General features: G+C 33.5%; 3 protein-coding genes across 3 annotated transcripts; 2 read left to right on the top strand and 1 right to left on the bottom strand.

The window, feature by feature from the left end:
- The first annotated feature begins 7380 nt into the window (after window positions 1-7380).
- On the top strand, window positions 7381-9382 carry LOC120336861 (uncharacterized). Its single transcript, XM_078109858.1, has 4 exons — window positions 7381-7693; window positions 8247-8324; window positions 8571-8815; window positions 9025-9382. The coding sequence occupies exons 1-4, from the start codon at window positions 7420-7422 to the stop codon at window positions 9220-9222; spliced, it is 795 nt and encodes a 264-aa protein (XP_077965984.1). The 5' UTR covers window positions 7381-7419; the 3' UTR covers window positions 9223-9382.
- Window positions 9383-18560: 9178 nt separating this feature from the next.
- LOC120336018 (uncharacterized) lies at window positions 18561-45217 on the top strand. The gene is made up of 36 exons (XM_078120489.1): window positions 18561-18761; window positions 19232-19397; window positions 20701-20814; window positions 22138-22265; window positions 23212-23377; window positions 24019-24132; window positions 24818-24954; window positions 25551-25958; window positions 26226-26339; window positions 26877-27152; window positions 27535-27837; window positions 28017-28116; window positions 28326-28440; window positions 28835-29011; window positions 29415-29628; window positions 29979-30081; window positions 30455-30601; window positions 31192-31356; window positions 31516-31598; window positions 32164-32254; window positions 32355-32419; window positions 32727-32866; window positions 33032-33128; window positions 33448-33515; window positions 34900-35034; window positions 35376-35507; window positions 35902-36038; window positions 36586-36721; window positions 37272-37366; window positions 37918-38042; window positions 38582-38658; window positions 39213-39347; window positions 39968-40108; window positions 40853-40974; window positions 42210-42345; window positions 42884-45217. The coding sequence occupies exons 1-36, from the start codon at window positions 18680-18682 to the stop codon at window positions 43034-43036; spliced, it is 5097 nt and encodes a 1698-aa protein (XP_077976615.1). The 5' UTR covers window positions 18561-18679; the 3' UTR covers window positions 43037-45217.
- LOC120336142 (carbohydrate sulfotransferase 1-like) lies at window positions 44985-47601 on the bottom strand. The gene has a single exon (XM_039403750.2). It carries the CDS (start codon window positions 47562-47564, stop codon window positions 46257-46259), a length of 1308 nt encoding a protein of 435 aa, XP_039259684.2. The 5' UTR covers window positions 47565-47601; the 3' UTR covers window positions 44985-46256.
- Window positions 47602-51370: the final 3769 nt, after the last annotated feature.

Below are 51370 nucleotides of genomic sequence, written 5' to 3'. Positions count from 1 at the left end.
TGACACACGCTTGGTGTATATTTTTTATCATAATTACTTGTTTAGTTACTATTTCTGATCACACGTTAAATTTGATCGGATGTACCCGTGGGCTTGATGCTATGCATATACATACAGTAAAACATCATGCATATACGGTCAATTGATATAGAAAAATAGTCGAGGATATATGAGTATCCACACAAAAAAATCAAGCTCTGATCAGAGCACTATCCGTATCAATCGCATCAAACTGAACGTTTTAAGTGTGTAAACTTATAGAATTCTAGCTTTTAAATATTTTTTACACAAAATTATGCTGGCGAGTGTGCGAGTTAATATACTGTGAGCCAAACTTTATCGTATTTGTGATCCAAAATTAAAATGAATACTCGACCATATAGGACTAATATATCCGATGCTCCCGTAGTATGTGCACCTGGAGTCCTAGATGGCGCACAACCTGAACAAGTACCAGGTTAGGGGTATAAGGTTGTGCGCCAACTTGGTGCACATACTACGGGTGCGCCCTAAATCAATGAACACCTATGCAAATCTATTGAATACCTTTATTTTGGATGTTGAATCAATTAAGCGTTTTTCAATTTATTTTGCTTTTCTCTCTGAACATTTATGTGTAAAAAATTATCTTTAATTGCATTCGTTCTTGGATATGAATATTCTTATTTCAACTAAGAAATATTAGGTATTAAAATATTTTAATAATCTTAGTAATTTCAACTTAACATCAGCAATGATCTTGTTTACCAAGCACACGTATTGGCAAACTTCTGTATTTTTAAAATTAAATACGGAAAGCAAATTATTTCTCGATTATTCCAAGGTCATGAACGGGAAGAACTCGTTCATGACAAACAATTACCAAATTGCTCAAAACCTTGTATTCAATCTGTATAACCTCGCCATGTTTTCGAAATGTTCACCTCCCTTGGGACAATGGGGTGTAGAGTTTATAGGTTTAATTAAAATGGATGAACAAAACCGAGGTGTGTTTGATAGAAAACTATGTCGCACTGAAAACCTAATCAAAATTCTATGTTCTATATTTGATATTAAATATATCAGATTTCGAGATGCAATTTGAAATTACATGTTTACTTACGCCGTTATGTAATATAATGAGTTATTGAAAGGCCAATGGAAATACCGCAAATTTCTCCATTGCACTTATACATGACAGACGCTTGGTGTTGCACATCCGGTGTCGTTTTAAATAATCGAATCCTGATTACTTGTTTAGATAATATATCGGATCACACATGAAATTTGATACGATGTACCCATCAGCTTAGTTCTGTGCATATACGGTTAATCGATATACAAAAATAACCGAGAAAATATATGAGCATGCAACCAATTCTATCAAGCTTTGATTAGAGCACTTGGGAAATAGATACTGCTGATGTAATTGTATCAAACATTTTGAAATGTGGGTCAACTTATTGAATCATCTCTATTAAATATTTATATAGCAAAATTATTCTGGCGAATGTGCGATTTCTTTTGCTCTTCTCTTCGAACAGTTTTGTGTAAGAATTTTATCCTAAATTGCATTCGTTTTTGAATATGCGTATTGGTATTTCAACTAAGAGATAAGTATTTAGAATATTTCAATATTCTTAGTAATTTTAACACACCATCATCAATGTGCTTGTTTATAAAGCTCACGCATCATCAAACTCCTGCATTTGCAAAATTCAATTCAATAAGCAAATCATTTTTCAGTTATCACAAGATCATGAACGGCAAGAACTCGTTCATGACGCCCAATCCGCAAATAGCTCAGAACCTTGTATTCAATATGTATAACCTCTCCATGTTTTTGAGATTTTATTTTCTTCCCGGAAAACGGGGTGTAGAGGTCAGGTCATTGGTTCAATTAAGAAGGATGAACGAAACTAAAATTAATTTAATAGAAGGCTGTGATGCATTTGAATCCTATTCAAAACTCCATGTTCTGCATTTGGTATTAAATATACCAGATGTCGAAATGCAATTTGCAATCACGTGTTATTTATTCACGCCGTGATGTAATTTAGGCTTCCAAGAAGTTCTAGAAAGCCCAGTGGAAATACCGCAACTTGCGCATATAGACTTCCGCATGACATATAATTGATATTGCACATCTGGTGGCGGTTAAAATCTTTCTTATCCAGATTGCTTGTTTAGATACTAGTTCGGATCACACATGAAATTTGATCAGATGTACCCATGGGCTTAGTCCTTGCATATACAGTCACTCGATATATCAAAAATAATCAAGAAAATTTGGCCATGCAATCAATTCTGTCAAACTTTGATTAAAGTACATAGAATGTAGATTCTGCACTGGTATGGTGCTGCAATGACATCAAACGTTTTTGAAATGTAGGTGAACTTATCGAATCATAGCTATTAAATATTTTTTACAAAATTATGCTGGCAAGTATGCGAGTCAATTTACTATAAACCAAACTTGAGCGTATAATGCTCTGAAATTATAAGAAATACCCGACTCCACTAGACTAATAAATCCATGTACATCTGTGCAAATCTCTTGAATACCTTTAATTTGCATGTTGAAATAATTGGGCCTCTCTCTGAACAGTTTTGTGTAAAAAATTTATCTTTAATTGCATTCGTTCTTGGATATGATGATTATCATTTCATCTGATAGGCATTTTAAGTATTTAAAATATTTAAATAGGCGTAGTAATTTTACCTTGCCATCAGAAATGAGCTTGTCTACAAAGCTTACGTATCACCAAACTGCTGTATTTGTAAGAATGAATACGAAAAGCAAATCATTTTTCGATTATCGCAAGATCATGAACGCCAAGAACTCGTTCATGACACCCAATCCGCAAATAGCTCAAAACATTGTATTCAATATATATAAACTCGCCATGTTTTGATATTTTCACTTCCCTTGGGACCATGGGGTGTAGAAGTCATTGGTTTATTAAGATGGATGAACGAAACTGAGGTTAGGTCAATAGAAGAGTGTGACGCACTTAAATCCTTATACTAGTTCGGATCACACACAAAACTTGATCGGATATATTCATGAGCTTGATGTTATGCATATACACTAAAACAACATACTTATACAGAAAACAGCCTCCTTATACACAGAATGCAAAAAAAAAATCGGGAAAATCACAAAAAAATTAAAGAACAGCGCAATTAAAATTTATTTTTTGTAACCAGTAAGAATCGATCTCTGAAAATTACCAGACAATAAAATAACAAATTTTACTGGGTTTGATTAAGCACTTTAAATATTTATTTATCAACCGCCTTCAACAGAAACTTCATGTCAGAAAGTATGGTTTTGTCTTGTCTCTTCATACTGCCCGCTTCCTCGCCACTAGGTATCGCTAATGGGTCTCGCGTTCCATACATTATTTTAGCTCCCCCATTCCTGTAACTTGTTTTGAATTTGTTGTTGTTCCGGTTATGACTAACTTTCAATATTTAATAATAATAAGTTCTTTTCTGGGTATATTTGCAGATAATATAAATTGATCCTCAAAATGTCGCTGACGGGTTGACTTACTGTCTTTTGCTACTGTTCTTATCTTTTGTTTAGCAAAACGGAAGAAACTATATTATTTCAATGCAAGAAGATCTTGAATAGATATGCTTTATAATGTTCCATCATTTTCAGTGAGGACTGTTATAGGTTATACTCAAATGTTTAGGACTAACGCCAATAATTCGGGCAATATTTGTCCTTGATATTGAAAAAAGTTGTGAACTAATATTTTACACGCCATGGTTCTAAAATATCTGAAAAATTGATCAATTTTAGTTGTAAAATGTTGCTGGCTAATGTGCAACAGTGAGCAATTAAACTTATGTTGTTGATATAAAATTGTTATTCTGTTATCAAAATTAACATAAAATTCCATATTTCAAATTCATTCCGCAATTATAAAAATTCGCTGATGACGGATAATTAGTGAAAAACGATTTATTCCCAGAAAGATCACACATGTAATTTGTAGATAAAGATAATCCAATTTATTGTATAGCAGCCAAGCTCTTCTGTTCATGGATAAAAGATATTTCTAATCACTGCCGTAAAGAATGTAGTGATTGATGATCATCGTTATTCACTCTCGTTTTAAGCCCTCGCCCACATGCGCCCACCTAACTCCGTGGTCGTTTTTGTTTTTCAGAGAGACCTCGCTTCATATTTCTAATAGAAAAGAAATCTATTTTCAGGGTTGAAGAAAGATTGGACAGGATGCGAAAAAGATTTCAAAGAGATTGAATATATACAATATATAGTACATTATTTTTAGTGAAGACCAGTATAAGTTTTTATTGAATTTTAATATTCAGTTATCTTCATTCACGGCCAACGCCAACCGACAATATTTTTAATATTTGTTGGTTTTTATAATATAGATTCAAGCCAATTTGTTGTACAGCTTTGCGTAAATATAAATATTGCTCTATTCAATGTCGTGGAGGTTTAGTGATTGATAACATGTTGCAGACACACTACATACACATAATTCCTCTGCTTAAAGATAAAATATTCTTCCAACCACAGCCATGGGAGTTTTAGTGATGATATGAGATACTTTTTCTCCTTTTGAGGCCTTTTGATGAGATTTTGAACAGATATGAATAATAATTTTAAAATTTTCAGTGAAAACTGGTATAGACGGAACGATGGAATATTTGAAGCTAACGATAAAAGACAACAATTTTAATCAAGATTGAAGATATTGTGAACTATTATTTTCGTGCGTCAGTGGTGCTATGATATCTGAAAAACTAATAAACTTTTAGCTTCAAAGTTTCAAGAATGCAATTCTATCTCGTGTGTTGTAAATCCAACGAATACGAATTTCGCATCCTTACATGCATACGAAATCGAATAACTGTGTAACATGTTTTGATTACTGATCGTCTGTTCATGTATATTGAAATGGCTGTATTAGCGTATGAGTTGGATTATATTCGGCGGTTACGTATATGTCACATTGAAAAACCCACTCGATTGAGCGTTATCGTTGTAAATCAATATCTTTCGGCTATTTTCCTCGAAATGTCTCTCATAAACTATGATTTTTATTTGTGTTTATTTCTTCGTGTGATGTAATCAGGATTTTTATTACCACTTTAGATATTGAGCATATCCATTATTTTAATAAGCGTTTTTTGAACATTTTCAGACGGTATTACCATGTGTAATCAGTAATGAGCTCAACTACAATTCTCGTGTATCCAAGAAAGCTATTTGTAAAACTATAACATGATCCAATTAATTTCAATTTTTACGCAAAAATCTAAAAGGGGTCGCTGATGAGAGTTAAATAGCAAACAAACGATTTATTAGCAAATAAAGAGTAATGTTTGTTGGTTTTTGCGAAGTTAAAAATCATTTAATTTGTTGTGTAGAAGACATGTTGCACAGAGTTCCTTTGTGTACAGGCAGAATAAGCACTGTTATGGAGGATATGGTGATTGATGGCAAGAGTTATTTTCTGTCGTTGTCATTGCCTAATCTACACTCTTAACTGAACCGACAAAAATATATTTTACGTGTGTGAATCGAGAGATGTCTTTAATATATCGAATATATTATGCCGTTTAAAGTTCCCATTAACATTTCGCAATTCTAAAGGTCGCCGATCAGTCGCATACGGATATTTTGTTTAGTTTTTTCTATCATAAAGATAATTTTTGCAAAGCAGGCGAGTCGCTATGTGTAAAAGTAAAAGGTATGCCTAATGTTCCGAGGATAACCAGCGCCACAAAGATTTTAATGATTGATGATGGTTCTTTACTCTCGTTTTCAGCGGGCAAACTGTGCTCTCGTAAAACGTTATGTCGCTGCGTGTTTTTGTAGTTCATAAGCGACCCCACTTCATAATCTATGTTTTGTAGAATAATTCAAATTATATTTTAGTGTTGGATGCGAGAACGATTTCAGACAGATTGAATAGGAATAAAATAAAATGTTACAGTATTTTTAGTAAAGAGCAATATTGATCCTAGTTGAACTTCATTATTCATTTACCTCAATTTAGGGCTAACACCAGCCGACGATAGTTTCAATATTTGTTGGTTTTATCAGTAGATTCAACCGAGTTTATTGCATATTTCTGTATGAAGATGAAAGATTGTTTCAACCAATTCCATGGCGATTTTAGTTACTGATAATAATAGGTATTTACTCTTCGAAAATTAAAACTAACCTTGTGTTAGTGTTTGTTTTTCCACGCTTTACAAGTTAACTTTGAAAAGAGTTTTGCTGGAGTGCGTGAAATACGAATTTAATTTTATCTCAACTTGAAATATTCTGTCGCACATGTTATGATTCTAATACATCGTATAAAATCGATTGGCTATTGGCTATTTCTTCTATTTGTTCGGCCGTAAATACCTATTTAGTCGACCTTATGTGCATGCATACCAGCGGTATATACGTATGTAGTTGTACATGTTATGCTGAACTCGCTGAAGTTTAGAATCAAGCTAGAGTAATGTTGTCCCTAACATCTCCTTAACGAACTATACATATGGATCGTATGCTAAATGGTTGTTTTTGTGATGCTGGAGATGTTGTTCGCCTTTTTGAGATGATTGGTGTGGCATTGAATATATTTCACTTTTTAATTCGCTGAGTTTGTCCGTTGATTAGATAAATATTTTGACATTTGACCTTTGTGTGCATATATTTGAGCATTGTTTTTATTGTAGGTAAAATTGTTATTCAATTCAGAGATATTGAGCCTTTCAAGTAATTTGATAACCCTGATTTGAAAATATTTCAAGACCGTAGTTTGTTTACCACCAGTAAATGGTTTCTACTACATTACCCATATAGCAATGATGACTATTCATGAAATTGTTCAATATTTAATTTTATTATTATTCACTCTAAAACCTGAAGACAGATAATTAGTGAAAAAACTATTTATTCGCAGAAGGATCGTATTTACTGTTTCCTTACAAAAATAAAGATAATTATTTGAATAGCAAACATGTTCCACAAACTTCCTCGAATTAAAATAAAATGTTTTTCCAACCAATGTCAGGGCGGTTTTAGTGATTGATGATGAAAACTACTTTCTCTCGTTTTCGGGGTTTAGGTGATATTTATACAAAAACTTGTTTTTCTGCGTGCGAATATTTACCACTAACAGAGGTTAATGTCATGGAATAATAATGTTTGTAATTCCCAAAGGCAATCGAAGCTCTTCCATACAATAAGTTAAATTCCTTTCTTAACTTAAAAGCCGAACAAAGTAAGCTAGATTTGAAATGAAAGGTATTTAGGGTTTATTTAACAATTGCCTCTATTCTCAAAATAACCCTGATTATGAACCCTAACGTCTTTGGATTTATTCGAAACTCACTTTTTATATCTTATCATTTCTATTAGTAATTAGATCCTAAAACACATTTCACTGCAACATGTTCTTGTTTACTTTTCTGTTGTTATTTGCTTCCCTCCTTTTTATCAATGGCCAAGCCACAAACAAGCATATGATATGTAAAGAAGTCAACGATGTATTTAACAACAACAACGGCAATTTTCAACCATCAGCTAGGAGACTTCAAGGCCCCATGGGCAAGAGAGGTCAACCTGGATTAAAAGGCGAAACTGGACCCCAGGGTGCGTCTGGTCAGCCAGGAACAGTAGATTATGAAAGAGTGGCGGAGCTTGTACGTATTGAAGTTGCCAAAGGTATGATTAAAAATAATTGTAACAATAAACATCATCATGGCGTTGTATATTACCAATATACTCAAATACTTTTATATTCTTCAGGGAATGGCAATTTGTTGGCTATAGGTACTTTCGTTCAATCTTTGAGGGTGATTTAGAAAGTAAACTTGCCAAAATCTTAATCAATGATTATAACAGTAATACACAACCAAAATACAGATCTTTCAACTTTCTATTCTATATTGAAACCTTGGATGTCTCTTCTCGACAACCACCATCGATTCTCGCAGCAGTGAAACTATATAATTTCATTGTCTGATAATTTTCAATGATTAATTTTTAATGGTTTTAAAAAAAAATAATTATTTGAGCTGTTCTATAATTTTCTAGTGATTTATCAGTTTATTTTCTCATTCTGTATATAGGGAAGCTTTTTTTCGTAAATACAACATCACATGTACATGAAACCGATATTAGAACGCGAATATAAAACGAGCTGCAATAATATTATTTTTATCAATATATTTCTTATTTTATTGCCTAATAACAAACACATATTTTATTACATCAGGAATTGAAACAAAGATGAAGGATTTGGAGGGAAAAATAATGACTGTTTCCAAAATTACCGAAGGGATAATTGCAAGAGTTAAGATCGTTTTCTTGATCTACCCAAATTTTATTTATTTTGAAGATACTTTTACATTAACAAAATTGATTACATATTTTATAGATCTTGTGTTCAGGTGCATATCAATTAAATTAAATTAAATAAATATCTTATTGTAATCCTAAATATTGGAATGAACAGTCTTGAATGTCCATATTTCTAAAAGGAAAGCAGTTGGATAATTCTTTTTATCAAACGCAACAAGTACATCTTACTTATTTTCAGAACTAGAACAATGTGAAAGCATACGGGGTGGAGTGAGAGTCGATTCGAAATGTTTTACAACGGAAATTCATTCTACGTATGATACCACTTTGGCGGAAGCTGAGCAAATTTGCAGGAACAAAGGGTTAAGATTAGCTGATATTTCTACCGAGCGTGAACACAATGCGATCATGGAATTAGTAAGAAACACAATTCCTGCTGGAAGATCGCATGCTCATGTTTGGACAAAAATGAAACGAGATAAAGTACGTGAAGTTTATATGAATGTAAAAATCACTCGCTGTCACAAACGTATACCTTTGGCATTATTCACATATTGTTAGAAAAGTTTTATCTTGCAAATTGTAAATTGAGGTATAAATGATTTTTATTCCCAATTTTACCTTTCTATTCACAGATATTATTTATATCAACTTTTCATTAAGCGCCTTTTTATTTATTTTTATTTTTTCAGAACGGAAACGCAATTTTATCGAACGGCCAAATATCTGGGTATAAAAGAATTCGAGAAGCCTCCGACCAATGGACAACTGCTGAAGCAAGTCGAACTCACGTTTATTTACTTGTCAGGAAAAATTCTAACGAAGCTGATCAGGGACTTGGATCACTTTGGCCATCCTGGGAGGCGACAGGAGTCCTGTGCTCTGTATAATAAACGTAAATTGATCCAATATTTGAGCATTACTCAAGTATATTTGCTTCACTGAAAACTTTTCAATTTCAGATGGCCACTGACTCATAGTGTTTTTTTTTTATATAAATGAAGACTGAGTAAATCTATTTGGTTATGTATCGTTCAAATAAATGCGAGAAATTTATCAAGTTGTCATTTGTCTATTTTTAATCATGAATTTTGGAGCCAAGGAAAATTTTCTGAAAGAACTTATCTCAGACTGTTAAAGAAAACATACCGTTTACGTTTACAAGGGTGACCATTGACCATTGACCATTGAGAAGCAGGTTCAAACAAATGGTGCTAGGTGAAGTAGGTACAAGCTTAGGTTTTAGAATATCGCAGAGTCAATGTTTGAAGACAAAATTCACGCTTGACACTTCGGCACTATTCAGTTTTCAACTCTTATATTTATTCTGTTTTTTATTCTCATAGCAAACCTGTGGTATTATTTGTATGACGAATCGGTATGGACGTTGCTGATACCATAAAGTGACCAAAATTGAAATTTTAGTAAAATGAACAAGGTTATGTCTATGATACATATGATATGAAATATTCTGATGATGTTTTGTTTTTAATTCAAAATTCAAATTAGTTTATTTGTTTTTACGATTTTTCTTAATATTTATATTTTACTGCGATAATATTTATGCAATGCTGGTAAGTTCCCATTAGCGTGCGATGATACAGTGTATTACAAGACCTACATGTGAAATTTAGACTTTGGCTAGTATTAACAAAACATCTTTAGATGCGGAAGAATGAAATAATAAAATTACACGGCCAACGGAATGACATTCTTGAGGCGAATTTACCAGCAGGATATCGTAAATGTAATGTAATTCTATCTAACGGGTGATCTAACGGAATATCTGAAACAACAAAGCTAAGCGTACCTCTGATTACTATGCGTGGGTTCGCAGGTCCGAACCCCATGCGACGTGAAATTTGCAACACGATTGCTGGACTCCTTGTCACCGTAAGCTGATTCACGTAACCGCTGGTCGGTTATGGCTTCATCCACCATCGAGTCCATGCATCTGAAAACAAATAACTGGTTCGTTCGTCGTATGAATAAATGGTATTATCGGCTTTCTTCGCCCCCGGGATAAACATGTAAATCCTATCTTATTCTTTTGATAACCAAAAAGCAAATTTGATTTCTTTTTCTTTCAGTTATGAAAATAGCGCATAAAATATTCATAAATCGTGTGAGGAATATGAATTCGGATAATTTGTCTTTTTGTCGGTGGTGGACGCATATATATTATGAACGGGTTTATTAAACAGATACATACCCAAGCCCAATTCGAATATAAAAACCCAATGCCTGCTGGAAACAAAATGGATAAATCTAGCATCCGTGAGTGATTTATTTTCATCTCCACCGCAGGGGCTTGTCAATATTATGAATTATTACTTGTCAAGTGAGGAAATATCGGAATTACCAAAATCCAACGACATACGACTAGCCTGAAGTGAGTATACTTGATTTATTAGTACATTACATTTTCCAAAATCACAGAAGTTAGCAGGACAGTATCAATTCATGATATTCCAACTTAGGAACAAGTATTGAAACATTAAACATGACAAGGCAACACGCCTTGGGGATCAGTCAGGCAAAAGTAATTCCCTAAAATCACAGTTGAATAAAGCATATGTTAGAATGCTCGAGAGCAAATATAATCGGAGATTTTTGTTATCTACCGATTTGAGATTCGTTTAGATTAAACATTTTAATAATATTCTTCTATTGTCTCAGTCGGAGGATATCAACATTTAGACAAATGTATTTCAAGCCTTGTACGTAGTTTGAAACAGTGGTCGGTAACCATCGGGAAGCAGTACAATATCACACCGTTAGAGGCAATATGACCATGATATTTGCTTATTTGAACACGTATGATGAAATGATATAGTTTCACGCAAAATAATAGTCAACAAAGAAAATTTATCGTTAATCAATATCGAACATTAGAATCCGCTTGCGTATCCAGTTGAGTTGACTCGTCAAGATAGATAAAAGAAGTGTTTTGAAGGGGCTATGCGCGTGCGCAAATAAATTTAAATTCAAACTGGCCCGCTGATTGCCGACGCCTGGTTTGAAATAATCTATCGGTACTATACTTTCTGGAACCAGCTTCTAACCCGTATACTTATCAACGACGTGTGTATTACTCGATAAAAAGTCGGCCTGAGATAGCAATGCTGTCTTATCATTTCTATCTAGGAAATAACAACAAGTTTTAATTCACTACGGAATGTAATTCCACATGTATAATGAATTTTTCAGACGATTTTTTTCCCAATTTTTCGCGATTTTTATAATGTGTTTCTACTTTTTCGAAGTTGGAATCATCCAGATTGAACCTTTTATATTCAATATCGAATAGTTCAACCAATTGGTCATTGAACGACTGAATGCTTGTTATTTTTTGGAATATCCTTATTAGGTCCTGCAAGACGTCACCTGTCCCATTGGGGCACGTGGAACAAGTGGGACACGTATGAAAAGTGGGACAACTGGGACACGTGGAAAAAGTGAGAATCGTGGGACGATTGGGACAAGTGAGATAAGTAGGACACGTGGGACAAGTAGGACACGTGGAACGTGATGTCCTTCTATAGAGATAACAGCAATTTATTACTACTAAAAATTTCAAAGCATATGTTTCAGTAGTTAAGATAAATGCGATTTTATTCCAACAACAACAAATGGAAAAAATATCGAGAATACTAACAACATTAACAAAAATGTAAAAAATGATCCATAGGTTCATATCGTGTCCAATAATATATAACAGATAAGAAAATAAATGGTAGAGAACAAGATTGCACTGACATAATTACAAAGAATGTATGGTTTGAATATCAAAATTGTTCTTTGAGGTTGAGTTAACGGATAACCTAAGATCGACACCTACTTGTTATAAAATTTGAACCATTGCCTCCAATTTGCAACAATCACAACGATTTGAATTAATAGTATCATAGCAATATTCTGATTATGAAAACGTATTGTACGTATATATGAGTTTTGATAACCCCCTTTTCATGTGTCACAACAACACTGTTCTGCAATGACGTGCCCTATTTCAAATGTTACAATAATAATATTTTACGAATGACATATCAGGTAATTAAGGTCTGATTCCCTGTACGTCATTTTGAGATTTACGGCTACGCATTGTATTTCCAAAGCTAAATAAAATTATACATGTAAAAACGCGGGAGAGAGTAAGTGATAGATGGCAGCAGATAGCGAAGGAGTGAATACTTGAAACAGTACAATTCAAGACTTCCCATGAAATATCTGGGCGTAGGGACAGCCACAAATTAAAGTTTTCCAGAAAAAGCTTATAGCCTATTGATGAAAAATAGGTCTTATATAGTTGTATATAATGGTGACTCCTTTTTCGATTCAATGCCCTATCGAAGTTTGTCTGTATTGATAGACATTCGAAACGTTTGCTAAACTATCGTTCGTTTCCTACCCGTCTTGCATTTATAACTGATATCAAGAACAATCAACCTGATAAGCACAGTATTATATTTCTGCAACATGCTGTACAGTGTACATGTTTTGTATAATACTGAGAGTAATCAACCTCAAATATTTATAAATAAACGGTTCATGCAACGTGTATGGAACGCTTTTCAGGCAAGTTTACTGTTGAGTGAAAGTGTTGCTTCAGAAAATTCGCCGCAGGAAATTCGCCGCATAGAAAAATTCGCGCACGATGAATCGCCGCAAGAGCATTTTGCGTAAAACAAGTATTTTTGATAGCATGAAAAATCACAGTCAGAGCAATTTACTGTAAAACAAGTATTTGTGATATAAAAAAAGAGTTAGGTTTATAGGGTCACGGTATGCTCTTAAAAACAACGAATCTTTTTTAAATAAAAAGGACTTCAAAAACCTAGCTGTTTTTATCACAAATACTTGTTTTACAGCAAATTGCTCGTGCGGCAATTTTTATCATGTAGAGTAAAGCTCGCACTGTTAAGCATTGAGATTTTAAGTTCATCTATTTTTGTGTTTCCCATCTCTCTTCTAGCAGCGCCCACATTAAACTCAGTGACTATACCAAAACGCTCCCCTCAATAAAAAAGTTCAAACAAGTTTATTTTCCTTCTGTATTAGGATAAGGCGAATAAGCTTAGCACAATTAGTGCAACGCCATCAGCTTGTTGAGATTCGACTTTTTTTTAGCCAGAAACAACCACGAATCTCCTCGTCTGACTATGTTACTGCGAATTATCATGCTATCTATAAGTGCATTCATGCATGTTTGTTCTGCCTGATCGTTTTCCATGAAACATCGTCTTGTTTTATATATTGTCTTTTTCTGATTTTAGGAAATTTTGTATGATACAGGTTTTCAACACGTTGCATATATAAAAACTTTGTCAGGCCTAGTATTTCGATGATACGTTTCTAGATTCGTTGTGATAAATTTGGACAAAATATTTTCTTCTCTCACGAATAATTATCGTTTGTAGAGTTCGAACGAGATATTTCGTAAACGAACGTTATTGTGCCTGCTGTAATGTACAGAAACGTAAATCTGATATGAATTTTGTATTTGTAAGTACTTTCGCGCAGTTCTCATTTGATTGCAGCGATTTTACAACTTTTGGTTTTAAGGATTTCTGACTTAATGAATTCGTTTACACAAAGACTTCCCATTTACAGAATTATGACATTACATTTTGTGAACGAGCGGTAGTTTTTTTTTTTTCATAAACTACTAAATATACCTTACCTGTTAATTTGTCGTATAATCATATTTAAGAACTTCAAATATTCGAAAGAAGGTAGAATGTTCTATATGCTAAGAAATATGATTTTCACTACTAGTAACGCACTGTCCCAAGATGATAAATTTCAAAACGTTTTCGTAATAAATGAAAGTAATAGCTTTATAGCGACAACAACGATCTTTCACCGCTGAAAATTTTAAGCTATTGGTCCAGTAGTTAAAAGAAATGCTATTTTATTCCAACTACAAAGAGAAGAATAACAACAATACCAACGATGTAACAAAATGATCCATTACTTGTCCAAGAATATATAACAGATAAGAAAATTAATGGTAGAGCACTAATAGGATTGCACTGACACAATTACTAAAAAGATATGGTTTGAATTTTGAAATTATTATTTGAGATTAAGGTAACGGATAACGTAAGATCTAAACGTACTTGTTTAATAAAATTTGAATCAGTGCCTACAATTTGTGACAATCAGAATGTCAGAATTAGTATTATCACAGGCAAAATGGTTCATGTTTAACCATTTGAATATAAAAATAAAAGAATTAAGTCTCCGCGTTACTTATAGCAAACCCCTGGTGTTATTTGAATGGCGAATAGTTAGGGACGTTGCTTAGCATAGAGTGCACAAAGTGAAAAATTTAAGTAAAGTAAAACCGGTTAAGGAAATGATACATATGATGTGAAATAATTTGACGATGTTTTGTTTTTGTTTCAAAGGCAAATTAAATTTTTTTTTTCAAGATTTTCCTATTTTACTGCGATAATATTTATGTAATGTTAGTAAGTTCCCATTATTGTGCGATTGTACAGTGTACTACAACACCTACATATAGGGTCAGATACTGGCTAGTATTAACAAAACATCCTTAAATTAAAAGAGCAAGTTATTGAATGAAATTAAACAACACGACCAATGGAATTAATTATAATGACATTCTTGAGGCGAATTTACTAGCAGGAAATTGTAATTTTATCTAACGGTTGATAATCTCAGAATACCTAGAAGTTCATAATGTTCAAGATGAAAACCAAGGGGTTAACTTACTTGTTTGTTTGTTTTCAGTAATGAAAATGGCATATACAGTGACATTTTCATAAATAATGTAAAGATTATGAATTCTAATAGTGTTTTCCTTTTTCTGTTAGTCAAGTGACGCGTATATATCACAAACGGGTTTGAAGATATTTCATCTTGGGAAAAAGTATTGAGACATGGCAACACGCCTTGGGGATCGGCCAGACAAAAAGAATTCCCTAAATCACAGTTGATGAGAAAAATATCATAGAAAGCTCGAGAGCAAATTTTTGTTTTAAATATTTTATACATTGAACAACAGCTACATGCACTCCAAAGAAGTTGAATATTGAGCAGTTTCTGCCAAGAAATTGCTGACTAAACGTATTGTTATGATAACCAACTGCAATAAAAACATCACCTTTAACACAATAACATTGTTTTGTGAGTGATATTTAGTGATATTGAAAATCAATATTGGTGTTATAGGATTATGTACGTAAGATCTACAACATACGTATTCACGCAACTAATAACAACTCTGCTACAAACGCCTACATTTTGACTCTTTATTCAGATAAATTTGCTGAAAGCGCAATCCTAGTTCACACCAATAGAATCAATTTTAAGCCGCCATTGGTCTTTAAATATATTGAAATATACCTATACTTAAAACTTGCATCAAAGAGAAAAAGGCCAGTAGCATGATTCGAGAATGAGACTAAAGTCATATTACTCTTGCACGTTGGCAAAAATATTAGAACATGTCAACATTGCACTGGAAATCAGCTAGCTGATAAGAAAATATTTTTTTTAAAGCTCGGGTAGTGCAAAATATCAGTTTTTTTTTATTTCTTTATATATGGAGCATTTCCTATCAAAAAATAGCGGACAAAAGGTATTGTTATGGTAATCAACTGCAATGAAATCATTATCTCAGTGTTTTTTATCATCTGCAGTTCCGGTAAACGTATGAAATCATCATCTTTGTGTTTACTATCATCTGCAGTTTCGATACTTCAATATTTCAAAACACAATAACATTATTTTGTGAGTGATGTTTGAGAGAATCGAAGATCAATATTTATGGATAGGATTATGCGCGTTAGAGTAACAGCTTCTGTTTTTACGCAACTAATAACATTTCCGCTGCAAACGCCTCAATTGTGAAGCGTTTAAAAAAATTCAAAATATTTTTTGATAAGTTTGATGAAAGCACGGTTGAAAACTACTTGTAACAAAGAGAAAAATAAAATGTTTAATGGGAATTAACGTCTAGTCTAACGGTAGCACATATTAAAATACTTTTAGGGCCAGAATCAAAGAATATATATTATCTATATCTGATATAAAACAAGTTAAGTAACATTTGCCCACGGGAAATACTACACAAGCATCAATTGGAAATAAAACTTTCATGCTGCAGCCAATACCTTCGTTATCCATTATACTAATTAGCCTAATTCACTCACTTTACTACTTAATCGTTTACACATCAGGTTCGAATGTAACATTTAAGTTTAGGAATGCATGAAAGTTGGCATTAGTTCACTACATAGTTTACATGTTTAGATGCCAGTTGTAACAGATGATTGCAATTTGTAATATTTTGCATGATCCTGAGCAAATTGAGATTTTCCTATTTTGACACGACAATATTATACCGAACGTCAATTACGTAGGCTTTAATTACGCATTTCATAATAAACACAATAGCTCTTTCACGCAGCTTGCAGGCCAATGTATGAATATTAAATAGTGCACAGAACGAAACCTCTAAGCATTACACATAAAGGGGTCATGTAACGTGCTTGACACTGTCCCACGTTTGACTGCTTGTAATTTTATTACTGAATAAAATGGGAAACCCCAGCAATTGTGCTACTGAATGAAATGGGAACCTAATCGGAAATTGGTCATACTGCGTCAAGTTATACATAAGACGCTGCATACGGTATTTCAAAGAAATAATAGATTTGATTTTGGGCTAGTTGAATTGTTTCCTTGAACTCAGCATGCGAAACCAAATGAATTTCAAGCTTAGTTCGTTTGCCATTAGTTTCATAATGCTGTTGTTAATAGTCGATTTGGTTTGATGTTCAGGATCAAAGTTGTTTTTGTTATAAACTGTTATAATGTTATTCTATAGTGGAGTAGATTAGTACATAGCTCTATAGTACAAGGGTGTGCCACCTTTAATACAGTAGAGCCACATTCAGATAACTGGGAGCAATCACGAGCCGCACTTTTTTACCACAAGCTTTCAAGTGGTTGCAGGCACAAAAATGTTGGGTATTTATCTTTTGACATTCGTTGTTCGCTTCGCACAAGCTAGCTGTTAGCGCATTGTAACGTCATACAATTGGATAGGTATAGGCTTTGCAACGCAAAGAGATTGAGATAACTCGCGTGAATCAGATTAAACGGAATTAGAATTTCGTTAAGCGGGACGCACACAACTCAAAATTGCCACGTCTCTACTGGCTGCACAATTATACCTTGTGGGACGCATTTGGCCCGCGGGCCGCAGGTTGCACAGCCTTGCTATAGGATAGCTTAGCCTTAGAATACTGGATTTTTCTGGGAGCCATATGCCATCATCAAAAGAGCCATCCATGGCTCGCGAGCCATGGGTTCCGGACCCCTATGTTAATATATGTTGCATGAGTCAGTTCTTTTATTATTTCGAATACTTTTTCTTTTTCATACATGAGACACAACTAAGCTTTAATATAAAGTAGAGTAGGACAATGACATTTGGAATACGGTGTCTCTTTCATACGTTAAAAATAATAAATTGTTAAATACGTAGAATGAGCCAGGTTTAATCAAATTCTCAATACTTTATTAATTACTAATCTGTCAAGTCAATTTTTTGCTATTTTGCAAAAAAGTTGCTCAAAGGAAGATAACGTACGCTTACGCAGAAGTTAAAAATATTGACATTTCGGCAAGTACAAAACAGATCACAGCGATGTGTAAAGCTACTGAATGCACACAGAATCATGGTGGTGCATTAAGCGCCAATAAATATCAGCTGGCATCAGTTCAAGCTAATTTGATGAAGATCTAGGTATTCAATTCTGTATAACTGAAATTATGAAAAAGCGAGGCATGATAGATTTATGTGTTTTTGTCGTCTAAATGAGCCACATCTCTTGGCATTTGCAATACCGTTACTTTGTCATATATCAGTTATATCAGACTGTTGAAAATTTCAATAATGTGCCTTCTTTATATATTATGAATCACTTATCTGTTTAATAGGTTGTATAAGAGTATAAAAGAACTTTAGATATTTAAAGGCAGATGAGATGATCTATACGCTAGCAGTGGTTTTAAAACGGGAATCCACGGCACTTTTAGGTTCCGTCAGTACATTACAGCGTTTTCGCAAGTTTACATTTAAATCCGAGAGTGTATTGTTTCAATATAATACCTGTTATATTAGGTTTGAAACTATTATTAAACTTGCAAACGTTAATATTCAAGATAATTTTGTTTTGCCAGTATTAGGTTTATTTTCATTTATACTTATAGTTCATACAATTGAGACAACAAAAGACAATCAACCTATTGTACAGAGGTTTATCGAACGTCCTGATTGTTTCGTTGGGTAACGCTCCACTAAAAAGGATGGAAACCACAAAGCTATGGAGAATTATTTTTAGCAACTGTTTGATTCTACTCTTTTTTCCTGTCCATGCAATGACGCAAAGTAAGTAACAGATTCTCAAGTTTAAATTCCTATTAAGTTTTCAAATGTATAACTAGGCCTGGCCAATATGAATCGAATCGAATTGCCGTCGATTTTTTAAGCGAAATGTTGAGGTGTTCCGCTCAAATATTTTATTGATGCCTTAGTTTTAACACGAAATGCTGACTCTTTGTTGGGTGAGTCAATGATGAAACAGCTTTCTTATTGTGTGCGACAATCAACCGAATTAATTGAGTTATGTTTAATTAATTATGTTGTCAGTAATTTGTGTGCCTGGAATACCCATTACAGTGAAAAAACACATACAATTACATATTGGATTCGATTTGAATAAAATATTCGATTCTGAAGTCATCGGGTAGTTGTAAATGTCCATATCTAATTACAACTAAATATAGCAGCTCGTAACACTGATGATAAGGATGAAAAGTTGCAAAGTGGAGTTTCTAATGTCTTGCCTTAAAATTTAGATGCGAACAACATTATTCTTTACCAAGACATGGAACTGTATTTTAATCATATGACTTTGAAAACTCACGCCGAGAGTAAGAAAATGTGCGAAGAAAGAGGGTCGGAGTTAGTTATAATAAAAGACTCACAAATGAACGACGCCATTGTACGAGAGCTCGATAGAGTGTAAGTATTAAATAAGGCTTCAGCTATGTCCTAACTCTATGAGATAAAAACCATGCACCAAGCAACAAACAGCCTGGTTGTTGACGTTCAGTCTTTAAAAATGTATCAAAAAAAAATTATAAAACCTTTCTCAAAGCAAGTCTAGCTACTCAATGATCAAGATTCACGAGATATCAACTCGATGTGGGAAGTTTGCCTATTGAGTGGGAAATTCGGATATTATATATAAAGGGAGGTCTTGTAATAAAGGCACTGATGTTCAACATTGCTCAAAATGGCAAACTACTGATTTTCGTAGCCTTGTTGGCTTTAGTACCATTCCAACTACGCCACTGTTATCACTGAGCAATGACTGATCAGAATCATCTTATCATAGAGTATAAAGTAAGGTATTTTGATAACAGTGTTCTGTTTTGTTTGTTCTTTTGAAATTAGTCAAATGATAATCAGGAACGAAAATCCACATTCGAATATCAAAATTATTTGTTTATCTTGGACTGATTACTGCAAAAAAACATTGAAGTAATTTCTAAATACAATTTTTATTATTATTTAAAACTTTAAAGCTTCGCTGAAGTTTGATTTCAAAGAAAATTTTATTAAACCCCCGAATTTGGCGGAAATCTTCAGTCTACTACAGTCATGATAAATATTTAGATCTGTTGTTGTTGTATTTGTCATTACATTCAAATTAAGCGGAAAAGCTACTTACATCATTCAAATTTACGACAATATTTTCAATCATTTAAAAAAAAATTACTGCAACCGAGCAAACTTAAAAAGGCAAGAAGGGAAAAATATTTAGTCGCCCGCCTAGGGCACTTAAAATGAAAAAGCTAAAAAAAATAGTGATCAGAAGTGTTTGTAAATACGATTTGACACCAAATATTTTAAGTCAACTCTGCCGTAGCAAAGTTGAACGCAAGAACATTCCAAAATCTAGATTTTTAAATATAGGTATTTAAAATACTGAATCTCGTACCAGAATGAGCCATTTGTCAACATATCACAATAACCGAATACATGTGTAACAATAACGGGACTAGACTCGAATTCATTAATACAATGAATATTTACAACCTGATTTAAGTCTAAATAGACATTAACAGAGTGCCTAAATAATATATATAAATGGTTCCGAAAATTTCGTCAGATTAAGATATTTACTTGCATTCAGAATATCTTCGTCAATTTTTTGTAGAGGTATTTATTTGTCGTATGGATCGACTACTTTACTATACTGGGTATATTAATAACGAAAACGTGTATGATAAAAATTAAAACTAGAAAAATATTTATTTAGGCATACAAGTTCAAGTACATATCAATATAAACGTTACTTCATCGGTCTGAACGACATCGAGAATGAAGGAGAATGGGTTTGGTCAGATGGCACAAGAGCAAGTTACACCAACTGGTAAGTTCAAAATATAGCTAACCATATGTCAGATACGTTAGCTTATGATGAAATTACCAATTCGCTCTCGATTCAGAAACAAGTATCGTATTTGTTTCGTTTATCTAATTATCGGAGTAAATTTGGAATCTGAGAGACATTTATTGAGACAATTATTTGATCCATGAAGCACTAAATTTTGTAGTGAGACATTTAATAGGTACCTTTTATTTTTGTGTTTCTTGAATTGAAATCAGTAAACTACGTCGCATTTTAGTCAGAAATAGCAATTTGAAATTTTTGTCCAAGATTAAGAAGCACCCGAAGGTATTGGATTTGAAGACAATATGACGAAAAATTGCTTATATGTCTTTCCTTTCCGTTTTCATATTCGTTTGCACCAAGTTTGCTTAACAAAACGGCGAACAAACACGAATGAGGCGAGAAAAGGAATTAATATCGGGTCGCATAGAATTCAGAGTAAATTTGAAAAAAAAAGTGATAGACTTCGGACAAAAGTACTGAAAGTTCGAAACCGTTTGGTTCTTTATTTGCGGAAAAATGCATTTTTACCACAACCAAAAAGCCGCTCCAACAATAAAACGAACAATAATAACAAAAACGATTTAATGAAAACGAAATCTTAGCTGGTCGCATTGGGAAAAAATTAATCATACATAATTATGATATTTATATTTTTTTAATGTTTGACCTTATGTAGAAAATGTTTTTGCTGGAACGAATTAGATCAGAATATAATATTTATTTCAGTTCATACTCTCACTCTCTAGTAGTTTTTCCCTTTTCTCGTTTTCCAAATAAAAAACCGCGTGCAGGGCGTTCTATTCCATTTTGCTTTACATTACCAACTTTCATAAAACTCCAAAAAGTTTGTATTTGTAGATTAATTTTAATATTGACTGTTCATATTTACTATGAATATGTTACATATGCAGGAATTGAATTCGATGACACAAACTATTCAAAGATTTTCAGTATTTACATTTCATTTCAAAGATCATTTTTCTGCGAATTCGTAATAATAGTTATATTTGATATGTGATCAAGACTTCCGCTTTTGTAAATTGCTCTTCCGTGTAGCTGTTCCCTTGTCTTGATGACATCGTGTCATTTTCTATCTATTGATGCCATTGTCATGTAAAGAGAAAACTTCATATATATATCCGTAGCCCGTGTTAACTCGCAACTCTTTTGCCTTTTCCCAGTTTTAGTTCAGCACAGCATACCTTACATGCCTAAGAGTAAGTGCATGCAGCTGTATTGGACAATATTCATAGCGGTATTTCATGTTTGAGTGTTTTCTTTTTTCAATACATTTTACAGGAGAACGGTTAAGGGGAAAGAACCAAATGGCGCTGACGAACATTGTGTAGTTGCATTGGAAAAAACATACGACCACACGTGGGCTGATGTTTCTTGCAGTGCGAAGTATTTCAGCATTTGTCAAAAAAGTAAATATCATTTTATGGCATGTTTGCAATTGCTACCTCAATTACTTTGAATGATTCATTTACCGGTGATTATCTAGCTGGACCCAAACTCGCGGATGTGCCTATTCAAAGGTTTTGAGCCTATGAGAGCAAAAAATGAATTTGGTTGTAAGCGCATTAGGTTCATTATTTAGCAGATTAAATTTCAGTCATATGGTATGACTTGCACAATCTATTATTCTTTTGAATTCATTTTGAGATTTCTATTTTTGTTGTAAGAAAACGCGCTCAAAAATATTTAGCTACTCAAAATGCATCCGAATCTATAGTATAGATTAGTAGTATAGACAAGCAAAATTTAATATTAGATATTACGAAGAATGTGATCACAAGAGCGCAAATTAAAGCTTTTCCTATGTTAACTCCACCGCTCCAACTATCGCAGATCGAACAACAATTAATTTAGCGTAATAAAAATGACTGAAACCTAATACCAATCTTTTTAGTTTTATATAAAATCACTATCGTTAGTTCTCAGTAAATATATTCTAAGAAATTAATTTCTGTTGGCCCAACAATCAACACAGGACAATTATTCATCGGCGGTTCTTCGATGTGGTTGAGCAATCTTCAAAATGCGTCATAGTGTAAAATTGGCATGCTACACTATATAATCTCATGCTAATGTTTTAAATGTACCACAATTGATTCTTTCGTCTCAATGGTTTTATTACTTTTTATATGCAGGGTGAGCATTCAAAAATATGCAATATTCAGCAATATTTCACGTTTGCCAAGGTTTCTTTAATTCAGCATATAATAAAAACAGAAACTGCTGGGGTAGACATGCATTGAATTCAATAGATAGTGATGAATTTGCATACAATTACATATTCTAATTCGATTCGATTCTAATTTTCAGTGCCAAGAGACTGGTTGTAATATTTAATGTCCTGCGTTCATTTAGATGCAGACACCATCATCTTTTACCAAGACACTGAACTGTATTTCAATCATTTGACGTTGAGAAATTACATCCAGAGTAAGAAGACGTGCGAGGAAAGAGGAGCGGAGTTAGTTACGATAAAAGACTCACAAACCAACAGCGTTATCATACGTGAGTTAAATACAGAGTAAGCATTATTGTTTTCTTCCACTTTTAACTTTACGTGACACTGATTATCTTCCCTACAGACATATGACATCATCCCTAGGTAAAAACGAGCAAACGAACATTGGTATTTTTGACGCTTCAAATTACCTCAATGCACGTCGCGGAATGAGAGTCGGTTTTTATAAAATTTACCAATGCAAGCTGAGAGCAAACGTTTGTAGTCAGATGAACCGGAAGTTACGAAATCTTTCAAATTTATTATTGTAACCGAGACGTAAATACGGGTTGGCATTAAACATTTCTATTCAACACTACCACGAAAAAAAAACTTACAGAAAAAAATCTTTAAATTACAGATTTCTACAACAACAGTCTATTTTAAACTGAACAAACTTTATCAACATAACTTAAACATATATTTTTAACTCGTCTTCACTCATGGTATTTGTCAATCTTGAAGCCATCTTAATATATTTTTAATTGTGTGTGAGATACCACGCCAACAGATGAATACATTTAAAAAAATGTTTCGCATTCAGAATATATAAAAACCCTCATTGGTTCTTATATCACATATATTTTTCGTAACAACAGATAACTTTATATAGTAGTATATAACACGGGTATGATTTTAATTTATATACGAAAATATTCACACAGCCGAGCTAGTTCATTTAAAGATGAAGAGCGCCGATACCTGATCAGTTTGAACGACATCAACAATGAAGGTAAATGGGTTTGGTCAGATGGCGAGAGTGCAAATTATACCAACTGGTAAGTAAATCGAAGACTTTATTGTTTAAGTATTTGCTATCGCGTTTGAATATAAAAAAGCAGAGTAAACCGCTCCAACCGTCTGCATAATAAAAACCGCCCCATGTTATGTTGAATACTAGTAAATGTTAATATTCAGCTTTATATTGTGAACTTTGAAGTGAAGCGTTGCAAACGGTTTTTGTGTGTAGGAATTAAAAACTAAAAAATGAACCTCATTCCGATATACAGTTTCTTTCGTGTGTGTATAACTCTGGCATTTCCCCATAAAGAAATGAAAGAGCATGTTGGCGAATATTTATGTTGAATTCATAAATGAGTAATTCTATTTCAGTCTCTCTATATTTTCTAGACAAACCAACATATACAACGAGCAAATTCAAAACAATAGTCCTATTTTAAATATAATTTATGGTCAGGACTTCCGCTTCATAGAATTTTTTTCCACTCATAGAACTTCTCCTTGGCAGTGATAACATATTTATTTCGAGTCTCATTTTATTCACTATCTACTGAGATGTCATACATGTGTCAATTTTGGAATAAACATCTTAGATAAGAACAATAAAATATAATGTATTTAGGTGAGTATTTTGTTTGATAAAATAGACCAATATATCTTAATGTATTTTGCGTAATACTCTGGACCTGTACACGTGTTATCATATTTTGAGATTTTTTACAGGTATAATGGGGAATGGAAAGAACCAACTAACCCTGAAGGGAGAGAAGAAGATTGTGTGGTTACGTTGAAAAAAGCTTTAGCCCGAAAGTGGGCTGACGTTTCTTGCGGTGGAAAGTTTCTTAGCATTTGTCAAAAAAGTAATAATGCCTAAAATTGTGACTTCAATCACAGTTACCCTAATCAGTCACGATCATCTAGCAATGTACATGACCAACGACTTGCATAAATTACATACATGCATATATTCCAAATCTATCATCAATGGGCCGAACAAATGTTCAGCTATCCATTATTAAATTTAATATTTGTTTCAATCAAATTCGTAGTTATTTATTAAAAACGAAATTAATTTCCTTTGGCCCGGCAATCATCATATATGACTGTTGTTTATCGATTGCACATATGATGTACAATAAATGTGTTCAGTCTTGTATATTAACTTAAAATTAACAAAATTCTTTTGTGATGTCAAAATTTTGTTGTATAAGTAATGATGGCGTTGAGGAATTTTCGGAGTAGAAATAAATTTTCGAGGCTCGAATATTTGATTTTATAGCACATTTAAATTAAAAAAATTCAATTCAAAGAAATGTTGACTCAGTCGAGAGTTTATGCACTTCCAATACTTTATTGAATAAGTAAAGATGAAAACAAGAGCGCACCTGTTTCGGTTTTCGGAAAAGGTGCCAAGCTTAAATCAACATAAAGCATTTTCTTATTTTACTTTAAACAGAACTCATATTCAACGAGAGCGGGAACTGCAAATATCATTTCAACGCTTTGGACAAAAGAACTTTCTACTACGCTCAGACATATTGTCATAAAATGAATATTAATGCAACCCTTGCAATGATCAAAACAGAAAAAAATCATCAATACATAGCAGAAGCGATTAAGACAAGATTTGGTTCAGTCAATAATATGACTTTCTGGGTCGGTGCAAAGAAAGACAGTGTTGATTCATGGAGATTCATTGACGGCACGCCATTCTCTAACGGTGGATTTGATAAGTGGGCAAATAATCAACCGGGAGCCGGGAGTAAAGTATATCTCAATTCTAGTGTTGAAGCATCAAACACAGATCTGCTTTGGTTTTCTGGAACAAATGATAATAAAAGAGGTTTTATTTGTGAATTACCAGGTCTGTGCAAAAGGTCACCGTGGCTGCATTTGCCTTGTTTTGTAACTGAGACCGAAACAAATGCATAATAAATATTGAGTATTATAGGCAATTGGAGATATTGAGTTAAACACTTTTTTCTCTCAACCTGTTATATTAACTTCATCTTTATGAAGGCAGATGTCTTCTGTCGTTGCAATCTTTTTGCTAAATCAATCTATAACAATTTTTTTTACCTAATCTATAACAATCCATCACTATATTATTAATTGTTGTTTCATATCTTAGTCATTGATCCTTGTCGCTCAACGCCATGTAGAAATGAAGGAAGATGCAAAAGTATGGGATGTCAGATGAAATGTAGTTGTGACAACGGATACAGCGGAAAATATTGTGGGCATGGTGAGAAATCAATTTTATATTTTAAGAAAATGTAATTTGTATCAAACACACCGAAAATCAAGCATATATATTTATAGAGAGAGATATGTATATTGTACCTAAGTTATTTCATTGTTGCTCGTTGCATAATTCATATATTTCAAAGCATTTGAATGATTTATTTGAAGGAAGCAACAGGAATCGTTCAAATTGTTGAATATTGTAATGAACCCAATTGACTAATATTAATTTTAATTTAAAATAATTGCCGTTAAACTGAAGTGAACAAAATGAATAATCAGTTTTGTCCGTTTAAATATTTGATCGTGGACTCATTTTTATGGTTATAATTGTAGTCAATTTTGCACGGCGGGTTCGTCTTTGTTGGTTCAGATTGATGGTTGGCTTTATGCAATCGTATGGCCATAGTGTGTGATGGGTTGGCTTTATGCAATCGTATGGCCATAGTGTGTGCATAACCTTTTATTATCAAACACTCCAATTCTCCTCAAACATACCTAAACTGAACACTTTTTCATTACTTGTTACTCGTTTTAGACAAATTGTCCATCACTGCGACTCAATCGAATATTATCACTCTCATTGGCGAATCAGTGCGAATAATTCTTGAAGTTGTGTCTGAACTCGGGGAAGTCGATATCAAACTTTACAAAACTGGAAATTCAAATGTCCTAAATAAAACATCAGTCGGAAATGGAAGCGTTAACTTTAAAATAGGCCCGATGCGTTCAGCTTCTGAAGGGCAAGAATACACTTTCAAAGCAGTGGCAGGAGATGTTAAACGAATTGTTAACGTAACGATAGTTGTTCACGGTAAGCATATTTACAATCTCCCATAAAAATCGCACAAGGTTATGTGGCAAGTGACTTTATAAAATCCATATTCTCGGCACATTGAAAGATAAACAATTGATAGATTGGGAGGTCTTTGTTTTTATCAAACGTGTTACCTATTGTTTTTGTATTTTAGACAATTTTTCTTTTCTGTCGTTGAATTTCATTAAAAAATTATTACTGCTAATCTCCAATTGAACGAATTGTTGGGAATATTAAACTTCGAATAAAACGTTAAGAAAACTCATAGAATTCGGGCAATTTATAAAGTTATTTATAATTGAATACTATAGAAGTAACAATGTTTACATTCTCATTCATTAGCATTTTAACATTAACGATATTCTTTCAATTACTACAGAGAAAGCAAATATCACCGATATCATTCCATCCCGTATTGCGATTCCATCAAACCAGAACCAAACAATTACTTGCTACGCTACCGGATTCCCTAGTCCTTCTGTGCTATGGTATTTTGGGGAAGAAGTCGTCCGCAGGAATACGATTTCTGATGTTCACCAGTTGAATTCCTCAGACAAATCCATATTATATTTCAAAAGTCCAGGCGTTGAAGCCAAATTGCACGCTGGAGTCTATACTTGTCGCGTGACAAATTACGTAGGTGAAGACCAAACTAAAGCCGGAAATAACAGAATGGCTAAAGGTAAAATTCATTTAGAGGAACTTTTCCATGAGTTTTATGTCATAAAGTCCAAAATAGATGTGTTTTTTTCTTGAAAACAAACGTTCTCAATGACCTTTTAGAAAATACTATACTTTACTTCGCTCCCAATTCATTTATTTAATTCGATATTTCAATATTTTTTTTATTTATTATTTCAGTTATTGAAATGCCTGAATACTCGGCATCATCAACTAACTGTAGTTCAGGTATTGAAGTCAGGTGGATTCCCGGTGTGGAAGCAACTCATATAAAACACAAGTATAGCATTATTCGTTTGAATTTGTATTAATTTATTATTGGGATGTGATTTATTTTTGAGGGTATTTCCTGTACATTGTTTCATAAATGTATATAAAAGCTTATAAAAATTGCGGGGTTTAGCTACACTATATTAGTACATTAATTCAACATGAATCATTCGGTTACCATTAGATTTTGATTGAGAATGGCATTCTTTTTTTGAACAGGATCACTCTATTGGGAGAGCGCGACAATAAAACGATTGAGGTCACCCCATATGATAATCAAGTGAATACAACTATTTTCACAAACATGACTCAACAATCGCTGTATACTGTGAAGGTATTGTCAACAATTTAATATGCCTAAAATATTAGTCTGATAAAAATAATAATTTTGTACAAGTTGTATTAGTGTTTACTATTAGTACATAAACTTGCTTTCAAGAACCATTTCATCTGTGTTACGTTTGTTTGATAAGAAAAATATCACCACCAAAACATGACCCAAACTAGATAAAATTCAACTGATTACATCAAATATTTGGCTGTTTATACAATAATTTTATCAATCCAACTGATTTCTGTTATTAACTACGACGCCATGATCAAGCACTATTTCAATGTTCCACTTTAAGACGCTCACGACAGTACAATTAATCTGAGTTTTATATATAAAAAGGCATGTTGTATATCTGGATAACTGAAAGACTGATATTTGTTACAATTCATTGTAGATGTCACTCTGTCTCGAAACATGCATACCGAACCCCGGAAAAGGAGTCAAAGTGAAAACAGGCATCGATCAAGCTGGTGTGATACACGATATCAAACTCGAAGAGCATGTGGTCGATAAAACATGTAAGATTTCATGGTCAAACACAAACGATTCGGAATACGTCACTGGCTTCAAGGTAAGTTGTTTTTAATTTTTCTTATAGGAAAGAGTGATCTAATATTCTGGTTTCCCGTTCAATTCAAACTGTTTGTTCTTGACTAGCTGAAACCGTGTACAATAGGACTCATATGTTACATTTTGAGTCGAGGTAATTGGCTTTCCGAGATCATATAGTACATGTTTCACTGTAAATTGAAGAAAAAATAGAACAACGTGGATCCAAAATTTAAGATACAAATTATTAGAAAGAGACTGATTTTTGCTGAGATTTTTTTGTGACATTTCATACAATTAAATGAATCATGCCAGAGAAACAGAAGGAATGAAAATGAATATAAAAATCCATTGTAGGTTTATTGAGGAACTAAAATGGTCCCATATGCAACATTCCTTCATGTTTTTTTATTTTTATTTAATAGGTTTCAGCTTATTCAACTTTGGTCAAAATTGGAACTAAAGATTTGGAATCTAAGAAGTACAACAACACGTTCGATATTCCACTCAAATCGGCTCAGAATTATTCCTTCCATACCAACCCGAATAGAAACTACTCCGTATTCATTCAAGCGATTGCTTGTGATAAACCAGGAATTTTGTCCAGAGCTGTCGGCGATTGCACAAGCGATACAGAAGGTAATGGTTCAGATTTGGCAGTTGTTTACATTTCTCGGCACAAGATTTATTAAACACACAGCGGAACCATGTAGCGGTTTGCAGAATTGTTGTTGTAATGAGGGCATAAATCTTCTTTATTTTATGCCTTCTGAAATAATGGCTTTCCTCATCATAGTTAACTATTCGACAACATTTATATTATCATCCTTTATTTTTTTGACCATTTGTTGGCAATAACTCAAGATGATTCTGATATCCACGCAACGCTCTACACAAGCGAATGTACTTTGAATACCGATGATATTCATCAAAGTTTTATTCAGTATATGACTATGTACATACAAATTGCTGAAATTTTCATATTTTAGCTCCATCGATCGTAGGTGCGCCGAAGATATTTGAGAATGGAAGTGACACGAAAACAAGAAATATTGAAATTCCAGCCATTGACCAGAGTAATGGACCAGTCAGGTAAATAAAATATGTGTGCCTATGCATGCTACATTCGATGTTTTTGTGAGTGTCACCATATAACTAAGGATCAAATATTGTGAAAATATATATGTAGAAATCGAGAAGCTATTATATTTCTCTAATACAGTACAAGTAATGTAAAATGTTGCTTCGAAAAATTTAGTTAGCGGCCGTTTTACCTCCTATACGTTTTTCACACTGCAAATCCCAATGAAATATACATATACTGCTACTAACATATAAGCCATAACCATTAAATCATAAACTGATCAAATTGAAAGCTCTTCATCTGGTGAATCATTCACTTTATATTTTGGTATGAAATTTTAATTCACCGGCCATGGTTTAAAAATGTTCGTTTAATTTTCAGTTGCATCTTTGTTATTGTTGGCATTTATGAACAAAAACAGAACAAGCATTCCTTCATTAACTTTACAATTGAGGATTTGACGAAGGCCGAGGCAAATTCGAAATTATCCAAACCACATGTGGGCATGAAATACATTGCCATAGCAAGGTTCGTACGCACTTGCAGCATATCAAGTTTGTAAGTTGATGAAAACGTTCATGTAGTAAATAAACATAAATATGATTTGAATACAACATTTTTTTGTTATCCGGCTATTATCCGAATATTCTGCAAATATAATATTGTTAGAAATATAATTATTAATATTTCGAACAAATATTTCTATTTTTTATTTATTTTACGGATTGTGTTACTCCTTAGCTCCAATAAGTCAACTCAGTAAGTAGGAATGACATTGACCGTTGCGTTGAATGTGTAGTCACTATTTGTCGGGTCGGGCATTTTGTTCGAATCTTCGCACAAATTTATCAATTTCTTATAACTGTTGGCACATGCTATATATAAAAGTTGATAGGGCCATTTTAGTATTTTTTATCAACTTTTGCTTAAACATTTTATTTTCATTTTAGTTTGGACGTTTCTCTATTAGCACAAGTTCTTGTATATCCCTGACTGAAATTGCTTTCATTAAATAAAAAACAAAAAGAAAGTATTTGTAGTTTCGCAGTCTAGCCTTTATTTCACTTGACCAAATTCGAATTCAATTAATACTATTTTACACGATTTATTTTTTACAGCTCAAACATTCCACTTGAAAGTATTATTGTGTCTCTTGGTGATGATGTGTCAACTTCCTGTGATATTCACAGTGCAGCACAGAACATAAAACGAAAGAAGAGAGAAATATCTCAGACGGTTCTTACTGCAAAAAATTTTCCTTTAAACGCGGGAAAATTTTACGAGTAGGATTTATTGTTCTTACCTAAATGCTTATTCAGTACAATTGAACTCACCTAACTGAATGTAAACTAAAAATTTGACATCTGAATTTATTATTATAATCTGAAAGTCGTAGTTGAAATGTCTTTCGTAAAGTAATCGTCAAGTATCCAATATTTTAGTTATTTCGTTGTCACAACAACTCCTGGTGTGAATGGAAAGATACACCTCGGGATAAGCGCTATACAATCATTCAAAGTTGACGGTAAGAATTATATTATATGTAGCGATCCTTTCATACAGTTGAAAAATGGATTTTTTGCATTGACTGTATGTGGGAGATGTTCTACCTATTTTTAAAAGGCGCGGGAGAAGTTCCGACTTAGAAATTTCCTAATCGGAATAAACCCCCTCAATCGATTAGGCCTAACTAAATGCGCACGTAGACCCGAAATGCGCATATAAATAGTTTGGTTGGCGTGGTCGCTGTGAAAAATAAGACGGGAACACTTTTTATGACATATAGGAACATCTTCTATTTGCCATGGAACTTCGGGGAAAATGTATTTTCTTTCGCTTCAAATGCTTGTGAAAACATTAGAGTGTGTTATTTTTGCGCCATTTCAAGAAAAAAAATGTCATATGTACTAATTTACTGTAACCAAACGTACTCTTAACCCCAAATTGTTATGAAAAAGCTGGAAAAATATTTGTTACAAAAACGGATAATCTGTTCACATATCTAAAATGAAAGCAAATAGTTGGTGTAAGTTATCTATTTTGCCACAAAGTTGATTTGTCGATTATTAAATTTGCATTCTAATTCACAGCTGCTTCAACAACCTGGCTGATAGTAATTATCATTCTTGTGGTCGTTGTCATCATTGCAGGGGCAATTGTCTTGTTTGTCTATTACAAAAGGTAATTATTTATATTTGTTGGTGTCTATTCATTTCTTCCTACCGGATGCGATCATTCGTTTGCTTTATGCTTTTATTATTTTATATTTCATCATATCCAGGCACCAATCATCAAAAAATAAAACGAACGCAAGCATTGCCATGTCCGAAACTGCAACACCAGCAGGTGATGTAATATAAATTCTATTTTGGTCTCCGCCCAACATGCATAATAAATTCGAAATTTCCTCCTGCTACAATTATGAGTAATACTGTAATATCACATTTTAACACAGATTCCTTTTTTTAAAGAAAAAAAAAAGAAAAATTAGGGATTTTACTTCAATGTGTGATTGATTACCTGAATTAACTGTATTAACACGTTGAAAACAGTAGTTTGCTCTAGCGTTTGCGTGATTGGATAAATATCTAAGTTGTTTCTAAAAAGAGCTATTTTGGTTAGATTTGAAAGTTTGTTCAATTTTGTCTTTTAGATTTCGAAAGCGCATATGAAAACGTTCCAAAGGGGGCGGTAGAAATAGAGCCTAAAACAATAATACATGCCAAGTTACTCCTGACCACTTACAACAAAATAAAAACTAGTGACAGTCAAGAGTTTAAATTGCAATTTGAGGTAAGAGCTTCATATCGGCATTTTGAAAATCGCCACATTTTTAACATAAGCTGATGAGTATAAACAGTTAATAAATTATTTTTTTATTGGAATAGTTGTCCACGTATATATTTTATGGTTTAACTCGTGTTTTACTTGACTTTTAGTATAAACTATTTCTTTTAGAAATTGAAGAAATCTATGACGTTGATAAATGAAACAAAAGAAATCGCATCTCGTCCAAACATGATGCAAAAGAACAGATATAAAAACATTCTCCCATGTAAGCAATATAATAGTTAATACATGATATAAAACGACGGAAATTTTGCAATTTTGCAACAGTCATCGCTCATATGGTAGGTTATTGATAGGACATACTTGTAACAAAGGTAAACCGCAAGCGTCAATAGTGCAATATAGTATTGCGTTACATTTTATGAGGTATTTTCAAAAACACGGTTTCAGCTTTTCTTAAAGAAAAGGAAACTTCCAGTGCTAACCACATTGCGTCTGAAGTGCTACTGTATAACAAATACGCTTACAATGCAAACGTCAATAAATTCAGCCTAACATAATTCGATTTTTCAAACATATTTTAGACGATTCCACTCGTGTTGTGCTGAGTGGAGAAGGTGACAAAGACTACATAAATGCTTCGTATATTCATGTATGTATGGTATTGGAAACATCATTTTAATATCATTCATTGTGTCAAATACTATGTGCAAGTAGCGAGATTAAAGTTTTTGAAGGGACGGATATGTTTCTTCTAAATATTGCAAGTACTGCATGGATTTGTAGACTATATGGCGACTGTGACAACGTTTGCAAAGGAATATCAATTCATAAGCTATTTATAGTGTTTATTATTCTTACCATGTCAGTAAGTAATACTTAGTTGCATATTCAATATTGGATTGAAAAAAATGAGTTATAGACTCGAAGCTTTAACAGATTTCGGCACATTTAAAAAACGACTCGTGTTGACAATATCAAATCCGACTCTATTGGCATAGTCAAAGTATTATTTCACGGAAATACCGTCAGCAGCCTATATATATAACGTCGTACAGTATATTTGCTTCACTGGAAATAGTTACTACTAGTTAAATCCTTTCATAGGCTTCTAATTACAATTCCACGAAGTAGGGCAGTTTGATAAACAAATAGAGGTTCATAGGTAAGTGATCGGAATTCACTAAACGCCGTTCCCTTTTAAAATAATATGACGGGTAACAGGTAATCTGATCGTAACTGGCTATTACGCGAAGTAGCAGTGCCAAGGGAGCTGATTAAAATCGGGAAACTATGAAAACACTACCGCGTCTTAACTGTTAATAATTGACCAACCAACGATGATTGACACGGAATGCAGCGACCAGCTGTGAACATGGCCGTCAAAATCGTACTAACGTTAACCGGACTTAAATATGCTTGGTTATGTGGAGAAATAATGAAACAAACCACTCATCGGCATCAATATTGAACCCAAGAATGATTTAAATACTGTATGTCGAATCGAACATTTACAAATAGGCTATAAATCCACGTTACGAGGAAGTACTGATCCGGACAGAAAACAGCCAGTAGCCACAAGCCGGCTCGCAAAGCACAGACACGGTCACAAAGCAAGTTTTGCCATTGTGGCGTAATAATTTCAACAGAAATGATATGAACCGTTACATTATCCAATCAATGACCCTTAAGTATATGAAGTCCTGGACTTCTCCTTTGTGTTTCTTGCTAAAAATAAAACATAGAAGTGATATTCCAACTGACCTATTGCGATCCCAGTTGTTTTGCAGAGGCAATTTACAGAATAATTGATTCCGGTAATACCAATTAAGCTTGTCCAATTGAATATTGTAAACCTATTGCGGAAATAATTTATAATCGATCAATGTCCTAAGAACCGCCCAAATGTCCTGTCTGCGCATCCTTTTCGAAGGTTAAATTACATACTACATTCAATTAGGTTGAAAATAATTCTGAGCAAGTTTTTTGATGCAACAAGTTTTGCTGAAAATAAAAATCAGAAATCATTTTTTCAGGGATATGAAACCCGCAATAAATTCATTGCAAGTCAAGGACCTTTGCCGAATACCGTGAATGATTTCTGGAGGATGGTAATTGAGCAAAAATGTACTGTGATTGTTATGTTAACCGGGTTGTTAGAAAGAGGGAAGGTGGGTACTGCATTTATCTTTGAATAACGCATAAATTGCTTTTTCATATTATTATTGAATGTGTTCAAACACGTGTCAAAATTGCACGATATAGCAACAAATGGGTTTATCATTGTCATTCTCGTAAAACATATTTTTAAAAATATTCCTTTAAATATACTTTTATGAAATCGATAATAGCCAATTTCACGGAGTTAAAATTCATTTAAAAGCTTTGGCGGTTTGTGAACGACAAACTTTCTCTACTTAGTCGTTTAGCGTATCATAAATTGAGACATTGTTGGTTAATATTTTCACCAGCTTACTTATGACTACAACTCTTATGTTTAATTTATTTCCAGAAAAAGTGTGAAAAGTATTGGCCAGATGTTAACAGAACAGCATTGTATAAATCAATTTCTGTAAAGACTGTCAATGAAGAACATGTTGGAAGTAATATAAAAAGAACGTTTGAAGCTACTTCTACTGACGGGGTAAATCTACAACAATAAAGTATAACTTCGTTTCATATATCCAACAAAAATTGCCAATATCGCTTACTATCCTATTCTGGATGAAGTTGCAGTTACAAGTATTGACAGTTGTGATATCCGGATAAGCTTTATCAAAACATCTCGTAAGGTTCGAATACCGAGGCGATGATTATGTAGCCTACGAGTTTACCATTGCAGTATTACCATTGTCATTGCAGAGTGATTCACGTAACAATTGATTAGTCTGGACTTTTATATCTCTCGAATCCAACTATCTGAGATATTTTTAGATGCAGTAAAATCAATCTTATTCTATGATTGTGCTGTGTAGTATATTCCGAATCAAACAAATTCAAACGATTCCACTGTTAGAAATACCGATTTTTTGTTTCAGCCGAAGCAAACCATAACTCATTTTCAATTTACTACATGGCCTGATCACGGAGTCCCTGTAACAACATCAGGGTTTTTCAGACTTCATAAAGCAGTTTCTGAAATTAATAGTTCAACACCGATAATAGTTCATTGCAGGTAAAGGACGAACCTGTTGAAAATAATGTATAAATTAATTGAAAAACAAAGGGTGCTCCCGTAGTATGTACACCAAGATGGCGCGCAGTCTGAACATTATCTGTATCAGGTTATGATTCAGGTTGTGCGCCATGTTGGTACACATACTACGAGAGCGCCAAATAAAGATCTTGTCCCATTCAGTTTTGTTAGCACCATATTAATCACAAAACTTTACGTTACATATTGATATTATATCTTCAACAATATATATCTTCGTGACTATCAAAATCATTTTCATTGCAAAACTACAAAATACTCACAAATACAGTTTTTAACCTATTGATAAGACGTGCATTTTAAATAAATTCCAAGGTAGCCATCTTCTGTATTGCTTTTAGACCAGAGCTTCTAAACTTTGCAGATACCTTGTTATAATACTCAATTGGAAATGACAAAAATATACGAGAGCTGTTAGATTCCATGTTCGGCGATATTAAGACTCAATGACTTAGTAATATCGTGATTTAGAAAACTGAAGTCAATATTTAATATATTTATTTTACAGTGCTGGAGCCGGGAGAACCGGTACGTACCTTGCGTATGATTATCTCCTGAATCAAATTGAGAAAGAAAACGCTTTTGACGTTTATGAATGTGTTCATACATTGAGAAAACAAAGAGTAGATATGGTCCAAACCGTGGTATGTAAATCACTGCATATTTAGTATAAAATCAAACAACATTGAATATATATTACTCTCACTACACTTTTCGATATGTTAAATTTCTTCAATTAGGTTTTGTTCGTCTTCCACTTTTGTCTGCCATTCAAGGAATGTAACGAATAGCTTATCTGGTATTAATTTTCAAATTCCAGTGAGTTCATTAATATGTATTCCACAAATACATAGAGGAAAGCCTTCATTAATTTCTTCTCACATCACATACGAACTTTGTTTATAATCAATGTTCCCTCTAAAGTGTGCGCTTTCAGAGGCTGCGCACAAGCATAGATTTACTGCGCACAGACGTGTTTCGATGTAATGTAACAATGTTCTTGAATGGCAACTTGAGAAAGTTTGTTGTTGGCCCACCCATTACCCGGTTAGAACGCCAAAATTTCTTAATTGGTTTTTGCACAAATGTTAGTCATTTCCAAAAAAGTGCGCACACACCAAAATTTCTCCGCACATATACTACAAAAAATTAGAGGGAACATTGTTTATAATCACAGGAGCATTTTATTTACAGGACCAATATATCTTGGTGCACAAGCTATTGGTTGAACATTATGTCTTCGGTGACACTGATATGGATGAAGAACAGCTTCGACAGTTGATGCAAAGGTATAATGAAAACTTGTGTGAATTTAGAAAACGATGTATTTTATTGCATCTTATCTGTCATTTCGACCCTTACAATGATTTGGAGGTGGAATTTTAAACTACAACAACGTGAACAAAAATTTCCAGTCCATGGAACATATTTTTCTGTCCCATCCCATACCAACTCATGCCTGTATTATCTAATTCCCAAGGACAGGCCTGCTGGTGTCCCACCACAAAATAAAAGATAGATATAAATATACGAAGAAAAATATTTAAAAGGTTTAAGTATAAAGACTGGTTGGCTCTGACGTAATCAGGTTGCTATATCATGGTTACTGTACCACAGAAAATACGGATGTGTGCTGTCCCGTCACATCCCACGGATTATTGCCCATGGAATTTCGAAGGGAATCTAATTCCCATGAGCAATACTAGCAATTCACCGAGACGGTTCTTACGACGGTTCACTCAGTGTACAATAAAGATATCTTGGTCCAGAATGCACAAGATTTAAATAGAGAATCTTTAAAGCAATGAGACTAACATATATTTTTTAAATATATTTAAAGCGAGAACGCGGATCAACTTCTACTAGAATTCCGAAATCTGTCAGAAATACAACCGATGAATTTGAAGAAAGATGGCGAGGAAGAGAAGTACAGAAAAATGAATCGAAATCAAAATATAATTCCATGTAAGCGTGTATTGCAATAATCACATTGGTTGAATTTCATAACACTTGTAATTGTCTTCAAAAATAACTAACAATGTCATAGAATGTACAAATAATATCGATACCAGTCAATAAAATTTACTAGTAAATGAAATTTGAACTTAATAAAACGGTGATTGAATTTTGTATAGATTGCAATGGAAGTTTCCGCGTGGCGAAACCATTCTTTAGGAATAGGTTACGGTTGCAGGGTGATAAGTTGAATGATTGTTTCAAATGAAACTTTCCATAGATCGTTTTGAGTTTTGTGATGTGTGTGCATTTGCCATGGGCTTTACGCGAGTGGTATTTTTGACTCTTTGACAAGATAATAATAACGTATATTTCGCATCGGAAAATTTTTTCTATTAAACAAGCATAATACTTAATAAAAACGGCGCGAATTCACAGTCTTGCTAAATATCTTCCAACAGTTTATTTTTATATGAAATAAATAAACTCCCAAATCACTGTAACTAAGAAGTTCTGATTCATAAAATAAACTTATACTTTATTCATAGACAACCGAAACAAAGTCGTAATAGTTCGAATGCCAGAAGACAAAGAAACATCGTACATCAATGCTTCTATTATGGAGGTAACATTGCTGGGTAGGGTCAGTAACGTAATTACGAATACAGCAAAAATTTATGTATATACAGCCAATGTTGTATGTAAATATACCAACCGAATATACATAATTAGAAAACTGAGCATACATATGCAACCATTTGAGGGATGTACACACCCGTCCAATGTCATGTACGTGTACAGCCGATTCATTTACATATAGAGCCAATGCAACATACATATACAGCCAATGTTTTATGTATATAAGCCGCCAACTAAATATACATGTACAACCCTTTGAGTAGTTTTTGTTCGACACTTTTGTAATCACAAAATCACATAACCCAGATGATAGGAAACCAAATGTCGTTTTTTGACTCTATTATAAACACATTAACTACAGTTACAAAATCTCTGTCTGTACTGGAGAAATCACAGATAATCGATATATTTCTCACTTCATAACGATAGGCTATCTTTACTGTAATTTAGTACCAAAAATTTTCACAATAAAACCTACATATAACTTCTAGGAATCAAATTACTGGAGTTATGTAGCCTTTTAATTAACGATTCTTTCAGTCGTATGAAGGAAGAGACAAAGTGATCGCTGCCCAAGGACCGATGAGTTCAACTGTCGAATATTTTTGGCGAGCAATAATGGACAACGGTGTTAGTGTTATCGTTATGCTGACTCAGGTAATGGAAGGAGAACAGGTAAGGATAGATAGGATAGGATTTCATATCGAGAGAAAATTGTTATTCCCGAGAGGGCAATGCCGGGGTGGAAATCATATAGGTATTTGTTCATGAAGATTTCGTTTTAATACAATTGTTTTAAAAATTGTTGGTTTTATCGTTATGTTGCCTTAAACATCGAAGGAGAACATGTACGAAGATATAACATCCCATATAAAACATTAAAATCTACCCCCGAGGGAGGAAAGCTGACAAGGTGACGTAATCATATGTTAAATCATGGTCTTTAAAACGGTTTGAACAAAACATGACGCAATTGGAATTTACTAGTCTGTTTAATTTGTTTTTGTTGCAATAGGCGTACGGTATGTTTGATACCGAATATAGGAGCAATAAATATTACTATTAGTTTCTATGACTAACATTCAATGAAGCTAAAATCTTTTAAATTACGTCAAAGCTGTCTAATTGTAGTCTAATTTATTTTGATACTCAGCAGAAAATGCTAGTTTTTTGAATTTTTATAATATTTAAAAAACAAATAAAAATTTTGTTAGGAATAAACAAAACTTCAAATTAATCTAATGTCGGCATAGAAGATATGATAAAAAAAAAATTTTAATTTTTTGCTTTCTTAGCAACAATGCTCCCAATATTGGCCTGATAAAATCGGCAGAAAATTGCAATTTGGCAACATCGGAGTTGAATTGATTGAAGAAACGTTTGAAAATGAAATCATCGTACGAAGACTTATTGCCACGAGAGATAAACAATCAAAGGTTTGTATATTGGGAATGATAGGAAGTAATGAACTACACTAAGAAGCCTGTTTTCTGATCGTTATGGCTTGAAGTCAGTCGGTGTTTACTGCGCCTCCAAGTTTTTTTAAAGTTCCAGTATCTCTAAGCATTTCTTCAGTCGTTCACTACTCCGCAAGTTGAGAATCTTTGAAAAAATCCCTTCAAATTGTATTGTGGTGAGTTGAAACAATTGACTCTACGTAAATATTTTCCTATAGACATTTCAATAGTTTTTATGACGCTTGTTTAAATCGAAGCATAGCTAATACTGTACCTTTATCATAGCTTATAGATCCTTTTTTTAAATTACTTTGAGTACATATTCGTGTCTAAACGTTTGGACATACTCGCTCAAACTTTATACAAAGTTCTAAATCTGAAGTTTGAGAATTTAGTCTTTTTTACGTTTTTGCACGTATTGCGACAAACATTACGTATAAAAGCCTTACAAATATACTTTAGGTTCAGGTTTGTCGGTAGCTTTGGTCCAACTTAGTAATTCCAAAATTCTGTTCAGTAGCCTCCAAAATGTCTATCACCTGAATGCCAAGATACCACAGCAATATTCAGCTTTTATATTGTTTTTGTTGAAAATGACAGTTTAAATAAATGGAGCTAGAATTTGAAGTGGGAAACCCATAAAATATTACAAGAATCCACGAGCCCAAGTAACAATTACAAACACGAGTCCAGCTCAAACCCATATTTTCAATTATATGTCAGCCTATCATGCATTACCAGCATCCGAATTGGCGTTCAGAAAGATCTCCCGATATCTCATCTGTGTTGAACTTGGTTTCAATTTTCCAAAAGTTTCCACAACAACAGAAGCTCGTTCACTGCAGGTAAGGCATCTCATGCATATTCAATAACAAGTTCTAACAACTCCCCTTTTGCATTTTGTGCATTACCAAAAACGAAATTTTGGATCACTTCTCGTCGTATCTAACAGAATATTGTACCTATCGGACACGAAATGGACCTATGAATTGTTACTTATCGATTTTAATCGGTAAGCATGTTGATAGGTATTTGTCTGTCTGCCGGTCTGTCTGTCTGTCTGTTAAATGCACGCGATATCTCACGAAAGCGAGATTGAATCTGCTCCAGATTTTGCATGTGCATTCATCATATGTCGGACCAGAAGCCTATCGATTTTGGATGATTTATGTCGTATAATTAGCGAGTTATAGATAAATTAGTGATGGGACACAAGGTTGTCACTATGGAGTAAGAGCGCTGTTTTAGGGGATTCCCTAACTTTCGATCGATAAGTCTTCGGTCTCTGACCGATATTCTCGTTTCGTTGTTGGTATTGTTAAAATTTTTGTTGTGAAAATATCGCCTTTCCATTCTCTGGACCACTTGCTTTGGAATTTCCGGTGGTTAAAGATTGTATTTGCCGCAAGAAGGCTAATTTTATTTATTCTTGAGTTTGAGTAATGCAATGAGATCGTATATTTCATCCAAAATTTCGCTGTTTTATTTTTATTTATGGCAACACCATTTACTTTGCCGAACGTGTCAGCTTACGTCATGATTTTCCTCGGTTTGGTGATATCGATTTCAAGCTACCCGGAAGTTGGAGAGGTTTTAAAACGGATTCTATAAACAACCCGGTGCTAGTGTACTGTCCTTGGGCGTGGTTAATAATTTTTTTTTATATCATTTATTTGCATGCTCCCCACCTGACTACGTCAATCAAAAATTACGTCACTGGAAGCACTTGTGGCATTAATAAAAAGATCCAAAGTCATGAAGTTTGGAAATCGTGTGTTAAATTAGTTTCAGTCCTCGTGTTCATATATTTGAGCATTGCTATCTTGTTTCCCATGCAATCAGTTTGAAAATTTGCTGCTGTTTTTAGATGAGTGTGGACTATCGTAGCTATGGGTTGTGAAATTCAGGTTCATTCCGGTGTTTGGACACAATAGGAGTTGGTGCGCTTGTTAGATTTAATTAATATTAAACATATACACACAAACAATTTTGTTTATGTGTACATATCTACATATTTTTGGAAGTGGCAATATTTTTGCTATTACGTAAGATTGTAAAGAATTTAAATTTATTCTTATAGTGATGGAGCAGGACGCACTGGCGTATTTTGCGCAATATACAATTTGTGTGAAAGATTTAAAGTAGAAAAACGAATCGATGTTTTCCAAACTGTAAAAGACTTGCGAGACTGTAGACCCGGAATGGTTCAAATAGAGGTAAACTGTATAAATATTTACTAGTGTTTCATCTGTGACTAAAACGAATAATATAAATCAAGTTACTGCAAATACACTTTCGATACATTGAGGAACAGTAATAATTTAATTACAGTAAACTGAGTAAAGTTTACAAATTTGGATATCAGTGAAAATATTAAGTCTTGTTTTAGTATTTTATTTGTCGGCATGAGTACAAATTTTGTTCAGTCTGCTGATGATTCCTTGAATGAAATAAAATTTTCGTCGTGACTAATCGAAGCAACATGTTAACAAAAGCATTAGTTTTATCCCTGTTAACTAACCTGTATGTGGTTTTGGATTAAATATAGAAAAAAAAATAATCGCGAAATGTTGCGATATGTAAATATAATTTGCTCCCAAATCAGCTTCCAATAGCAATAAGATAAAAAAAAATTATTAAATCTAAAAATACAGAAATGAAGAATTCCATAAATAGGATATTCTATTTTGATATTATTCGATTAGGACGTAAAAATATCAATTATGAAAACACTGAGTTTTTCCCTTTTTCTAGGATGATTATAAACTTTGCTACGATATTATGATGGCATATGTTGATTCATTCAATCTGTATGAAACCATAAACCGTCGTTCACAAGAAGTATCTGGTTCGGCAGGCAATGAAAACCTGTATGAAAATATAAGTGCGATTAGGAAAGCAAGATGAAAAGCAACTATTATTGTTTGATTAATGTTTTGCTTTATTCATACGCCTTGGTATCCACCTCAAATATTCATGCGTATATGCAAGTAGAATAATATAATGAAATTTCTTAATTAGCATGGTCAAGAATTTTTTAATCTATGCATATACGAAACATAAATGTTCTTACTAAACTTTGTATACTTAATCTCCATGTCTAATCATCTCAAAGGCTATTTTGTAAATTTGTGTGTATGCAAAATGAGTAAGCAAGGCATTCTGTTACACATTCTTACGACGTTTCTTATCTATGCATATACATGAAAAGATGTTCTTATTAAACATGTTTACTTAATCTTGATGCATTTAATATTTTTGCGTATTGTATTTTATAATTTCTTCATACATATTTATTATTTTCTATCGATGTTTCAAAGTTCTGGTAAAAATTTTTATATAGGCATGTCTGAAATGAATATTGACAAATTACACATTTATTAAAAATAATATTAAATCTGCAGCATACATAATTTTTATCATTTTTAGCTCATCTTTTATAAGGAAATTTAGACAGAGCCCAACTGAGCTATTCTGTGATCATTTAAACCAGAATTCAGCTTTCCTCACTGCAAGGTCATATCGCATTTGACTCGTAATTTATAGAAATTTCCTAAATGAGCAATCTGTTCGAAACTGGCTGAACTCAGCTTTCCAATATATGTAATTATTTTAACTTTTTCGTTATATTTGTTATATGCAAACTGTTTTCAATGTCTTATCATCGCTGCTATAGATTTTGTTTCGTTTTGTTTATATATAATATTGCAATAGGGATTTTCGTTGATTTATATAAACCATATTTACTCTTTATCTATATATATATATATCTATAGTATGTATCTATTATTATTATTTTTTAGAATCTTTGAATTCATGTGTATCTAGATTAAAAAATCCGTAGCAGTTTGGAATTGGAAGTTACCCAAAATCAAATTTTCTCAAATATACTTTCAGTTTTTTATTTTTTATTTTATTCCTCTACTATGAGTATTTTTATGCAGTTAAAATTTTTTTTTGTTCATCCGTATTTTACAATTTTAATATAATATATGTCCTTGTGTATATTTATAAATTGTCTACAATTTTATTTATGACGCTGTTGATTGCTGTTATAAACTTATGAAACTCATTAAATTCTTTAACGACTAGGCGTAGTGCGCTATTTAAATGACATAGATAATGCTCACACTGACTTCCAAATTCGAATATTTCAATATAACTTTAAAAACCAAGGTAGAATTCAATTGGGTTATTATTAGGGCTGGGTATTTAGAATCAGTTCAGACAAAAACTCGGAATCGTCGCCATTTTTTTTTTTTTTTTTCAAAGTTCGGGGTGAATTCCTCAATATTTTTTTATTGTAGCCTCTTTGTTAAATGCAATTCTGACATACGCCTTTTTTCTTCCGAGTGAGTATTTTATGAAACATGTTTCCCATGCTCTCAGTAAATTATGTGATCGCAGGACCCATCACATTAAAAAGTGACAAACAATAACATTTCTTTCAAGTATTCGAGATTCGATTCGAAATACATTCGATTAGATTCTGAAATCATCAGATATTCGGAAATGTCCAGCCCTAATTTTTCCTAGTGACAGTTCATTTTCGATAAAAGACTTCTAAAATTTGACTATCTTTGAGTGATGAATTCCATGCTTTCAGTAATTTATGTGTTCGGAAGACCCAATCCTGACTTCTATTTCCAAGACGCGGTCACATATTTTTCAAGTATCAAGTTAATTAAGGCACTTCGTCGAGTCCAAATTTATTATTGTGCTGTTCGATCCTCGGACAGATATATTGAACAGATTTAACCCAGACTTCTACACTCGAAGTACGCCTCGCAACTCACAAGATAAGGTATTATGTCCTCGATCAATCAACACAGAGTGACGTGTTTCAGTGTATTGTATTACAGTGCACAAATTAACAGAAAGACAGACACTACAATTATGATTTCATAAGTGAGGGTTCAAAGTCGTGAATTATCGATTATGACTTATGAAAGATTGTATATCAAAAGTATTGAGATATGCTTGTCATTCAGAATGATTTATCTGTGGTCCCAGTTTGTATACATAAAATCTGTCAAATACTAGATATTTAAATAAAATTTATTTTAATAGAAAACAACTTTTGAATCATTCCTCTTTTGAAAAAACAAAACCTAGCATCATGTGCATTGATGAAAAAATTCCACATACACTATATTACAGCAGTCATTTGACCAGCATATAACATGCATCATATTATCCTAATTGTCCATGCACCTAAGGTAGTCGACTATTGGTATCGAACTCATTACGATGGCTACGCTCTGATACTGATAATGTCAAACGCTTTAGTAACTTATTGCTGATGAAGTACAGTTTATTCAATTTCAATAAATTACTTCAATAAAACTGTTCTTAAATTTATGAATACATCGTAAGCAATTACGAAAACTAGCAAATATGGAATTGTGGTTTTTTAAATCATTTTTGCTAGTCATTTATTTTCCTTATGTTCGTTAATTATTGAAGGGCAACGGAAAACGCTCGAAAATGTGTAAAAAAGATTCTAAGGACCCCAAAAATTTCATGCATCAACAATAAATTATCAAAAATGTTGGAAATAAAACCTGCACGAATGCTACAAATATTCAGCGCATTTTTGGATAATATTTCGATAATATTTGTTGAAGCAAGGTCTCGAGAATTCACTCCAAAATTAAATATTGAAGATAACGATTCCCTGGCGGAGATACTGGCGAATAGTTAAAAGCTATTACTGAATTTACTGCATAACTGAATTAGATTTTCGTGCTTTTAATAACAGATATATATATATATATATACGGTATTGTCACGTATCAACATTTATGTTGGAAATTAAATCTAGATTCTAGAATGAATTCATTTTTAAAATATTCTGTAGTTATCTACAAATAGTATTCATGTATAAACAACGACAAATTTATACGAATTTGAAAGTGGCAAAAATTTAGATAAGATTTTTCACGCTGTTTCTTGGACGGAACAGCCATTAAAGGTAACGAACAGCGCCCAGTTGGAGTGATTAATTCATCAATTGACTGTTGCAGAATAATGAAAAAATCGGCAGGGTGGCTCTAAGAAGATGGTCTAACTCTAAGATCAACACGATTTTGAACCTGCAACCACAAATGCAATATAATCAGCAGTTCTACGGCGGGTATCTTACAAACGACCCAACCACAGAGTTATTAATATTGTACAAACTAAATGAAATATCTTTCAAATGAGTTTCGTTGACTACGGGAATGTATCCTAAACTTTTTATTGCATTAATGCAAGGTTTCTGTATCGCTTCCACATCTACAAATTGTTCTTTCAATCTCCAAGAGTTTAAAACTTTCTTTGAATCTCTCGAAGTTCCAAAGAATTTTCCAGAGATATTTTTCTCTGTATGTTTTGTGTTATTTGTTGCGGCAATGCTCGTGTGATCTGATATCCATTCGGCAACGTTCGCATCAAAATTGATTCCAACGAATTTATAAACCAGTTCAAGAGCATCGAACGGTCTTTCACTAATATATTCATGAGTTAAGCGCAGGTAACTATTCTTCCAAGCATTAGAAATCGTACTGTTGCAAGCAAACGAAAGGTTTGAGTTACTGGAATTATGGCGTTTGATGCAGTTTTTAACATAAAGTAAGTTTCTATCATAAAATCTGCACAAATATTCAGCTGATTGTTTGTATTTCAAAGTTTGGTTTGATATTTTTGATCCTGATTTATTATTTCCCGACATTTTTATTCGCGATGGAACAGCTGGCCGAGGATCTCTGAATAGATGCAAAACTTTAAGATCAAGTTCTGGATCCAAAAGAAATTCTTCTAGATCGCTAAGATGATATAATCTGACGACTTTAAATGCAATTGCTATACTTTGACGACAAACTTTTGATAATACGTTTATGTCCAAGACATCTACACCACAAAACGGATGTTTGTTTTTACAAAGATTTGTATTTCTCCATAAAAAACTGCTTCGTCCAGAGAAACACACATTTGATTTGCATTTGACCCATTCGGCTTCGTTACTTCTCTTTCCGTAAATTTTTTCCACTTCAGAATAATTACATTTCAAAATATTTTTCAAAAGTTTTATCCGGTCATTTTCATCGCCTAGTAACGGCTCAAATAAATAATAAACTGCAGGGTGTTGATTGAAGTATTCACCAAAAAATGAAGATCCCGTTCGGAATCCGGCAAATATTACAACTGCCTTTCGTTTGCAAGGCTTAAATTGTAGTTCCGTTATATTTGGTTTTGTAATGTCCCTCACGTATTCCTTTGTCGTTAACTCTGATGTTGATGCAACTTCTACTACTTTACGTTGATATTTGAGGTTCTCAAGATTACTTTGGTGTTGATAGCTAATCAATATAAATATTATGACTATGGAGACGAGAACAAGAGTCACTAAGAATCTGTTGTATGTTTTGCTTTTGAAATATATTGAACCCATTTTATGTGAAATTAGATATTATCTGTAAAAACTAGAATTGGTTAAAGTTGTCTACTGACATTTCTATAACAAGGATAAGTATATAAACCATCTTTTCCTTTCCTCTTGGTCGCTGGGTACATATTTAGAATTTATCCTTCCGCTCTCAGTCATTTTTTAATTGTGGATCGCAACCTTTCGCAACCAGCAAAGAGGATTGATGTAAATGCGAAAACATTACAACATGAAATCTAACCCAAGCTGGTACTATAGCATGAGCTCTACCGCACTATTGCATAACTTGATGTCTGCCGCACCATTATCCATACCTTACAAATATCACTTCACTTCTATAACTTCTTTTTATATATGGTCTGACCCTAACGCAGCGGACTCCATACCTCATCTAGGTAAGCGACATGTGGTGAATTTGTCACGCTATAGTAGCAACAGATACATACTTATGTTTTTGTTGTATGACGGCCCTGCATTATGCCTCACGCCCGACGAGTTAAGTCTATTTCGTCATTTTATAAATCATTATTAGGTATCGCCTGTCTTTTTGTTGCATTTTATTTGCCATTGTTTGTCCTTGTTTATCGTTGACTAATTTTATACATTCCAGCTACTCAGTGCAATATAAACTTAATTACACAAAGGAAATACACAGGGTTACCATATTTTTTTGACTTCAAAGCGGGACGCCTCCAAAGACACGACCCCTTAGCTGTGATTCTGTAACTTTACAGTTTCAGATTTTACTATATAGGCCTATATTTAAAGCCATCCCTGGCTGTCTTTATTGATCATGTTGCCATCGAGAGTTCATGCGCATATTCTCTGTCTAAATATATATCCGGTTCAGTTCGAAAAATAGGAAGGAATAGGCGTAAAGAATAATGAAATAGCCTGCTGTTTTCAAGCATTGAGAATTTACCTATTCGCCCAAGCATGCTTTTCTGTAGATAACACCTTCAAATAGACGTTGTTCGATGTTACGTGAACGTCCGAACAGGACCAATTAAAATTGATTTTACATGTGATACGTTTGCTAACAATGATAGCGGGGAAACCAACAAAATAACGCATTCTAACTTCAGTAAGTAGGCTAGCGTTGCGCTACACAGCAACAACAGTAACAAAAACATGTTCGTGTATTATGCTGGATGGCTGAATGCCGAAGCGGGACTTCTGGCTGACTTGTCGGGACGGCGGGACAAGACACTAAAAAGCGGGATTGTCCCGCCTAAAGCGGGACGTATGGTAAGCTTAGAAATACACCAACTTTCTACCTCGTTCTCAAACGAATTGAACTAATACTAAACGTGATTATCCCGTTCTTCAAGATTCAAACAAGGTCAAAGTTAAATATTAACTACGCTTTACATTTTAATGTCTACAAGCTTCTGGCGTTATAAGCTTGTCTATGTCAAATATCTCAGACCGCATTGCGATTTCCAGTCCGTATTGAGATATGATCAATATTTGGAATAAATCATCTTTGGTCCCAGTATGTATCCATTAAAACTGTCAAATCCTCGATATTTAAATAAAATTTATTTTATTGAATTAAAAAATTTTTTTGAATCATTCCCCTTCTGATAAGTAAATATAGCATAATGTGCATTTGTGCAAAAATGTTACATACATATATTAGAACAGGTATTCTACCAGAATATACCATACATTATCCAGATTGTCCGTGCACCTATGGTGTTTGATGTATTGTCGTTTTGTTTTTGACCGCGTGAAGCGCTTCGAAGTTGTGTATAAAATACTACACGCTACATATTTTTGTTTTAGAAGATTATTTAGATGTCTAAAACGATCATATTGCAATACTAAACTTATTCGCTTTTATACGGAAGCGATATTGACAAAAACACGTACGTTTATATTTTAGACACGCGCGAGAATTAACATTGCGTTTTCGAAACGAATGGAAACCTGTGTAGGTACACAGCCAGGGCACCGTCGGGCAATCAATATCATACTTGTCAAAATCCCGATTACCCAATAGGGAAACGTTACTCTGAATATTCGGTCATTAAAGGGGTCAGGTGTCTCGTTGGGTTGTCGTCAAGATACCTAGAGGCGTTGCAATGGGCATATGAATACTCAAGACTTCCAAGAATACAGTTGTATTGTTAAATACACAGTAATAAATACAGAACAGTATAATAGCAGCATGCAGCATCAACTCATAAACTTCAATGTGTATCGCGCATACCTGGTGCGCATGTTACAGTTCATTACTTATGACGTCATAGATATAGTCGCGCAAAGCATTACTATGGCAATAAATCATTATATGACATCATCACGATACATCAGGGGTAGCAAAATAACAAAAGAGCATAAATTATTGCAGACCGGCAAAAACCCCGGCTGCGGACCAGCGGTTGGGACCACTGGTTCAGCCTACAGGGTGGTCAACCACTTGTTCAGATGAAACATGGTAAAAAAAAATATAAACAGGGAAGTAATAGTAACACTATGTAAGTATGTGTTGTGTGCGCATGTTCAACAGAAGTGGGGCGACCCCGGAAAACTAAGAAGCGACCCAACCCGGGGTCGTGATCCACAGTTCGGGAACCACTGTCTCAGTACATACAGTATCTAGATTTTATCCATCCGCTCTCATTCCTCTTTTAATTTTGGATTGCAACTTTTGACAAAACTTGCACATACAAATATCTGATTATTTCTCATTAATCATGATTATGCGAGATTCGGCTGCAATTTATTGATAAAAAGATATAAATTGTAGTGATTACCTAGATAATTCGAGTGGATCAGAAAAAAAACATAAAAGTCGTTGCGTTCAAACTTGTAATTAAAAAACACCATTTTTTTACCAATTTAAATTAAACCATTCACGAAGCGCGAGTGTTCAGTTAGCATAGATAGACTATATAGAGTAATTGTTGAAAATGCGATGAGTACCACAATATAACGTGAAATCTATATGAAGCTACTACTTTAGCCTGAGGTATAACATACTATAGCGTAACGTGAGGTCTGTCGTACCACTTTCCTCCCTAATGAATATTACTTTATTCTAAACATGGTTGGCATGAATATGAGCCTAACCCTAACACAGTGAACACCAGACTCCATCCAGGAGACGGTAGCTACGCTACCCGCGAGGGGAAAAGTTAATAAAAATTATCGAGTGGAGTAAAAGGTTATGTTGGCTATGGGGGTTGATAGATGCGCGGGGGTCGTTGCGCCTGACGACTGACTTGCAACCCTTTTAGAACGTTGAGCCGTTTGATTATCAAGTCGTAAACCAATCCCTCCTAACGAAAGACGAGCTTTATAAATTTTTGGTGCTGTGCTCAATTGACCGTGATGACAATTGTTTGTCATAAACTTCACTTTATTTACTATGTATAACCCAAATATCGCATCTCTGTCTGTTATCATTCTCGATATATGACCTAAAATCACCGTAGCGTGACTAAGGGTTAGGAGACAAAATATTAGATATATGATATTTGAAAATGATATAAATAATTTTCTAGTCATGCCCATGCCTTTAGATTCTTAGTAAGACCCCTCAAAAGCCTGCAATAGGTCAAAATGGGGGGTAGTAGAAAAAAAAATAACCTAAAAACGATTCAAATTATTTTTCAATTCATGCCCATGTCATTCGATTCGTGATAGGACTTTTTTTAGGCCCGCAATAAGCCAAAATCACTGAAGCGTTACTGGAGGGTGGAGGACAATTTATTTTTAAAAAAAGCATTAGACTACTTCGTTTCTCAATATCTTTATTCTGAGTCGCGCAACATTCCGAAATCACTGGAGCGTAACAGGGAGGG

The sequence above is a fragment of the Styela clava genome, chromosome 2, assembly GCF_964204865.1.
Source record: "Styela clava chromosome 2, kaStyClav1.hap1.2, whole genome shotgun sequence".
Classification (NCBI taxonomy): Eukaryota; Metazoa; Chordata; class Ascidiacea; order Stolidobranchia; family Styelidae; genus Styela; species Styela clava.
The sequence above is the reverse complement of the archived record's forward strand: the minus strand, read 5'-3'. Positions and strand labels throughout refer to the sequence as shown.

Bases quoted from the DNA above. Each gene is read 5' to 3' on its own strand.
- LOC120336142 (XM_039403750.2), bottom strand. From the start codon at position 47,564: ATGGGTTCAATATATTTCAAAAGCAAAACATACAACAGATTCTTAGTG.
- LOC120336018 (XM_078120489.1), top strand. From the start codon at position 18,680: ATGGAAACCACAAAGCTATGGAGAATTATTTTTAGCAACTGTTTGATT. The intron at 25,959-26,225 runs GTCTGTGCAAAA...TTCATATCTTAG, and splicing joins TTTTATTTGTGAATTACCAG to TCATTGATCCTTGTCGCTCA. The intron at 33,129-33,447 runs GTAAGCAATATA...AACATATTTTAG, and splicing joins ATATAAAAACATTCTCCCAT to ACGATTCCACTCGTGTTGTG.
- LOC120336861 (XM_078109858.1), top strand. From the start codon at position 7,420: ATGTTCTTGTTTACTTTTCTGTTGTTATTTGCTTCCCTCCTTTTTATC. The intron at 7,694-8,246 runs GTATGATTAAAA...TTATTACATCAG, and splicing joins ACGTATTGAAGTTGCCAAAG to GAATTGAAACAAAGATGAAG. The intron at 8,816-9,024 runs GTACGTGAAGTT...TTATTTTTTCAG, and splicing joins CAAAAATGAAACGAGATAAA to AACGGAAACGCAATTTTATC.